This window comes from Ictalurus furcatus, chromosome 5 (assembly GCF_023375685.1).
Source record: "Ictalurus furcatus strain D&B chromosome 5, Billie_1.0, whole genome shotgun sequence".
NCBI classification, from domain to species: Eukaryota; Metazoa; Chordata; class Actinopteri; order Siluriformes; family Ictaluridae; genus Ictalurus; species Ictalurus furcatus.
This window is the reverse complement of record NC_071259.1, coordinates 17,549,951-17,622,039: the sequence shown is the minus strand read 5'-3', so window position 1 is coordinate 17,622,039 and position 72,089 is coordinate 17,549,951. Positions and strand designations below refer to the sequence as shown.

General features: G+C 37.1%; 4 protein-coding genes and 1 long non-coding RNA gene across 7 annotated transcripts in view; 3 read left to right on the top strand and 2 right to left on the bottom strand.

Annotated features, from left to right (window-relative positions):
- The first annotated feature begins 11,944 nt into the window (after positions 1 to 11,944).
- Positions 11,945 to 18,441, top strand: lrrc2 (leucine rich repeat containing 2). The gene is made up of 10 exons (XM_053624963.1): positions 11,945 to 12,144; positions 12,500 to 12,667; positions 13,198 to 13,325; positions 15,474 to 15,529; positions 15,651 to 15,807; positions 15,941 to 16,077; positions 16,177 to 16,322; positions 16,447 to 16,599; positions 16,699 to 16,826; positions 17,960 to 18,441. The coding sequence occupies exons 1-10, from the start codon at positions 12,062 to 12,064 to the stop codon at positions 18,007 to 18,009; spliced, it is 1,206 nt and encodes a 401-aa protein (XP_053480938.1). The 5' UTR covers positions 11,945 to 12,061; the 3' UTR covers positions 18,010 to 18,441.
- A 575-nt stretch (positions 18,442 to 19,016) lies between these two features.
- On the bottom strand, positions 19,017 to 33,766 carry mfsd14bb (major facilitator superfamily domain containing 14Bb). The gene is made up of 12 exons (XM_053624962.1): positions 33,477 to 33,766; positions 28,647 to 28,739; positions 28,053 to 28,115; positions 27,611 to 27,738; positions 27,205 to 27,319; positions 24,997 to 25,215; positions 23,594 to 23,707; positions 23,376 to 23,447; positions 22,418 to 22,530; positions 22,221 to 22,318; positions 21,776 to 21,924; positions 19,017 to 20,410 (listed from the first exon to the last, which is right to left on the bottom strand). Exons 1-12 carry the CDS (start codon positions 33,549 to 33,551, stop codon positions 20,201 to 20,203), a joined length of 1,449 nt encoding a protein of 482 aa, XP_053480937.1. The 5' UTR covers positions 33,552 to 33,766; the 3' UTR covers positions 19,017 to 20,200.
- A 9,665-nt stretch (positions 33,767 to 43,431) lies between these two features.
- LOC128608266 (uncharacterized) lies at positions 43,432 to 45,490 on the top strand. The gene is made up of 2 exons (XM_053625902.1): positions 43,432 to 44,118; positions 44,363 to 45,490. The coding sequence occupies exons 1-2, from the start codon at positions 43,432 to 43,434 to the stop codon at positions 44,375 to 44,377; spliced, it is 702 nt and encodes a 233-aa protein (XP_053481877.1). The 3' UTR covers positions 44,378 to 45,490.
- A 12,915-nt stretch (positions 45,491 to 58,405) lies between these two features.
- LOC128607791 (uncharacterized) lies at positions 58,406 to 61,603 on the bottom strand. Of its 2 annotated transcripts, none has more exons than XR_008385965.1 (6): positions 60,346 to 61,603; positions 60,195 to 60,261; positions 60,039 to 60,092; positions 59,751 to 59,914; positions 59,227 to 59,637; positions 58,406 to 58,744 (listed from the first exon to the last, which is right to left on the bottom strand). It is a non-coding gene; the product is annotated as an uncharacterized LOC128607791 (long non-coding RNA). The 2 variants fall into 2 exon arrangements; XR_008385964.1 differs by having other exon boundaries at positions 60,195 to 60,245; positions 60,346 to 61,600.
- A 5,147-nt stretch (positions 61,604 to 66,750) lies between these two features.
- The window catches only part of spinb (spindlin b), a 13,805-nt gene continuing 8,466 nt past the window's right edge, over positions 66,751 to 72,089 (top strand). Inside the window, exons 1-3 of one of the 2 annotated variants that reach the window (XM_053624960.1) lie at positions 66,751 to 67,212; positions 71,177 to 71,228; positions 71,372 to 71,631. In XM_053624960.1, coding sequence (XP_053480935.1) covers positions 71,200 to 71,228; positions 71,372 to 71,631 — 289 coding nt within the window. In that variant the 5' untranslated portion in view covers positions 66,751 to 67,212; positions 71,177 to 71,199. Of the gene's footprint in view, positions 67,213 to 67,238; positions 67,294 to 71,176; positions 71,229 to 71,371; positions 71,632 to 72,089 lie in introns of those variants that run through there. The other variant, XM_053624961.1, reaches the window with a different exon arrangement.

The window sequence follows — 72,089 nt, the reverse complement described above, 5'->3', positions numbered from 1 at the left end:
TAGGTTTGGACGCCTCAGTGGAATCGTGCAACAATTCCCAGTGTGCAGTGTGTTACATCCATTGACACTTAGTTTAGCGAAAGCTCATAACAGTATTACGGTACTCAACAGGTGCCACAAAGTTATGTACACTGTACAGTATCAGGGTGATGACATTGCAAGTTCTGCTAAGTGTCACAGGAGATGTTCAGCATCAGCTTTTAATGTACACATACATCATGTCAAAAGAAGCTGGCAGGACAAATGAGAATACACAAGTGGCAAAGCAACGCTGGTGGCCATGGATCTTATTACTAAGAATGAACAACTGATGCCTATATCAGGTTGTTGTCTGTAGCCAAAGATTTACTACCTAGCCACTTCCTGAACTTATGGTGTTACTTGCATGAGGCAAATTTGTAAGTTTATGGGTTTTACATACTTTATTAAAAAATTTAAGTCTTTAAAATGAATATTATTTAAGCCGGGCGCATGGTGGCTTAGATGTTAGCACGTTCGCCTCACACCTCCAGGGGCGGGGGTTCGATTCCCACTGTGGCCCTGTGTGTGTGGAGTTTGCATGTTCTCCCCGTGCTGCCGGGGTTTCCTCCAGGTACTCCAGTTTCCTCCCCCAGTCCAAAGACAAGCATGGTAGGCTGATTGGCATGTCCAAAGTGTCCGTAGTGTATGAATGGGTGTGTGAATGTGTACGTGATTGTGCCCTGTGATGGATTGGCACCCTGTCCAGGGTGTACCCTGCCTTGTGCCCCATGCTCCCAGGGATAGGCTCCAGGTTTCCCCGTGACCCTGAAGGAAGGATAAGTGGTATAGAAGATGGATGTATTATTTAAGCCATTTAAAAAAAAAATTATTTCCACAAACTGGTTTTCAATAGAATTACCAGAGAAATGATGATCAAGAAAGTGCAGAACACTATAAACTCAGTCAAGCAATAGGCAAAGAAACAGGTACAATAACTGAGGCTTTTTTGTGGAGGACCACTGGACAAATGCCTGGTTTTGGATTTGACATTGGTCTAAGTCACATTATCACTAGGATCAGCTCAGTGGAAACGGCCAGCAGTATTCTGGAAAATATGGAGTGCCATACAAATCTGTTAGCACGTGCTTGATGTTTCATTTCTTTAGAGCATGATATGTCATAAGTCCAGGGCATTAACCAGAGGTCAACTGAGATTAACATGGTCTATTTTTATGATTCTTGAGCTGTGCTCTCAAATGATCCTAACATTAATTAGAACATAAGACAACTGAGGTGTAGACTTCTGTATTTTTAAAAAAAAAAAATTATGAATCATAACAAATAATGTGTCTTAAAATGATGTTGCTTACACTGAAAATAATTTGTCATTTTAAGAATTTATTTGTAAGTGCCTTTCAGGGTACCCAATGAACGTGCAGAATCAGAGCTAGGACGACCAGGTTAATAAACAGCTTCTTTCTAGAAGCTGTTAGACTATTAAACTCTCCCACACACCAGAACTGATAAACTGAATGTTTTTTTCATGTCTTTTGCTATGCTGCCAATTTCTCAGGTTTTAATGTGTATATATGTGTGTATGATTGGGTATTTGTGTTTATTTATTTATGAATGGGTTAGCTGATATTACTTGTGAGTGGTTCGAACCGGACCTTTGGTACTTAATTTCATTTCAGCTCGCGTACATGTGTTGGAACGATAATAAAAATCATTGAATCCTTGAAATATTTGATATATCACAGATCATAAACACCATGTACTACTATCTATCTATCCCCCCAAAAATTATATATATATATATATATATATATATATATATATATATATATATATATATATATATATATATACTTAGACATCTAATAATATTTTATTAGATTTGGCTTCAAGAAAGATCAGAAAAGTTCATTTGACACTATATTAGAATCTTCTATAAAGCTGAACACAATCAGCATGCTTCTTGGGTCCTTTAAGCAGCATTTTAGTATAAGAACTGTGATTTTCCATGAAGAATTTTTTAAATTAACAATAGAGAATAATCATTTAAGAATGACAAAAAACATGTGTAACCAACATACAAGTTAATTAATGAAATGAGGGTTTTTTGAGACGCCAGCAGAGATATGCTGCCATGTGCACAGTGTGTGGTATTCATGGGCTATATGGAGCTGTGCCTCTATAACTAAAAAAAATTCTATTGTTTGTACAGAAATATGGTAGAAATATGGTTTCATTTTGTAGCTCAATAAGGCAGTGTTTAGGTCGGGCTACTGGAGCAAACCACTGCCAGAAAAACAAAAATTTAATCTCCGATGTGTATAATATTCATGAACTTTATGCTATGAGCAGGGTTGGCAGGTTCTGAATATAATATCCAGATATTTCAAATCAGAAATGTGCACTACTGTTTTACACCAAAAGACTAGTCATGTCATTTTGTGCAGGTTTTGAGTTGTTTATTTATTTATTTATTTAGTTAGTTAGTTAGTTAGTTAGTTAATTCAACTTCTCTGTTACCTTTCTCTCCATCTGTGTTTTGTTTAGGATGCATTATCTTATTATTATTAGCATTATCTTATTATTATTAGATTTTTTTGTTTGTATTTGTTTGGGAAATATTAGCTATTAAATCTGAACAATATATCTGTATTCAGTTACAACCTTAGTATATAGGAGTGAGATTAAATGTTTTCATAAGAATCATAAGATGATGTATGATTTAAAAAATGGACTTAAATATCAAGACTAAAGAAAAGATTGTGGATTTTAGACCAAGAGAAAGCTTCACTTCCATTAACATTAATGGCACAGGAGCAGAAATATTCAGCTGCTTCAGAGTCCATGCCCCCCTCCTCTTATGGTGGGACAGCAATGCCTGCATGTTATTCTGTGCTGAAAATCTGATTTGTATGGTGAAGCAACCTCTACCCAGCATTAACCACATCTAGTGGATTGCGGTATCAGCAGAGGTTCTTGAATATTAAGATCATTAGTTTGCTGTACTTTAAATTAAATATAGTCAAATAGACAAATGGAATTGTCTGAGGATATATAGATAAAGTAACACAATGCCAGTATCTGTATTCAGATTTAAACCTGAGGTGGACATGACCTAAAACTGAAGGTTCTTTTTTTAAGTAGAATTTTTAAAAATATAATTATTAGAAATATAACTATTAGAAATAGAGGTGTGCAAGACTGATTTTTAAAATCCTGCTTGTGCAGTTATTATTTTTGTTTCTATGGGCTGCAGCACTTTCTAATAAATAGTTGTTTCTACTTCCCAAAATATAGACCTAAATAAACTAGGAGCCTAATTTAAACAATCGATGGGCTGATCAGGCAGTTTCTAACAAATTAATTAATGCTGTAAATGCATTGCTGTATATTCATACCAATAAATGCAATGTTCATGTTTATGCTAACAAATGTGGTCTTTCTTTGTCCCATGAGCTTCAAATCTGCCCACTTACTCACACTAACAAGCTTCATATCTGACCACATGACTTTTTTGTTGCATCCTGCAGGATCCCAGTCCCAATTCACACCTGTAATCCAACCAAATAACATGTGAGCCTTTCTGCCAAAACTTTTCAAAAGAAAATGCACCAATAATGCACTTCGTATCCATATCTGTATTTGTATCAGTTTAGAACATATTCTGAATAATGTATTTATATTTGGTTATATCCCTAAAAATGTAAGTAATTCAAGCCATGTAACTTAAAAACAAATTAATTTACTTGTTCATTCATTCATTCATTGTCATTTCAACACTGAAAATGGCATCCAATTACACTACCCAGAGTACAATGCAGCCTACAAACGCATTAACAACAGAGACACGTTCAAGTTCACCATCTTACTGATCACATACAACTGTACCCTTTTACAGCCTCACAGGATAAAATGACTTCCAACTCCCATTCTGTTTGCCTGGGACCTGCCAACCAAGTGGCATCATAGTAAGGGGCCCAAACCACTTCAACTTCTTTCAGTCACTACCCATGCTTTCTTTTTCTATTACTCTTGATTAAGACCCTGCATTTTTCCATGCAAAATCTTCTTAAACATTAAACACTGTTGGCGCAAATGTAACCTTTGAATAAATGAGAAACCAGAGCTGCAACCACAGTATTTCATTTGGTATTAATTAAACTATTTTCAGACAGGTCTTCTCAAAAGTAGGCACTAGCATGTAAGGGCAGGGCTGGTTAAAATGCCCTCATATCAGTAGATCTGCTTCCTTTTGTATTTTTAGGGTTGTTTGTTCTTTATGTTTGTCTGGTTGATTAAGTAATATATCGAAGTATCAATAAGATAATAGGGCTGACTTCAGTTTTTTGTTTGTTTGTTTGTGTTTTAAAATTTGTTTTTAAAACACAAATTTGCATTTGTTTAATTCCTATGAAACAGCTTTTCTAAAAGTAGTCAATGATCTGTTGATGAATTACTTGTGTTGTGATGACTGACACCAACAAGGTAAGCTAATCTGTGTAAAGGGATCTGATTAATAATTTGTTTTGGCTGGATCGAAGTGTGAAAGGTGTGTGGCTAGGCTAGACAGCTAGGCTACACCATGTGTTTCATGTGTTTGATACCCTGCATTCAGGATCTTGTCATGTCAGTGCTAGAGTGGCCAATGATTGATGTTTTCATTGGCTGCCATGCTGCTTTGCCAAGTAGCATGATATTGATCTGGTAAAACAAAAATGGAACTGATCCCTATGACTTCAAGCCTCCTGGACACCTGGGGCAAACATTGAGTTTTCTTTTTCACTTTTTTAAAAACAAAAATTAGCAAAACCTAACAGGACAGATCATGGAAAATGACAACTACTTTACTAAGTGGGGGGAGGGGGAGGGGGGGGGAAGGTACCATATAAAGCATTTTTTTTGTTTCTAATAGAAAAAAAAAATCACAGGAGGTGACACATTACACAGTAAGGCACTAAACTGAACTAAATAAATGAGCAGTTCCATCTACAAGAGAGATTCATTATCATCAGAGGTGTGTGTATATATATATATATATATATATATATATATATATATATATATATATATATATATAATCAGAATATATATATATATATATATATATATATATATATATATATATATATATATATATATATATATATTAACTTTGTTCATATACTTAAGTATTACTCTGGCATATTCATACTTATTTATACATGAATGGTATTGATGTTGACCATTGACATTTGCTTGATTAAATTTCCAAGAAAAAAAAAAAAACATTCTTTATATTATATTTAGACCTTCAAAGTACTCCTTACAAATCACAAGTATAGCACCCAATTAACTTAATCAATGTAGAAAAAAAAAAACTATCAAGAATCATGCCAATTCATGCCAAATTATGGTAAATATTACAAAAATATGGAGACTGAATTATGTTTTTAGGCAAAATGCAGTTTCTATAGACCAAAAATTATATACTAACAGTTTCTGATGAGTAATAAACAATAAGTTACTTTTCACATGAAAACACATAACTAACATAATTTTATCAGATAAAAACTTATACTTTTTAATTTTTAAAGGTTGAGTACATTTAAAAGTAGCAACTTTTTTACTTTCACTTGAGTACATTTTTAGCTGAATACTTTCACTTTTAACTGAGTAATATTTTAACATATTATCTATACTTTAAGGTAAGCATAATTTCTCAGTACTTTGCCCGCCCCAATGACTGTATATCACAACATGGTGGAAAAAATGAAGCCAAAATGTCTCCGAGGCCATCTAGTGGCTGGCTTTAGTACAATTTTCAACTCCACTCATTCCCATGTAAGTGAATCAAACATGAGCCAAACTTACATTTTAAGTTGCATTTTGGGAATATTGTTCTATTTTTTTTTTTTTTTTTTAAGTTCAGTTGACCTTGATATCTCATTATTTTCCTTTATGATGAACATGTTTTATATGAGTTATTTGATGATAACTAAAAGTGATTGTGATTGACAGTTTTGGACAATGGTTTCAGAAGAAGAAGATCAGTGTTTTGGAATGGTCCAGTTGGAGCCCAGATCTAAATCCCATTGAAAACCTGTGCAATGACTTATAGAAGGCTGTGTGCAGGAGATCCCCCCACAATTTAATAGATCTGGAGTATTTCTTCAAAGATGAATGGAGGAATATTGCCAAATCAAGATGTGCTAAGTTAGTGCTAAGACTAAGTTAGTGCTGTATTACAAGCATAAACTGTTTTTTAAAAGTATTAGTTGTAAGGGTTGAGCACACTTGTGCAACCAGGCTATTGTAAGTTTTTTGTCTTCCCTAAAATATTTATATTTGTTTTTCACTTGAATTTTATTGGGTGCTATATCACATTAAAGGTGGGCAAAGATCCAATATGATTTATGTTGTTTTCATCACAAAATACTGTAATTTCAACAGGTGTTTGTAGGCTTTTTATATCCACTGTAAATATGACCTTACCTATCACTTGAAGGAACTTGGCAAGGTTAGTCAGTCACTCCTTCTAAACCATACTCCACCAACAGAATGTGCAGAGGCTAAAAGAGTGCACTTCTCTATTTAGATGTGTAACTTACTGCAGGTGTCAGAGTTAAATGAAAATCATGGATAGCAGTAAGCTTTTTCCTAAAAACAATATGTTGTGTGTTGAGTTTCAGTTTTAACTGCTGTTTACCAGCATATTTTCAGTTGGTACATTAAATTAGCTACAGTCCCCTCCGAAACTATTAAAATTACAAGGCCAATTCATTTGTTTGTGCTATACACCACAGACATTTGGGTTTGAGATCAAAATATGGATGTTACTTGAGAGTTTAGGATTTCAGCTTTTATTTCCTGGTATTTACATCTAGATTCGTTAAACAACATAAAACATAGACCTTTTTGTATTAGACCACCCAATTTTTAGATGAGCAAAAGTATAGGAACAGATAAGTCTTGAAGTAAATTAACGTAAATAACACTTAGTATTTTGTTGCTATCCCTTGCAATGCGTGCAATAACTGCATCAACCTGCGACTCACTGACATCACCAAATTGTTGGTTTCTTATTTTGTGAGGCTTTTCCAAGCTTTTCCAAGCCTGTGTCAGTTGTTATTTGTTTCTGGGGTTTTCTTCTTTCAATCTCCTCTTCAGGAGGTGAAATGCATGTTCAATTGGCTTAAGGTCTGATGACTGACTTGGCCAGTCTAAAACCTTCCACTTTCCTCCTGATAAAGTCCTTTGTTGAGTTGGCAGTGTGTTTTGGATCATTGTCTTGCTGCATGATAAAGTTTCTCCTGGTTAATTTGGATGCATTTCTCTGTAAATTGGCAGACAAAATGTTAGTGTATGCTTCATGAATAAAGATTAGTGAACCTGCTCCAGAAGCAGCCCCGCAAGCCCATGACACTACCATGTTTCACAGATGAGCTTGTATGTTTTGGATCCTGATTCTTTCTTTCTCCACACTTTGGCCTTTCATCACTCTTAGACGTTAATCTTCGTTCCAGAACTTTTGTGGCTCATCTCTGTATTTCTTTGCAAATTCCAATCTGGCTTTCTGATTCTTACTGTTGATGAGTGGATTGCATCTTGTCGTATGGCCTCTACATTTCTGCTCTTAAAGTTTTCTTTTTCGAATGGTGGATTGTCATACCTTCACCCCTGCCCTGTGGAGGATGTTGGTGATGTCAGTGACTGTTGTTTTCAGTTTTTCTTTCAATGTTTCTGTCATCAGTTGTTGTTGTTTTTCTTGGCTGATCCATTTGGTGTCTGTTGCTCAGTACACCAGTGGTTTCTTTCTTTTTCACAACATTCCAAATTGTTGTATTGGCTATGCCCAATGTTTGTGCGGTGCCTCTGATGGATTTTCCCTCTTTTCTCAGCTTCAAAATGGCCTGCATTTCTCTCATAGACAGCTCTCTGTTCTTCAAAATGTTCAGAACTATTTATTGTTTAAGCAATCAATCTAACAGGACACACTTGGATCACAAGTAACACCTGGCAGTCACATGTTCCAATATTTTTGCTCACCTAAAAATTGGGTGGCCTGATACAAAATGTGCTATGTTCTATGTAGTTTAACACATCTACATATAAATACCAGGATATAAAAGCTGAAATTCTAAACTCTCTTCTCATAATCATCATTTTATCTCAAACCCAAACGTCTTCAGTCTACAGCAAAAACAAATGAATTGGCTTTGCTGTTCCAATAGTTTTGGAGGGGACTGTACTTATACTTACATTACTTTGCATATAATGATAGATTAGCCAGTGTCAGCTAGCTAGCAAATAGTAGCTCAGTCAGTCATGACTCAAAGCTCAAATATCTTTTCCTGACAATGGTAAAATTGATATGCAAATTATATAACAATTTAGCATGGACATATTACTTAATTAAGGGCTTAATTAAGGGCGCATGGTGGCTTAGTGGTTAGCACGTTCTCCTCACACCTCCGGTCCGGGGTTCGAGTCCCGCCGGGGACATGTTTGCATGTTCTCCCCGTGCTGCGGGGGTTTCCTCCGGGTACTCCGGTTTCCTCCCCCAGTCCAAAGACATGCATGGTAGGCTGATTGGCGTGTCTAAAGTGTCAGTAGTGTATGAATGGGTGTGTGAGTGTGTATGTGATTGTGCCCTGCAATGAATTGGCACCCTGTCCAGGGTGTACCCCGCCTTGTGCCCGATGCTTCCTGAGATAGGCTCCAGGTTTCCCCGTGACCCTGAAAAGGAGTAAGCGCTAGAAGATGGATGGATGGATGGATATTAATTACTGAAATAGTAAGGCTGTGCTTACCTTTTTTAAATAGTGTTTGATTTTGCGCCATCTTAAGTGGCACTTCAGGTAATGGCTCTCAAAATGCACACCACTAGCTTGAATCAGGGGAGTGTCCACGACCAATACGGGTGTCCAACCGGCCATATCTGCTGCACATGCTCTGGCACCAAGGTCTTCACTGTACATATTCTAGCTCCAATTTTGAGCTACTGTGCAAACTATACGAGGGACAGTTCCTCACTGATGTGTACACCAAGGTACCTGAAGCTGTTCACTGTCTCCACCAGTGTCCCATTGATTTTGAGAGCTATGCACTGTATGTCCTCTGTTGCTTCCTTCTGAAGTCCACTACTAGTTCCTTAGTCTTGTTGACGTTTAGGAAGAGGTTATTTGCCTCGCACCATTGGGACAACCTGTCTACTTCATCCACATAGGCCTCATCATTCTTGGTGATCAGGTCTACCATCACAGTGTCATCACGATGGTGTTGGATTCATGTGCGGCTACACAGTCATGTGTGTGTACAGGGAGTACAGCAGAGGGCTTAAGGCTCATCTTTGGGGAGCTCCAGTGTTGAGAGTGAGGATGTTGGTGGTAAAGATGCCTAATTTCACCACCTGTGGCCGACCAGTTAAAAAGTCCAGAACCCAACTGCACAGGCCGACCTCCCTGAGCTTACCAAACAGCCTGAGAGGGATTATAGTGCTGTGAAAAAGTATTTGCCCCATTCTGATTTCTCCTGGTTTCTTCTGTTGTTGTGTATATTTCATACTAAATTGTTTCAGAAATTAAAACAAAATATAAGATAAGACATAAGCAACCTGACTAAACACAAAATACAGTTTTTAAATGATAATGTTATTTATTGAAGCAAATACGTTATCCAATACCAACTGGGCCTATGTGAAAATGCATTTGCCCCCGTAGTTACTCATTCCCCAAATCAACGAACTGCACTCATAATGGGGTTCAGCTGTTCAATCAAATCAACACTTAAACAGAATTTTTTCAACAGCATGAAGTTGGTTAAAAGGTCTGACCCAGTAACACACTATGCCAAAATTTAAAGAAATTCCAGAAATGATCAGGAAGAAGGTGATTTAAATACATCAGCCTGGGAAGGGTTACAAAGATATTTCAAAGGCTCTGGGGCTCCAAAGGACCACAGTGAGAGCCATTATCTCCAAACGGAAAAACTCATACAGTAGGGAACCTTCCCAGAAGTGGCCGACCTTCCAAATTTCCTCCAAGAGCACAGTAACTACTAATCCAGCAAGTCACAAAAGAGCCAAGGAGAGCATCAAAGGACCTACAGGCCTCTCTTGCATCAATAAAGGTCACCGTTCATGACTCCACTATCAGAAAGACACTGGGCAAAAATGGCATCCATGGAAGAACGTCTAGGCGAAAACCACTGCTAACCCAGAAGAACATTAAGGCCTTGATGATCCTCAAACCTTTTGGGAGAATGTTCTGTAGACTGATGATTTGAGAATGGAACTGTTTGGAAGAAAAGGGTCTCGTTACATCTCTCATAAACCAAACACAGAATTCCACAAAAGAACATCATACCTATGGTCAAGCATGGTGGTGGAAGTGTGATGGTGTCGGGATGCTTTGCTGCTTCAGGGCCTAGACAGCTTGCAATAATTGAGGAAACATGAATTCTGCTCTCTACCAGAAAATCCTATAGGAGAATGTCCGATCTTCAGTTCGTAAATTGAAACTCAAGCGCAACTGGATTATGCAGCAAGACAATGATCCAAAGCATAGGAGTAAGTCCTAGTCCTAGATGTAAGTGAAAGACTGATCTCCAGTTATCAAAAATGTTTGGTTGCAGTTATTGCTGCTAAAGTTGGCACAAACAGATTTAAAGTTTAAGAGGGCAATTAGTTTTTCACATTGGTGATAGGTGTTGGATAATTTTTTGCTTAAGTAAAAAAAATATATAAAAATAAAACTGTATTGTGTGTTTACTCAGGTTGTTTTATGTTGTATTTTGCTTGAAGATCTAAAACTATTTCGAGATATACATAAAAACAGAATAAATCAGGTCGGAGCAAATACTTTTTCACAGCACTGTATGGTGTTAAAGGCTGAACTGTAAAAGAACAGCAGTCTCACATAGCTGTAGTTCCCATTTCCCATGTCAAGATGAGATAGGGTGGTGTGTAGGACATGGGAGATGGCGTCATCTGAGGATCTGTTTGATCGGTAAGTGAACTGGAGTGGGCCTAGTGTGCTGGGTAGAGAGGAGCAGAAGAAGTCTTTTATGAGTCTCTTGAAGCACTTTATCACCATTGAGTTCAGGGCCACTGGGCGGTAATTGCACAGCTTAGCTGGAGTGGATGACTTGGGCACAGGAATTATAGTTGATCTCTTGAAGTATGTAGAGACAATGGACTGTGTAAGGGACAGATTGAAAATGGTCAGTGCCGGTTTTCAGAACCCTACCAGGGATTCTGTCTGGCCCTCAAGAGAAGTTCAGTAAAGAATTCAATCAAATTAAAAATAAATTGATGCCATTTTAAGCAAGTTTACTCAGAAGCAATTCCCTTCTGTACTACACCCACAACTAAGCTACAACAAGTCTTGCACCTTTCAAATGTCTGAGCTCAGAAGATGTTTTAAAATGTTACACAGCCATAATATAGTTTAAACAGTATGGATTAATCAGTTTTCTTGATTCTGTGAGCCAAATGTCTTAGAACACTTAATCAGTTTTCCGACAATTCTGAATGCATATTGCATTTTTTTTTTTAAACTTTTTGTGGAATATCCTTTGCACAAATCCCGCTATAAAGCATATATTACAGAATGTGGTAATAGTTACCTGAAGAGGGTGTTCAAGGGACTACATGACACCTACATAAGCCATTTCTGACACTTGATATAAACCTGCAACCTATTTATAATGCCTGTGTTCTTATAACAGCACATCGTAATATAAATATGTGTAATAATGTACAGTATATAAAAAATAATGCATTTTTGAACATTAAAGCATGTTAACCTATTCTATTACACCCAATAAACAAAATAATGAACTTTTAAAAATATCTAAAAAGCATAATATGACTCTAAAATAAATATCACATTTTATATTTTCACATCTGAACAAAATTTTGATGGATTCTTGAGCAATTGTTGAATATCCTGTTTGTATTATTCACTCCACTGTTGTATTTAAAAGAGTCACTTGGGGAATTGGTATGTGTGAGGCTGCTAACATGTGACATGTCAGTGAGTGTAACATTGGGAAATAATATTGGTCAAGGTAAAAATAGAACTTTACCCAGACATACTAAATATAGATGACTCATAGATGTGGATTGTGTTTCCCGCTGGTAAACAAGCAGCTAAAGCTAGAAAGGAGCAGAAAAAATACATATCACAGGTAAGAAAATGTAGTGTATATTGATTTGAAATAGATGAATGGTGTCTTTATATTGCAACACTTTTTTATTATTTGTATCTCTTTGTATGACTGACAACAATGACAGGTTATGTAACGTCTCTTAATCTATACTGCAATATGCTAATTTATACAATTTATATAACGTGTTTATTGCGTAGTATGTATTGTGTAATTGTATATTTTGTAAATGATCAATTTCTCAGTTTGCCTTTGAATTTTGCTTAGGATTTTCAAGTAGACAGTACTTGGCTGTATTATTACCATTTAAAATACTTCTAAAGGAAATGTAAACATTAAAAAAATATTTGTTGTATGGTATCTTTTTTGTTTTTAGAAGCTCTTTTTACTCAGGAATAGTAAACATGAAGGTGGACAGGACTGGAATTGACATTCCCGTGTATGACCTCTCAGTGATACGCAATCTTTGGGAGGGCCGGGTGAAAAAATACAAGCAGTATCAGAAAAAAGAACAGGAAAGGATCAACAAAAGTGCCCTGGCCAAGTAAGAAAAAAAATTGGACAGACCTGTTGTACTGAATACTATCCATCCATCCATTTTCCATACCTCTTAACCTACACAGGGTCATGGGGGAGCTTGGAGGCTATCCCAGGGAACTCGGGGCACAAGGCTGGGTGCCAACCCATCACAGGGCACAATCCCACACATATTCACCACACAACACATGCAATTTAGAAATGCCACAACACATGTCTCTGGACTGGGGGAGAAAACTAGAGTACCTGAAGGAAACCCCTGAAGCACGGGGAGAACATGCTTACCACTAAGCCACAATGCCCTCGTACTGAATACTACTCATTAGTAAAACTAAAATACTGTTTGTGCTTATTCACACCAGTAAAAGTGTTCTTGCCTTGGAATATATGGGTTGTTTTGTATGTTTTGTTTTGCATTTTATGAGTCTGAAAACATCATCGTCTGTTATTTACATTTTTGATAAATCTGATTTTTGCATTTTAGGCAAAACTACTTTTTACAAATAACACCATAAATTTTTTTCATAACTTTTTTAGGATAAATCAGCAGTGGCAGTATCGCATAATATGCAGAAAAATGAAGACCAACGAAGTCACTGCTCTCCAGTGCTATCTGGAAAGATCAGCCTTCACAGAAATGGGCATTTTACCCACAGTTCATACAAGTATGTTTACTGATAAGGTAAAATCTATTAAGTGTAGACTGCTTGAGCAACAGGGTATACTAGCCTAGAGAAACAATCAGGACATGATATTTCACATTTGCAGTGCTCAGATGTATTAATCCATGTCATCTCTGAGCTTCATGGTTATATATTGGGTATTAAAAAAAATTCAGTCAGAGTCATTATAGCTAACACACAGTGCTGTGCTGATTTCTTCTGTTTTTGTGTATATCTCATACTAAATAGTTAATTAGATCTTCAAATGAACATAACATAAAACAACATAAAACAAAGGCACCCTGAGTAAACACACAATACAGTTTTTATTTATTTGTTTATTTTATTGAAGCAAAAAATTTATTCAACACCTATCAACAATGTGTAAAACTAATTGCCCACTTAAACTTAAAATCTGTTTGTGCCACCTTTAGCAGCAATAACTGCAACTAAACGCTTCCGATAACTGGTAACTTTCATTTACTTCTAGGACTAGTACTTACTCCTATGCTTTGGATCATTGTCTTGCTGCATAATTCAATTGCTCTTGAGTATCAACTTACAGACTGAAGACTGGACATTCTCCTTTAGAATTTTCTGGTAGAGAGCAGAATTCATGTTTCTTTCAATTATTGCAAGTTGCCCAGTCCCTGAAGCGGCAAAGCATCTCCACACCATCACATTTCCACCACCATGCTTGACCGTAGGTATGATTTTCTTTTTGTGGCATTCCGTGTTTGGTTTACGTCAGATGTAACGGGACCCCTGTCTTCCAAATAGTTCCACTTTTGACTCATCAGTCAACAGAACATTCTCCCAAAAGGTTTGAGGATCATCAAAGTGCGTTTTGGTAAAATTCAGAGTTATTCCATTTGGAGATAATGGCTCTCACTGTGGTCCTTTCGAGCCTTTGAAATAGCTTTGTAACCCTTCCCAGATTTATGTATTTCAATTACCTTCTTCCTCATCATTTCTGGAATTTCTTTCAATTTGGGCATAGTGTGTTACTTAAGTTGACATGCAATTTAAGATCACCGCTTATGTCCACATTCAATTTCTGCAAGTCTCCACCCTTTCTGCAGACTTGGAACAAATACACTTTATGGGGTGGGGTCCAAACTTTCATTAGTTTTATCTTACCAACTTCATGCTGTTGAAAAGGTTTATTTAAGTGTTTAAATTTAAGTGCTGATTTGATTGAACAAGGTTTGCAGTAATCAGGTCTGGTTGTGTCTAGTCCAGCTGAACCCCATTATGAATGCAGTTTCAAATATTTCGGGAATTAGTAACTATGGGAGCAAATACATTTTCACACAGGCCCAGTTGGTATTGGGTAATGTTATTGCTTCAATAAATAACATTATCATTTAAAAACTGTATTGTGTGTTTACTCAGGTTGCCCTTGTTTTATCTTAGAGTTTATGTTAATTTTTAAAAACAATTTAGTATGAGATATACACAAAAACAGAAGAAACCAGGATGGGGCAAATACTTTTTCACAGCACCGTAGCAGTGGAGACCTCACTTTGCATTACATCTTGAAATATGATAACTTACTCAAGCCAACTTATTAGATAACATTATTGTCAGTTATATTTGATTTTTGCCAAGAGGGCTTTCCTTGAAGGAGTACAATTTAGTCACTGACTCACTAACACCCAGAATGTGTATATGCAGGAGTCTCCTGGGACATTTATAAAGAAGGTGGTACACTTAAAAGGCCATATTTATCATGTATTCTTTCAAGAAAAATCGTTTTAGAACAAAAACTGATCTATCAAAAATATTTATTCACATTATAATACTTATAATAGCAGAAATTTAACTGTATTATTTACACATTGTTGGCAATCATGAAAAAAAAATAGAGCTCTTTAAAACCTCACTGTATGTGATGTGCATGATTTTTTGAATGTCCTACCAGCAGCTTTTGCTCCAAAAAAAAATCGCCTAGTCTCGCCTTGCCTAGTCTTGTTTACTAAACTGTAGCATATTTATTTATTGATAGAGACTTCAAAGCAATTCTGTAAGTCACTCTGGATAAGGGCATCTACCAAATGCCATAAATGTAAATGTAAATATTGCAATTATTACAAATATTGCAACCAAGTTTTACAGTAACATTCATTAGAGCTTTTCTCTTTCATTCAGGCATTGACAGTGAAGAAAAGAAATTCATTTTTGAGCTGAGTGGAGATAAATGGAAGGTAAATATTTGTGTCATTTTTACAGTTTCAAATAAATAAGCTGTAAAAAAAAAAAAAAAAATTACCAGAAAAGTTTGGAAAAAAAAAAAAAAACACCCCTGTGATTTTATCTCTATTACAGAAACTACCAGAAGATCTTCAGTATATGACTTATCTGCGAGAATGGCACATTCATAAAACACAAATTCAAAAGCTGCCTGAATACATCGAACAGTTTGTGGACTTGTGTATCTTAAACATACCTAAAAACAGACTCACACAGCTTCCAGCTGAGATAGGTCAGGTCCTTACGATAATCTTTCATTTTTTAAATATTTTTAGATTATGCATAATTGCTATACTAGGCATTATTGAAAGCAGTTTTGTTACATTTGTTTGATAATTTATGACTAAACTGATCCTCGCTGACAGGAAAACTGGCAAACCTAAAAGAACTGAATATGAATTACAATAAGTTATCAAGCATTCCACCTGAGCTTGGAGAGTGTGAAAATCTGGAGAAACTGGAAATGGCTGCAAATTTAGACCTCAGTGAACTGCCTTTTGAGGTAATAGAAATGAAAGATCTTAAATCTTGCATAAAAGTGCTTTTAATATACCAGATGTTTGTTGTTGATACTTTTAACATAACTGTGTTTTTGTGCTAGCTGAGCAACTTAAAAAAACTTAAACATCTAGACCTAGCAGAAAATAAATTTGCCACTATACCAGTCAGTGTACTTCGAATGTCAAGCCTTCAGTGGTTGGACATCAGTAAGAACAGTCTTCGTGATTTGCCAGAGGATATTGATAGGTATGTTTAGCATGTCCTAAATGTAGTTTGCAAATCCATATTTAAAACTAGTTTAGTGTTCACAAGGCACTTCATGTTCACTATTGATTAACTGTATTTGTTGATGTTTAAATTTGTATTTTAGGTTGGAAGAGTTACAGACGTTGTTCCTCCATAAAAACAAATTGAAATATCTACCAATGTCAACAGCAAATATTGTCACCCTCAGAATGCTTGTTGTCAGTGGAGATGAACTGACCTGTCTTCCTGCCAACCTCACAGAAAATCCTAATCTAAAGTAAGTATGAATTTAATCAGCAAAATCTTTGCTCTTCCTACCAATGACTTGAAGGTAATAAATATAAAAAATATATTTATATATATATATATATTTCAGATTCATAAAATTATTTGATAATCCAACAAGCTTGGATATCAGTGAGGATAAGAAAGATAACACACTCGAGCAGACTGAGCATGACAAGGAGTTTATGCAGGCCTATATTGACACTCTCAAAGACAGAGGTAAGTTATATTTGATATTTATATTTGATTTGTACAAACCATGAAAGATATTATGTAAGGAATAAAACATGACACAGCATACTGTTATAGGATCCCCGAAGTTGATTATTGTCCAATAACAACGTGCTATATTTTATTCCACTTATTCCACATATAACATAAATTTACCAGCTTTAACAAGATTTTATTTAGTAAAGAACATCATACTTTATATTCATTTACATTACATTTAATGTTGTGGAATGTCCATGAAACAAGTTGGTTCTATTATCACCTTTGTTATAGCAGTTATAAATAGATGTTCCCTCTACGGCCTTTCTTGTTTTTTTCCCTCTCTCTTGAAGTTAAAAACAAAACAAAAAAAAAATGCAGCTTGTCATGTTACTGAACAACCGCAAAGCACGAAGTTATCTGTCCTTAAAGACTTTTCCATGTCAGATTTCTTAAAAGAACAGCTTTACCTCGACTTTTACAAAGCGTTGACGCAGGAGACTTCTTCCAAAATGCTAAATAAATATCTTAAAGAAACTTCACCCTATTAACAACTATACACTGTTAAATACTTTTGTGTTAATCAACATTTTCTAATTGAGAATTCAACAGTGCTTGGGTATACGTTAGATTTAAACTAGGTAGACAAACTGAACTTCTAATAACACTTTACAAGCAAATGTTTCCAACATTATTATTATTATTATTATTATTATTATTATTATTATTATTAACCACATAGAAGAAATGCAAAGCATTGCTGATATACATCTTACTTACTTAACTCCTACAAGGCCATGTAGCAGAAAACTACCTTGGGGGTGTTAACAATAACACGTAGAGTTTCTACAAGTTGTCATTTAACAACACACAGAATGACGACGATAAGCATTTATCATATGCAAATGATGAAATATAAATCTCCCTTAGCTAAAATAATAAGCCAATTCAGCAGAAAACAACAGTGCGCAGAAACCCCATTAGTGATCAGAAAAAATTACCAAAGATATCTGAAATTCATTTTCAGTCTCAAGTTTCAGTATTGTGCTAATTAACAGGATTTGTTTGTTGTTAATGGCAGCTTGAATAATACTGCAGTTTTACAAACTCATTAGATGTTAAAAATTACTATTGCCTTCTAGAAACAGCACCAGTGTACACCACCAAAGTGTCCCTGACTTGCCTTCTTTAATCAACCTGAAGATTCCAGAGCCAACTGGGAAATCAGCAATAGGAATAAAACCATAATCAATGAAGTCGTTAAAATACTTCTGTATGTTTTGGTGTTATATGCAAGACATGTAATAGAAAACAATCCTCCTATTTCCCAGAAGCATGTCAACAAAAAACTCCATTACATCTATGCAAGATGTAAGTTTTCCAAACTTGTGTGTGTGTGCGCGTGCACGTGTGTGACTGATACTGAATGGGTTTTATATCTCACAAGATTTAGTTTAGGAAATAGTGCACTGACAAGACCAAACCCTTATTGCTGGACAATGGTCTATTGAGTTTGTTTACTATAAGTTAGTTATTGGGAAATGTGAATATTCATTTATGGATTTGACATGTATTGAGAGCAGTGATTTGTATGATAATTTTGTCTGTGTATAATTAAAAGGTGAAAGGGCACTCTGCTATTGTCTGTTTTTTAGCCCACTGCATTAGTAAACAAGTACTAAAAGGCTGACCTCATCTATAACAAAGCTTTATAATTCAATACAAGGCCTCACTCTAGCTATTAAACAAGAACAAATCATCAGCTACAACATGTTTTACTTATGCAATTATTTGTTATGCAACCACACTGAACAAATGTCAAGGTACAGCATTCAGCAAAGACTTCATATGCGAGAGCATCTGTAAACAATAACTATTACCCATGCTGCATACAAAGTAAATCAGTACATGTTGCAACAGTTTAAAAAACAGTGCCCTTTGTTTCTAAAATCTGAATTAAGAATATACACACATTCAGTTTGCAGAAACCACTGCAATAGTTCTTGTTTGCATTAATAGAACTGTGTTTGACATTATGTTCGTGCATTCTTAGGCCTTACAATTCTACCAACTGAAACTACAGAGAGCTTTTCTCATGTGCTTTTGCAGGTAAAATATGCCACCAGTGGAAAAGACTTTTCATGGCATTGTAAATATATACATGGACCTGCAGTGTTAAGAGGCATATACTGTATTAAATATTGTAAATGGTAGTTTAATATTGCAAAGATTAAATGAAAAGCATGGAAACAAAAAAAATGAAATGGTGTGACTTTACAATGCTTATTAGGGGCATGTGTATTACACAGCATCACAGAATAAAATGAAATGGTATTTTTATAAATATAGTCAATAGATCTGACAGCACTGATTCTAATAGAAGTTATTTAAACAAGAATTACACAAACAACAAATACATGATCAGGAATGGCTGGGTTGTATATATGTAAAAGCAATAATGAGAAATTACTTGCTAAGGGGGAATGAAATGATATTCGGCATCTCATCATTTGAATATAGAGCATCAATTGGTTTTTAAAAATTAGATGGGGTTCAGCCAGGCCCAATTTTACAGACTGAGGTAGCAGTTATTTTTTGAGGTGTGACCACAAGCAGAAGGTACACAAGTAGAGTTAAATAGTCTTACATGGGGAAATAAATACCCCTTTTGCATATACATGTAACAGTTCAAGAATTTACAAACTGACAAAAATATTTAGGCCAGTTTGTAACAATTGTACGCCATATGTTATATACTTTTCATTTATAGTTCCTTGTCTATATCTCAATACAATATACTATTACATAAGCTGAATATATGAAAACACGTTGTGCAATCAGTTGATTGGTCAAGCTATAAAGCTGCACTGTTTTCACATAGTGGTTGTTAAATAACACCAAACTATGGATATGGATACTTCTCTAGCTCCATATCTAATAATACAACAGCTTAAATTACCATAGTTTGTCTAAAGATTGTCTTTCAGGTTTTATTTAATATACTATTACAGTGCTACACATTTAAAAATGAAAGGACATCAGTGACCTATGGTACATTATATACATTCAGCAGAGACTGAATAACAAAAAATAAAAATACTTTGCAAATGCGTGGTGAAGGCACATTTTCAACTAAGAGCATAACATTAATACATCTCAGCTGGCAAACATAAGCAAAGCTTACCTTATGTTAAATCTTATTTAAAAAGTTCAAAACGCTCATTTTGAGACAGAGTAGGGAACAAATACATTATATAAAAAAGAATAAGATTCTATAGACTATAACCATTTCATGTCATTCCAGATCACATGTTTGCTTGCACCTCTGTAATACATTTCTTGCGTGTTCAAAAAAAGCTGAGGCTTTAGGTAGTATCAGTTGGCTACATGCTGCTGTCCTGCAAGAGAGGCTCGATGTCCTCGTCACTCCCAGGAGCAGAAGTGTTGCAGTGTGTTCCACTAACAGGTGAAACCCGTGTGCTGCAGGTTTTTACCACCACACTGCGGCGTTCTGGGATGAAGCAGGCCACAAACAGTGCCAGAAGAACAGTACAGGCTCCAAACAGGAAGGGAGGGCCTGGAATGACTGATCTCTGAAAGAAAAGAAAGTGGACGTTAGGCTAAGCAGCTGCATAAAATCAGCTGTATATAATTATATAATTATAATCAGCTGTATATATATATATATATATATATATATATATATATATATATATATATATATATATATATATAATAATAAATTTAAATAAATAAATAAATAATAAAAAATAAAAGTCCATCACAGCATTTCACATTAACAATTACTTTATATGGCTTGTTCCTTGTATGCAGTGCATTTTCTGTCCTTATATTAACCGTAAGAAGGTTTATACTGCTTTAAAATGTTTTTAAATATTGGAATATACAGGTGCATCTCAAAAAATTTAAATATCGTGGAAAAGTAATTTTTTTTCTGCAATTTAATTCAAAAAGTGCAACTTTCATATATTCTACATCCATTCTGAATAAAATGCTAAATTTACTTTCATCTTCCCCATGATTGTGGTTGTGAGTACTGAACCAGACTGAGAGATTAAAGGCTCAGGAAACCTTTGCAGGTGTTTTGAGTTAATTTGCTGTTTAGAGCTCTTCTCAGGTCAACATTTCTGTATTATAAATTCTTTATTCTAATATTTTGAGATACTGGATTTTTTATTTCCTTGAGCTGTAAGCCATAATCATCACGATTTAAACAAAAAAGGCTGGAAATATTTCACTTTATGTGTAATGAATCTAGAATATATGAAAGTTACACTTTTTGAATTAAATTACAGAGGAAAAAAAAAAACTTTTCCATGATATTCTAATTTTTTCAGATGCACCTGTACAGTTCATGAACAATGACAGCTATTATTTTTGTTTTATAAACTAACATCAAAATATAGTGTAAGGAAGTGCATAACGAATCTAATCAGTTGATATGCTACATATAGGGATGCGTAATATTTGATGCAATAATGGAAAATTCAAAGACATGCAAAACAGTAACATTATTTAATGTTGGTAACAATCCTTTGTTAGAGATCTCTGTCAGGGGTTGCAACAGGACAAAAGTGATGTGCAAAGTATAGGTATAGCACAAGTACATAAGTGCACTATGGATGGTGATTTTATACAATGACACTTTTTAATCTATCTAATATATATATATATATATATATATATATATATATATATATATATATATATATATATATATATATATATACACATACATATACATACATACATACATACATATATATATATATATATTAGTTATACATTTAAAGGTTATATATATAGTTATACAAGTTCTCTCTACTACAGCAATCATTTGCTCCATGAAATATATACACAGCAAAGACCACATCACACACTGAGTATATTACAGTTACTGATAAATAAAACTGAGGCTGATTTAATAAAATCCATACCTCATCACTGGCAGCTGAAGCTGTGGCATGGTCCATTGGCCCTATCTCCTTCAGTTCCACATTGAAGAGAAAAAAGATAAATCCAAAGAGAGCTGGACCAAGCCCGTTGCACAGGCCCCTAATCCCGGTTATCATTCCCTGCACTGCACCTGCATTAAAGACACCATTAAAATTGCCAAGCCTTGAAATTCACAGCTTAATATAACATTATAGAGCAAAAAATAAACACACTGTAGGACAAATTTATTTCTCTAGTATTTTATTGTACGTTTATGAACACTAAATAGTTACTGTTTCATTTTGTGTTTTTTTTATCATTCAAGTGTATTACTACTTCCTACAAATGTATTACCTTCATATAAAGGTATAAATAAGAAGCAGCATATTGCAAGAATGACCCAACCACATGACTGATGCCAGTAGTCATGGCCTGATGTTCTCTTACCCTGCTGGCCATGATCTGTGATGTGGGACACCAGTGCACTTATTGTAGGAAAGGTGATACTGGACATGGCAGCCACGGTGCCAGCTGTCCACATCATCCTATAATCATTTGTCACAGAAATGTGGCAGTTTTATTTACCACCTTAAAATAACTGCTATTTATTCAACAGATAATATCACTTTTATGATCAAACATACCATGTTTCTGACCCAACGCCATACCAGGCCAGCTGGAACAGCTGAAATCCAAGTCCCAATAACATAGTTTTCTTATTACCGATTTTTTTCATCAACACACTTAGGAGCAAAGTCTGAAAGGAAGGCAACGGGTGAACTGTTAGAATACATCATTAACACAAAGTAATTACATAAATACTACAGACTAAAATGTATCAGACTAAAGCCTGAGAGCACCACCTTATCCTATAGACTATTTTTCACTACTACTCATCCCATTTGCTTTCATTATATTGATAATCAATTTTGAATTTCAATTTAAAATGCATGTTACAACCGTCAACTGTTTTCCATGGTTGGCAGAGAAGCACAGAGACAGTAGAGGAAACAGTTTGGTAAAATATCCTCCAGAAACAATTATTTAAAAAAACTTCAGTGAGCTTACAGTGTCAGAAATAAATACATAAGAAGCATTTATCTGCATTGAAAATTTTTACACATTTGGAAAATGAGTCAGCTCAATTTGTAATTAAGGCTCAGGAAGCACACAAACACCATCAAGAATCCATCCCTTCAGGTAAGTAACAGCTTTCAACTGAAACATTGTGCAGGATTTATCTTTTAGCTACAATAAACATTTCATGTTCTCAGCAAACAAATGATGCATTTACTTTATAAGAAACTAACTCAAGCTACTACTATACTAGGTGCTAATAATAGTTACTAGGTGTCATTTTTAATTACGTGTTAATGTGTGGACTACATACAACTTTCACAGTGCATACAACAACCTGCATATGATTAAAACTGGAGATAGAAACATTGAAATAAAAATGATGTAAAATGATGTAAAATGCTGTAAACGGATGCAAATATTCCCAGTACTCTGAATAGGAATGATAGCTTCTTAGCTCCAGTAAAAATTGGATATTTATGAATGTGCTTTAGCTACAAAGAATGCTACAAAATGTGACAGTACCTGTGCAATAATAGACAGGATTCCAACCATTGCTATAAATGCTGCAATCGCTGTTGATGAGAAGTTAATAACCTGAAAAAAAAGAAAACACAGCTTCAAAACACCTCAAATTTCAACACACCATACACCTCAGGAAATAAAAACACAACATTTTTTAAAATTATAATTCATAATTAAAAAACTAAACAAATCTCAGTTGTGAATGAAATGACACATACCTGTCTTAGGTATAAGAAAAAGCTGGAATACTGTCCTGCCTCCGGAAGATATGACAGAAAAACTGTGACACATATGAGAAGCACTGTGGTGTCCTTACCCACTTTTCTTAAAGACTGTGAAAACAAAGGTTAGGAACAATTAGTCCCTAGACTGTCCTATGTAGAATAATAACTCAAATTTTATATACATCAGACACCAATACAGTGTTTGGACGTAGAGTGTATTGTTTCTTTAGCACTCGTTCCTATGTACAGTCCCCTCCAAAAGTATTGGAACAGCAAGGCCAATTTTTTTTTTGCTATAAACTAAAGACTTTTGGGTTTGAGACCAAAAGATGAGACAATAGCTCAAAATGTCAGCTTTCATTTCCTTATCTTTACATCTAGATGTGTTAACTTTGAACATTGCACCTTTTGTTTGAACCCAGTCATTTTTCAAGCGATCACAAATACTGGAATATATAACTGATGAGTGTTTCTTGTTGCCCAGGTGTACCAATATATGTATCAATAGCTCTGAATGTCTGCTCTGAATGTCTGCTCTGAATGTCTGCTCTGAATGTCTGCTCTGAATGTCTGCTCTGAATGTCTGCTCTGAATGTCTGCTCTGAATGTCTGCTCTGAATGTCTGCTCTTGGTTTGAGCCCTGGGTTTCACCTGTGATGACTGCATTTGTTATTGAAAAGGATAAAACAACATGAAGCCCAGAGAGCTGTGTATGGGAGAAAAGCAAGCCATTTAGAAGATGAGAAAAGAGGGAAAATCGATCAGGCTTTGGTACAATAATTTGGAATGTCCAGAATAATCACATCGAACAGGTCGGCCAAGGAAAACAACAGTAGTTGATAAACATTATGAGAGCTGTGAAGAAAGACTCAAAAACAACAGTCAGTGAAATTACCATCAACCTCCACAGGCCAGAGGTGAAGGTATCACAATCCACCATCCAAAGAAGACTTATAAAGAAGAAATACAGAGGTCATACTACAAGATGTAAGCCACTCATCAGCAGTAAGAATCAGAAAGATTGGAATTCACAAAGAAATACAGAGATGAACCACAAAATTTCTGGAATCAAGATAAATCTCTACCAAAGTGATGGAAAGGCCGAAGTGTGGAGAGAGAAAGGGTCTGCTCATGATCTAAATCATACAAGCACATGCCTGGAAAAGCATCACAAAAGAAGAATACAACAGTTTGGCAATATCATTGGGTCACTGGCTTGATGCATTGCAAGCAAGGGATTTGCAACCAAATATTAAGTGTTATTTACTTTAAGACTATCTGTTCCAATACTATTTCTCACCTAGGAATTGGGTGGTCTGCCACCAAAGGTGCACATCTAAATGTAAAGATCAGAAATAAAACATTTTTAAAAAGATATATAAACATTTATAACTCACAGCAAAAGGGTCAGCTTGCTCCCAAGAGATTGGAAACCCCCATGATGAAAGCCTCATTTTGTCTGGCAGAGACTCTGGTACAATGAGGAGTATGAAAATAATATCAGCTACAGCAACGATGGTGGCCACCAGTACCACTAGACTGTCTCCATAACTGGAAGATAGATAGGCTCCTATAGCAGGACTCGTAACTAAACTTGCAGCAAAAGTTGCTGATACCTAAGAGGAATGAATGCAGCAACAGTCAGTGATTAGTGTATACACTGGTGCATATTTCTTTTCAATCACAGCAGTATCACAGACAGAAAATAAAGATAATTGTACAATAGGTACTGTCACGTCAGTAGGCAAAGGCAGATGCAAGTGAAGATAAGGTTTAATGCAAATCAAAACAAAACAGTAGCTATGGAACTCGCAGCAAAAAACATAAATACTAGGAAACAAACATAAAACTGAACATAACGCAGCAACAGATGACAACAACGGCAAAATGAGACTAATGAAAGACAATGTGTGCAGTGCAAAACATGACTTACATAAAAGTGCTCATTATCCCAAATGTGAGTCAAGTGCAGGCAGTTATGTGACGTGGTCAGATGAGGTGCAGTGGCTGATGGGAATCATAGTCTCTAGTCTTTTTCCATTTTTTTTTTTTTTACATGACACTGACCAAACATTTGATTGGCTGAAAAGTGTTCTAGACGTGCTGATATACTAATACATTGTTTATCCTACTGGATGAAGAGTGGATTATTATTATTATTATATAATTATTATTAATATAGTAGTAGTAGATCCACAATTCCAAAAAAGTTGGGACACTGTAAAATGTAAATAAAAACAATGCAATGGATTTGCAAATCTCAAACACATGTTATTTACAATAGAACATAGAAAACATATCAAATGTTTAAACTGAGGAAATGTACCATTTTAAGAAAAAAAAAATCAGGTAATTTTGAATTTCATGGCTGCAACATGTCTCAAAAAAGGCTGGAAAAGTAAGTGTTACTAAAAAGAAACAGCAGGAGGAACATTTTTCAACTATTTAGGTTAATTGGCAATAGGTCAGTAACATGATTGGGTATAAAAAGAGTATCTTAGAGAGGCCGAATCTTTCAGAAATAAAGATGGGATGGACTCCGGATGGAAACATGTTGCTCTAAAACCTGCATATAGCTTTCAGCATTGATGGTGCCTTTCCAGATGTGCAAGCTGCCCATTCCATATGCACTAATGCACCCCCATACCATCAGAGATCCAGGCTTTTGAACTGATAAAACTGATAAAAATGGTCCCTCTCCTCTTTAATCTCAAAAAAGTTGTCTGAACACAGTTCGCCATGCCTTCCACAAATGCTGGTTAAAGCTCTATCATGCAAAGAAGAAGCCATATGCGAGCATGATCCAGAAATGCCACCATCTTCTCTGGGCCAAAGCTCATTTAAAATGGACTGAGGCAAAGTGGAAATTAACCTCCAGCTGTTTCTTTTTAGTAACACTTACTTTTCAAGCCTTTTGTTGCCCCTGTCCCCCATCTTTTTTGAGACGTGTTGCGGCCATCAAAATCACCTTATTATTATTATTATTATTATTATTATTTTTTAAATGGTACATTTTCTCAGTTTAAACATTTGTTACATTTTTTTTTCTATTGTACATAACATGTGTTTATGAGATTTGCAAATCCATTGCATTCTGCTTTTATTTACATTTCACACAGCATCCCAACTTTTTTGGAATTGGCGTTGTAGTAGTAGGGCCTAAGCCATAACTGTCACAACTTGGAGGTTATAACTCCATTCATGTTTTCAGTGAACATCTGGACTAGGGATGGGCTAATTAAATAATAATTAAATAAAATCTATTTCAGTATATTTAATTATCCTTGCCACTAGACAAGGGAAATTTCTCTCATATACTGTGAAAGAAAATGTGTCAATGCTAATTGCAAGTGACTTGATTTGTAAATCAAAATGACCTCTGATCAGAATAAAGCATTTACTGTAGAGGCATGAATAAATGCAGTGCACACGTGCAAGCAATTTCTCGTGTCCAATACATTTCCATGTGATGTGCTTTGTTCAGCTCAAGTGACTGATTTCACATATGCAAAAGTGCTGTTTCTAAATGTATCTATGCAATCTTTGTTTTCCAGGTGTATTTGGATTTTGTGAGCTTTTTACGTAATGCAAGTGTACTCTCTTACCAATCCATATGCTGTGCTTCTTTCATTCTCCTCTGTAATATCTGCTACATATGCAAATATAACAGAGAATGTGACTGAGAAGACTCCAGATACAGAGATAAGGGCAAAATACCACCTAGAAAGAAATACAGAAACAAGTAAAGATGATTTTAGTTAGTTATAGGTAACGCATGCTAGTTTGTTTTTCCCCTTGAGGTTTAGAGGTCATTAGCATATGTAAAAATATTCAGTGATCTAAACTATACTTGTTATTTAAAACACATCCTCTCTAAGATATTATAGCAGTCGTGTCTCTCATCTACAACAGTCCTGCAGTGAGCAGTAATCTGTACAGAGGGATACATTCACATGAAAAGCATGTGATAGAACACAAAGGGCTCAGTGTAGGCTGAGCCATAACTCCTACCATGGGCTTATCCTCATTAGCGGGATGGGGGCACAGGTGAAGAACACTGTCAACAGCAAGAAGGACTTCCTGCCCCATACATCCGACAAGGCACCAATCAGTGGGGCACTCATAAAAGACAGCAATCCCTATCACAGACCACAAATAAATTGGTATATATTTTTTTACTTATTGGATGTTTTATCTGCTGGAAAATCACTACATGGTCAGAAATGAGCATTCATGTCAAGTCAATCATTGTTGAAAATACCAGCACAGTATGTAATTAACATAATGAAAAGTTCAAGGATTGGGCAAAACCTCTAAATAGGGCATAAATAAGGCATGGAGGGGTCCATGTTACAATACATATTTGAACTTAGCATAACTAGCTTAGTCATTTATCTGCAAATATGCACCGACCAGATCAGGTGGTAGGAAACAGCAGTAAAACAATTTTCACCTTCACTCCTTGAATAAGCCCATTCATGAGGAATGTGTGCTGTGGAAATGTTTCATGTAGCACCTGAGAAAAGGTAGAGAGCCAAAATGTCATTTTATGAATATACTAAATATCTGACTGATCAAACATAGTTAAAAAAAAAGGATACATAAAAATAACATAAATGCAGACATAATTATAAATGATGTAAACATTGACACTGTATATTATAAAATTAATACAATAACACAGAATATTCTAAAGATAATACAAGTTAATACAGTATTTAGTAATACTTTATTTTGGTGCAGTAGCCAGGTAAAACCTAAATGAAACATGTAGAATTACTGGAGTAAGCTTTGGTTTATTATAAACCAAATTTCCCTTTAAAAATGACTTTTTAAAAAATTACATTTATGAAATTATGGAGAATTTGATTAACTGTTTCAAATGATTTGTGGAGCATTTTCTCAGTTAGTTAACAGAGTGTCGTTTAGTCTTATCTTGTGTGAGCCCCTTACATGAGAGTATGCACTGCATACATAAAACAGTGAATGGGTTAACAATTACACATTTTCAAAAAAGTGCATCATCTTTATGTGGTGCATTACGTACAGTCAACATTGGTGTTGTAAGAAGACCCCATGCAAAGAATTCCAAAAAGATGACCACAACTGCATGGGTCACCTTTGCCCGACCAACACTGCGCTGTGAAGAAAAGAGCAATAGTTTAAATCATTACTTCATCTGTTCTCATTCTGCTGGATTATAATGATACCAAAAATGGGGATGTACAAATAAATTGTATTAGTTTATTTGATTTTATATAATTTCTGATTTGATAATGTATCTTACTTTATGAACATGTGTTTGTTGTTGACTGACAAGTCTTGCATGCAAACGCAGAACACAGCTTACCTTAAAGCACAACATACAGTCCACTCTGAAACTATTGGAATGGCAAAGCCAATTAATTTGTTTTTGCTGTACATTGAAGACATTTTGATTTAATCAAAGGATGAATATAAGAAGATAGATCGGAATTTCAGCTTTTATTTCCTGGTATTTATATGTAGATGTGTTAAACGACATAGAACATAGCACATTTTGTATCAGACCACCCAATTTGTAGGAGAGCAAAAATACTGTAACACATCACTGACAGGTGTTTCTTCTTACCCAGGTGTGTCCTGTTAGATTGACTGTTTAAATAATAAATAGCTCTGAATATCTACTTTTGGTTTTACCTGTGGCCTTCAGTTTCACCTGTGAAGACTGCATTTGTAGTTAAATAAATAAATAAATAAATAAATAAATAAGATCAAAGAGCTGACTATTTGGGGGAAACAAGCCATTTTGAAGCTGAAAAAAGAGGTGTACCGAGCAACAAGACCGAATGGATCGGCCAAGGGAAACAACAACAGCTGGTGACAGAAATATTGTGAGAGCTGTGAAGAAAAACCGAAAAACAACAGTCTGTGACATCACCAACAACCTCCCCAAGGCAGGAATGAAGGCATTGAAATCCACAGTTTGAAGAAGGCATTAAGAGCAGAAATATAGAGGCCATACCACAAGATGCAAACCACTCATCAGCTGTAAGAATCACCAGAAAGACCAGATTGGAATTCACAAAGAAATACAGAGACAAGCCACAAAAGTTCTGGAACCAACCTCTACCAAAGTGATGGAAAGGCCAAAGTGTGGAGAAAGAAAGGATCTGCTCATGATCTAAAACATACAAGCTCATCCATGAGGTGCAGGTAGTATTGTATCTTGGGCTGCTTCTGGAACAGGTTCACTAATCTTTATTGATGATGTAACTCATGATGGTAGCAGTAGAATGAATTCAGAAGTTAACAGCAACAATTTGTCTGCCAATTTACAGAGAAATGCATCCAAATTATCCAGGAGGAACTTTTTCATGAAGCAAGACAATGATCCAAAACACACTGCCAACTCAACAAAGGACTTTATGGACTTTATGGACTTAACCCAGGTGAGCATGCATTTCAACTCCTGAAGAGGAGACTGAAGAGGAGAAGCCTGCCAAAACAAACAACAACTGAAAGAGGTTGTGGTAAAAGCCTGTAAAAGCAACACAAAAGAAGAAACCAACAATTTCATGATGTCATTGAGTCGCAGGCTCACTTATTGCACGCAAGGGATATGCAACAAAATATTAAGTTTTATTTACTCTAATTTACTTCAAGACTTATCTCTTCCTATACTTTTGCTCAGCTAAACATTTGGTGGCCTGATACAAAAATTTCTATGTTTTATATTGTTTAACAAATCTAGATGTAAATACCAGGACATAAAAGCTGAAATCCTAAACTCTCGTCTCATATCTATCTTTTGATCTCAAACCCAAATGTCTTTGGTGTATTGTACAAACAATTGAATTGGCCTTGTCATTTGAATTGTTTTAGAGTGGACTGTAATTACTGCTGATGTTTTCCATGACTTTGTCAACAGGTTAAAAATGTATTCCGTAACAGTTACAAATTACTTCATAAAAAATGTAATCAGTAACATAATCCAAGTATCACAATATGAAAGAAATGTAATCTGATTACTTTTGGATTACTTCAAAGCTACACGTAAATAAAGTCCAGAAAAAAGCAATTTGATCTAAAATACTTATTTAGAGCTTATTTTAATAAAACAAACAAACAAATAAATAAATAAAAGATCACTGTCCCTGATGCAGGTAACATTACATCAGAAAAGCTAGGGTGAACTTATTCTGGTTTTCCAAAAAGAGGACAACTTTTTTTCTTTGTCTTAATAGCATTCAAAACAGTGTTAGTATGAATGCAGACTTTAATACACTGAAAAAAGCACACTATTAGCATCACATAAATATATATAAATAAAACTGTTTTCACTCTGCCCACGTTTTACATTTTTTCCTACATTCTTTTGAATGTCCATGGAATAAAATAAAATGTTAGATGCCACAAGTGAACCTTCTGCCATCATTTACACATTTGAATGACCATGTAATACGAAGCAATGTGATAACATGAAATTAAAAATGACCTTATATGGCCATGGGCATTGTTTCAACTCAGGACAGCTGTTATTTGCTGATATTGTCAAGCAACTGATGCCGTACACAACAGCACTTCACCTTCGCACATTCGCTGAGAGTAGGCTAATGGTTGAGAGGCAGGAATTTGGCCAGTAGTTCCTACAAGCCTTTTATAATCAACCAATTGGTGTACGAAAAGGCGGGAATTACAGAGGGGGTTAAAGCAAAGCAAATATGCACACACATGTTGCAATATTAGACCATAAACACATCATAGTGAAACTAAAGCTAAATTTTCTTAAATTTAGATGCTTTTTTTTATGTCTAAGAAAAAGAGGACGTATGGTCACCCTAACAAAAGCATTTCAAAGAACAATTTGTGTTCATTTCTACCGAATTAACTTTGTAAAACTCTGTGTAAAACTTATACACATTTTTATGTTACCATAACTGTTTAAACTGGATTTGTTCATTACTGAATCATCTGTATTTTGTTTGGAATTGAAAAAAATCTCTAGTAAAAATGTTACTTGTCATTGTCATTGTGTGTCTTGCTGCTGTTGCCAAAACCACAGCTGTGTTTCACACAGGAAATGAACACTTGTCACTTTAAGGTGATCACAGGACCAGAGACAATCATCATGGAAACGTAAATCTTAAAAAAACTTAAAGACAAAAATAAAAAATAAAAACCTTCACAAAACGTCATGTGGGATAAAGAACCTTTTTGCTGAACAACGTTTGGAGTTGCAGCTAATCCACAGTGAGCGGGTCTGATAACACAGAGCACAAACCATGCAATGAGCAAAGAACAAAACATTCCCAACCTGCACCCCTCGCTGATAATGTGTTTTCCTGCGATCATGCTAGCCAAACAATTTGTGATTACAATTGAGTATTAGTCAGAAATGAATAGTTTACTAGTCAAATTTTATTGGTCACACAAACAACCGTTTACTGTTTGACGTGTAGTGACATGCTTTTTACGACTGTTCAGTGACCTAGAAACAGAATTTACATAAACCAGAATTTATCTGCCTATATATAAAATGCAAAATTATTATATCCATCCATTTTCTGTACCGCTTATGCTACACAGGGTTGTGGGAAGTCTATCCCAGGGGATTCGGGGCACAAGGCAGGGGACACTCTGGACAGGGTGCCAACCCATCGCAGGGCACAATCACACACACACACACACACACACACACATCCATTCAGACACTACGAACAATTTGGAAATGCCAATGAGCTTACGACGCATGTCTTTGGACTGGGAGAGGAAACTGGAGTGCCCCGAAGCAGGGTGAGAACACGCAAACTCTGTGCACACAGGGCAGAGGTAGGAATCAAACCCCCAACCCTGGAGGTGTGAGGAAAACGTGCTTTAACCGTGTAATCCACTACTGCTCTAAACACCTTACATTTCTACCTCCTCTGTCCGTCTTTGTAAATGTATCATTCACATGGTGTTGTTGACCAGAACTAAATGAAAATCTATTTTTCTGTTATTTTTTTTTTATTTTGGCTCATCGTTCTGCCTTTCCTTACAGCCACTCTCTCGATGAAGCGATAACTACTGACAATGTAAGATATTTTATGGAAAAAGTTGTTCTAAATAAGAAATATCTTTCTAAAAAGAACAATCAGGGGTTTGAGCTATTTATTTATTTATTTATTTATTATTGTTATACAGGCCTACACGAGGATGTGCAAAAATGTTGCACAGTTTTCCCTTTAACTTACCCCACTGGCTGTTTTTAAATGGTTGATTACCACCATGACATTTTTTTTATTGGTTTATCATACTGTGAAGATTTAATAACAAAGCTGCTAAACATACTGACTGAAATCTGTGTTTTCATGCAAAACCACGTGGTTAATCACATGACAGCCTGGATTAATTTCTAAAAATCAAAAACAGCAGTCTCAGGACATCCAGCAGCACACAGTGAATACATCCTCAGTAGTGAAATTGTGATGAAGACCAGAGAAATCTACTAATTACTACTACTAACCGGTTAAACAGAGATAAGTTAGCGGATTAGATACCGAAAGTGGAAGAAAAACAAAGACACGCCGGAATGTACATCGTCTGTAACATTCAATAAAACTGAACCACTGAAGAGAAATCTAGCACAGTGTAAACAGCTAGAGGACCATGTAACCCTAACCCTAACCCGCAGGCAGCCCAGTCTGATTGATCAGTACTAGCTCGGTTATAGGATTGTAGGCTATCTGCCCTGTAAATACTTCGCCTAGGCGTGTTCCACTTCAAGAAACCAGGTCTGTAAATTAGCTAAGTATTTACATGCAAGAATCAGTGACTAGACATCGATATCGCTATTATTTACAATGGATATATAGCAGTGACATAGCATCACTGTTACTGATAAACAAGCACTTACTGTAGTTGCATCCTTAATGTTTCTGACCAGCATAATGCCGTCAGTTCCTTGTTGTTCTAGAACAGCCTCGTTCATCTCATAGTGTGCTACATATACCTGCGCAAAAAATCCATTCTGTACATTTTATTCAATGGTTCTCTAATATTTTATTTCAAACCGGTGAGCACAGACCCAACTTCAAACACACCGTCAACTTTGGTGGCCAAAGTTGCTCCTCTAAGCATCGATATTTCCGCTTACGCCCGACCGATACGTCCGGCTTTCAAAATAAAAGTCATGCGCTGTCACTCCCTCGCCCTCATATACCCCCTCACTGGAGTAAAGTTGGTTTGACGTTGGACGTCCGATATTCGCAGAAATGCGGAAATTAAGGGACCGTCTCTAAAGTTACATACGACATTGTTATACACGTTTCTAACTTCAATAGCATTTGAAGGGAATGATGTACAGTCACACAACCAACTGGGAAGTGTTCATTTAGGTATCAGGTATGATGCACACCTTTTAGATTTTTGATATTTATTAAAATGAGCTATTAAATCACATTTAAATTAGACATGAATTTCACTGCAGAATGGGCTCATACACAAAATATGCCATTATTTAAAGCTCAACAGCATTTGAAGGGAATGATGTACAGTCACACAACCAACTGAAAAAGTGTTCATCTAGGTGTCAGGTATGACGCACACCTTTTAGATTTCTGATATTTAACCCTACAAAGGAACAACACTACAGATGAAGATGAGGAAACAGAGGAAAGGGGGGATGAGGATTATTCTTGTGACAGGGAAGTTGAGGCTGGAGAAAGGAACAACACTGCAGATGAAGATGAGAATGATGATGAGTCAGACACAGAAAACTGGAAGAAAACAAGACCAGGTCCAAAGATTTTTGTAGTGGCCATAACAACAAACACCTGGGAAAAAATAAAACCACAGTTACAACATCCCTGGACAGATGTCTTGTATGAAGCGTTCAACAAAGTAAATCCTTGCTGTGTCCTTTCATTCAAGTATAAACATGTAAAATGCAGGAAAAGTTGTTAAAAAAATTTTTTTTTTTAAAAAGCACCTTATTTCAGGGCACTTGCCGTTTGTATCTTTGATGATTGCTCAGCAAAATACAAATTTACAATTCAAACAAAGCCCAAACCATTCCAGAAGCATATTGACATCTGTGTTATGCAAATGGGTGATGTGACCCACAAGGATAAATAATTGAAATCCAGAAATGCCAAATTCAACAAAAGAGGAAACATTGCAGCAGCAATAGCAAAAGGAATAAGCCAGCACTATTATCAATCATTGAGAAATACACCACCAGATGAGATTTTGGCTAGCAACATCTCCAGATGCCTTACTATGGATGTCTTAAGAGTAATATCTAGTGAAGTCAGGAAAAGCACCAGACTCCATGATGATGTTATGGATGATGCTCTGCCTGAAGATCATGAAGGAGTGCAGTGGAACTGCATCACAAATTGCAGGCTATATTCAACACTTACAAGTGGACCCATTTGGTGTCCACTTGTACACAGATTGTGGTCTACGAATAGTGGCAGAACATTTGAAAAACTCACCCCCAGTCACATTACATCTAAATGCTACAGGCAGTGTCATGTCACGCATCCCCAACCAAACCAAAAGAATCCTTTATTATGCCTTTGTTCTCCCTGGAAAAGGGAAGGATAAGCCACTCCTTCCTATGTCTGAGCTGATATCAAACGAGCACTCCATACCATCAGTTTTGGCTGATGGAAACACTGAGACAACTGTTCCAGATAACGACACGGAAGGTCCACCAGGTTGAGACTGATTTTAGCTGGGCACTCATTGGTAGTGTCCTCCTGGCCTACAATAAAGAAAGTCTCTCATCCTATATAAACAGAGCACATCTAATTGTCAGCCAAAAAGTGAGAAGTGTAGATGCAGTTCATTTCACAGTGCTCCATCTCTGTTCATCCCACATAATAAAGGCTGTAACTCAAGGATTTTCAAAGACAACTGGCGAGTATGCTGTAAAGGAATATGCCACCTACTGTTTTGGCCTTCTTCTTAACAGCACCACCCTACAAGAAGCACTTAACCTCTTTCAGGATATGTCTATGTTGTTCATGTCAGCAAACAATTCCAATGCAGTTATGGCAGCAAAAAACACACTGGACCAAAAAATCCTGAAGTCCGAGCCTACTACTATGGATGAACCACTTCCACCATATGTCGAAGACATGGAGAGGAGCAGCAACATCAAGACTATATGTGGCAAATCTCCCTTCACATGTTTATTCAGTGGTGTTGTAGAGAAGACCAGGTGTACACAGACAGAGAGTGGCAAAAAGAATGAATTCTACTGTCCAGGGATCATTAATGTCCTCATGAACAACTACATGGGCATTTTCCCCCTTTGGAGTGGCATATTGCTTGGGGACCTGAGCAGATTCTCCAAAGAGAATACTAAAGAAATAAAAACAAGGGAAACAAATTGTCATGTGGAGCAGTGGTTCTCAATAGTGAAGAATCACATATTACGCAGAAAAAGGTGCCTGCGGCCTGCAGATTTCATTACAAAGATGTTTAACTCTCTGCAAGGAAGGTATACACAGCATCAGATGATGCATAATCTTGATAGTCTGTATCAAGGAACATCTCCAAAGCTACAGACCATTGACCAACAAGAAGAGCAATGGGCCAAAAGATCCCTATCTCAAAGACCAGCAAAGCATCGTTCAAAGTATTTTGATCCACCAGGAGCAGTGCCCCAACCAAAAAGACACAAGACAAAGCAAACATCTGAGGATCATTCAGAGGACACATCAGCCAAGGTATTATGCAGTTCTCAATCATGTCATAAAGCTTTTGTTCACATTAATTCATACCGCCTTTTATATTATATTCAAATATCCCATTGCAGATCCAAGCTCTGTGGTCGAAGAAAACATGTGAGATAGTCAGGGCCGTCACACAGTCAAAGGACAAAAAAAGGTCTTATATCCTGCATCATTCAGAGCTGTAAACACTCCAGCCACATAAATGGCTGGTGGGGGAGGTAAGAAAAAATTATTCATACCTTTGGGAAATGCTTTGCTCTTATGACAATTGAAAAATAATCTGTGAACATAGAGGAATATATTAACTTATGTAAAAATTACAATGTTAAGCCATTGTTGAGTATATTGAATAAATGTTAATGAAACACTGGATGAGGTAACTATAATTTATTTTTTATCTTTTGTTCTTAGACAATCCAATGCTATTTTCAAGTGGTGGTGAATAACAGAGACCAGGGACACAAGATTTTTATATTAGATCACTACACAGCAAGTGTTTTACTTCATGGAGAATGAGATGAAGTACGGAGAAACAGTCTCTCAAAGGTAAAGATCTTTCTTTATCTATCTTTATCTTTAATTATCTTTAATAATTGAATTCAATTACATTTTGTTTGTATAGCGCTTTTAACAATGGACATTGTCTCAAAGCAGCTTTACAGAAACAAACACAACAGATTTTAAGTGTGTGAATTTATCCATAATAGTTTAAGACAGTTACATAACAATGAAATGTCATAAGTGTTTTATTTTATTTAAATTTTTTAATTTCAGGTGGACTTTGATGACTACGACGGAATGATAAGTTTCCTGAATGTCAACAGGAATCATTGGATATTTTTGGTGAACACATTTTAGAATCCTTTTTTAATATACATGAGCCACTGATATATTACTCTATTCTAGAGAGGATGTTGGCTTGAAAAATCACATTGAATAAATGTTCAGATGAGCCAAGACTATTCAAACACCAACCATCAAAATTCAAATATAAACTAACCAGTACAAGGCCATATGTGTCACGAATCGTGACGTAACGGAGATAGGACGGATGCAAGTACAGTAGAAACAGTTTTATTTAAGATAGACACAGGCAGGTAAATCCAAATCATGAACAGAAACGTAATCCAGAAACATGCAAAGGTCAGGTGATCGGCAAACAGGCATAAAGGGGCGAGGCAGGAATCAAGGTCGCGGTCACGGAAATACAGGGTCGAGAAACAAAACAAGAAACATGAACAATAGCGTGGGACTGGGAGCGGAGAAACCAGCGTGACTTAAACATGACAAGGACTATGACAAGGACTATGACAAGGACTATGACAAGGACTATGACAAGGACTATGACAAGGACTATGACAAGGACTATGACAAGGACTCTAAACTAATCTACTCTAATATATCTTATCTAATATTCCGCACCGTGTGCTGGGAGGCGCGCGGTATATATACAAACATAATTAGCGCCGTAATAGCTGACGGCTGAGGGCAATTCAGACACACGTGAAACAACAACCAATGACAGAACGGGGAGGAGACATAACAGAAACATAAAAAAATGCACGTGTCAAAATGTCATGATTGTCAAGAAGGGAAAAGCAGGTGCTCGCGCACCTTGCTTGTCCATGTGCGCTCACATGCTCTCCCGCGCGCTGCTTAAAGGGTAAACCGTGACAATATGCTTTTCACTGTGTCTACACCACACACAAGAGTCTGGAATAGTTGAATGTATGAAAGAATGAATGAATCAATTAATTCATTAATCCATCCATCCATCCATCCATAATTTTAACTTTCAGGCAAGACCTTTTCAAACCAACCTCAAAGTTTTGCTACAAAACTTTGTTTTGTAGTTTCATTCCAGTTTAATCTTTTTTTTATTATTATTATCTTGCACAGTATCTCCATGCAGCATCCAGCCAGGTGTTTGTGGTAGACCCAGCAGGACATGATGAAGAAACAAAATCCATGCAACATCCACTAGATTTCAGTAATATTTTTAGCTTGTTATATACTGTACTTACAAAGATGGATTACAAATTAGAAAAAAAGCATGACTGTGTGAAGAGGCCCACTTCTTTCTGATGTGTTTTCTTGTCACAGGGTATTGAACGGTGAATGATATGCTGTGTCCTTGTGTCCTTTTCTATCACCAGATCTTTAGTAAATTAAACAAAAAATTTGATTTTGGAACACACTGTCAGCGCTCTCCAGTATCATCTTGAAAATGCAAAAATTTAGAAATATATTTTGAAAAAATTATGTTCTATCCCTCCTGTTGGTGTTCCAGAGACTTGGCATAGCTCTTGCAGATCTCTGGATCCTTAACAATTATTTTCATAAGAATAAAATGACAGGCTTCAAGTCTTTTACATTGTGAAGTATACTAGTATTCTCATAAGGTTTTTTTTTTTTTTAAATGCTGTCAAATCCTTACAATAATTTTACTTATTAACTTTTACTGTAAGTAGCAAGCAATTCACAATAATTGTTAAGTGTAAAGTGACTGAGATATGTAAAGACAATAATTACCATATACTACATATATAGGATATTAGTAGTAATAGTAATAATGTTTTAATGCTTAATGCTATCCTGTCAATCATTTTGATTCACTTAACACACTTTTTTTGAAACATTTTGTGTTTTAAGCACTAAAGGAAAATGGATAATGTTGCCTTTCTAATAATATCATTATATTTATATGGCCTGTAAAGAGAACGGATAGCACAATGCAGAACATTCATTTAAATTGACTAACAAAGTGGGTCTCTTAAAAAAAAAAAAAAAAAGGATTCAAAACAACATTTATTGTTTGGATTTTGTACTGATATTTGGTAAAAAATATGGTTAAAAAGATGAACCTTAAAGTAGTTTAAATCACAAGAATGTGTTTTTATTGGTTCTGGGGCCTTTTTTGCTTTATTGGGGTAGGGATAGTAGAGAATTGACAAGGCAATATAGGATATAAGAGTGGGGGTGTGATCGGGAAAATACCCTATGAGCTGGGAAACGAACCCTTCGTGGTAGGAGAGAAGCAATTGATTTGTCACCTTTCTCTACATTTAGACTCAACAAAGATTTAACAAATAAATAGGTTATTTACATGAAGAATGTTCATGATTTTCTTTATTTACACTGCCTAGAGATTACTTCAAGATGAGAAGAAACTGTCTCAGTAAATGTGAATGGGTGGACATAAAATGGAATGGAGGACAGGTTAACCATTCTACACAACAGGACTGGTACAGCTGTGGAGTGTTTGTCATGCAGGTTGGATTTCCTCATTAAATTATACGACATAAAGCAAAACAAAGAGTTTATGTTATAATAAACTCTGACACAGTTCTTATGAATTTGTGGAGCAGAATGTTGATTTACTTCAGTCTTATAAGAACCCTGGAGTGTACCTAGACAACAAACCAGAATGGAGCGGGTAAATTGAGGCTACACAGAGGAAGGGTCAGAGCAAACTGTACTTTATGTGGAGGCTCAGGCTCTTCAATGTTTGTTCAATGTAGATTATGCAAATAGTGTATTGAATGTGATTAATGGATTTAGATGTATGTGTTTTGTTTGTTTGTATGTATGGCTGCTATGGTGAAACAATCTCCCATGGACAATAATAATAATAAAAAAAACATTAACTTATCTTATCTTATGTAGATGGCAAAAGAAGTTGTTGGTGCATTTCCAAATATCCCTTGCCATTTGATTATAAACTCATCCAAGGAGCACATGGAACATCTGAGACTGACAATGGCAGAGGAACTTCTGAAAGCCTCAGGTAATTTATTACTTGTACAAAAATGCCTGTCATTTAGACTATGGTATAAAGAAGATTTTTATCACAGAAAAACCACACATGTTGTAACATCATACTAAGTATTAGTATTAAGTAGTAAACATATGGTAATGCTATTTACAGTATGTACCATCTGCCAACAAAGTTAACATATAACTGCATGTTTTCAGTATTCAAGAGGGGACATTACTGCTCATTATATGTGGCCTCAAAAGCCCCGGGTGGTGGTGCGAAAACATTTTTGGTGGGTAATGTAGCAATGATTATAACATTTTTATGGGCATACCATTTTGTTTACAAGTGTGTGTTGTGTGTGTAAGAGAGTGAGTGAATTAAAGAGAGAGACTGAGAGAGAGGGTGAGAGAGTGAGAGAAAACTAAGTGATTACTGAGCAATTTGATAACATTACTATGATCATTTTTCAGATTGAATGTCAGTGCTGCAAGAGGTGATTTCATGTGGCATGCCTTTCTATGTCAGAGAAGCAGTTCAAAAGGGCTCAAAAGGTTGACTGGAAGTGCTGCCTATGTAAATAATTTTGAATTCCTTTGGCTCCCATCCACAATCTAAACATGTACAAAAATAAATTAAAAGAAAACAAATAAAAATGTTTGAAATATTAAAACATTCGTGGATCATCATTTCTTTTAATTATTTCATTAATAGGACATCTATTTTTTGAAGAAAACCATTCAATCCAGTATGGGTCATTTTAACCCCCTTTATGCATTCGTGAAGGTTTTTTTGGTTCATGCATTATAGGGTTAAATATCAAAAATCTAAAAGGTGTGCATCATACCTGACACCTAGATGAACAATTTACAGTTGGTTTTGTGACTATACATCATTCCCTTCAAATGCTATTGAGCTTTAAATAATGGCATATTTTGTGTATGGGCCCATTCTACAGTGAAATTTATGTCTAATTTACATATGATTTAACAGCTAATTTTAATAAATATCAAAAATCTAAAAGGTGTGCATCATGCCTGACACCTAGATGAACACTTTCCAGTTGGTTATATGACTGTAAGTCATTCCCTTCAAATGCTATTGAAGATAGAAACGTGTTTAACAATGTCGTATGTAACTTTAGAGACGGTCCCTTAATTTCCGCATATCCGCGAATATCAAATGTCCAACGTCAAACCAACTTTATTCCAGTTACCCCCTCCTTTTTATTTATTTATTTATTTTTACTTTCATCCCAAAACTTTATCAGAGGTTCATCAGCATTAACAATGGCTGCAGTTACAACATAGATATCAGCAACAGTGTTAACAAAATTTTATTCAGAGTCAGTGCTAAATTAAGTTCTTTAGTGCAGACGTGTGTGTGGCCAAATGATGGATAGATCGATCGATAGATAGATAGAGGTACTTTATTGATCCCTAAGGAAAAATTTGAGTGCTACAACAGCAAATGACACTGATGTACAAGACAAGGTTATAACAGCATAATATAATAAATACAAAACTATAACACGGTGCAGAATAACAACAGCACACATTCACGTTAACCACCTATGATCCTTTGTGGTGATCCTATCTATGTATGTATATTTCTGCATATGAATAAATTCCGTCCAGTTATTCACTCGTTCTGAGAAACTGGGTTTGCATCTCGGTGAAAGGAGATGTAGTGGAGCCTGATGGCAGCTGGTGTCATGGAATAAGTAAAAAGATAAAAACTTCTGAGAGACACAGGGTCTTGATGTAAAAAAAAAGAAGTAGACTTTATTGTCCAAACAGCAAAGCCGAGTTAATCTGCAGATCAACTGTCAGACTCGGTCTCAGTATACTCTTTAATACAATTTCAAAACTCTAACCTCTCCATGTAGAGTTTCTCTTTATCAATCAGTTCATGTCACTGGCCCCACGCCATCATTACTTCCAAGTCCTGGGTTTCTCCTTCCCATTTCCCATGACTCTTTTTTTAATGGTGGTGTGAGAGCTGTCAGTTTGTTTGTTTTTAAAAAGTCACATTCCATTATAAACATGTATCTATATACTGATTAAGATTATACTTTTTATCATAAGTCTTAACAATGCATGCTAAGAAATAACAAATACCAAGATAGCGAAAAAGATACAGAGGACAGGCTTAAACTATGTCAACAGATACAAGCTAGGAAGAAAAAGATACAAACTTGGAGTGAGGAAAGTGTGATTTTCTTCAAGCTAGAGTTATATCAGTTTGTCCATATTTCTCTCATATCTTATACATTGATTATATATGATTGGATTATACTTTGATTGATTAAAATATTCCATACTGGAAGAAATGACTCCCATCCCAAATGCACTTCCTTGAACTCTGTAGTGTTCAACAAGTGTAGCTGATGGGCTACAGGTGCCCCTGAAATAAGTGCCAAGGATAGGATGGGCAGAACTGTTCATAATGATCTCCAGTTTTGCTACCATTCTCTTCTCTTTAATAGTTTTCAATTAGCCTTATGTCACTCCTGTGAGGGAGTTGTTTTTTTTTAGCTGATGGGCTACAGGTGCTCCTGAAATAAGTGCCAAGGATAGGATGGGCGGAACTGTTCATAATGATCTCCAGTTTTGCTACCATTCTCTTCTCTTTAATAGTTTTCAATTAGCCTTATGTCACTCCTGTGAGGGAGTTGTTTTTTTCTGATCAGCTTATTGAGGTGTTTGGTGTATCCTGCAGTGATGCTGCTCCTCCAGCAGACTACACCATAGAAAAGAATGTTGGCCACAACTGACTGAGAGAACAGCTCCAGTAGTCTGCTGCACACATTGAAGCACCTGAGCTTTCTTAGAGAAGAAGAACCTGCTCCGGCCTTTCTTGTATAGTGCATTGGTGTTGTCTGTCCAGTGCAATCTGCAGAAAACCTTGCAAGAATTTGAATGATTTGGTGTAGTTTAATTGGGTTTTTTCTGTAAGAGATAAATAGATACATGGGAAATTGTTTTCAAAACCTACCTACAGTGCTGTGAAAAAGTATTTGATATCTTCTGTTTTTGTGTAAATCGCATACTAAATAGTTTTAGATCGTCAAACGAAATACAACATAAAACAAAGGCAGCCTGAGTAAACACACTACAATACAGGATTTTTTTATTGAAACAAAAAAAGTTACCCAACGCCTATTATCCATGTGAAAAACTAATTGCCCCTTAAACTTAAAATCTGGGGACTTCCGGCTGAGCATGTAAGTGAGAAGGCACGAGTGGAGTGAGCTCCCGAGCATTTTATCTTTTAATTGTACTTTTCAGGCAACCTGAATCTTTTCTAAGACATTTGCTGCGCTCCTTTTCAATTACTCGGTCCACGACTATAACCAGAAAGGAATTATGGCTTCTGAAAGACTACGGAAACCTAAATCTTCACCAAGCACGACGAGTCATGACGACAAGCTACCGCTGGATTTTGAAAATCTCCGCAACACTTTAATAGCGGAGCTAACATCTACCATCGCAGTTCAGGTGAAAGCAGCTATTGACTCCGCTCTGGCCCCAGTTGTTGCGTCGTTTGAGAGTTTTAAATCGGTCACTGAATCACAAGGACGGCGTATTGACGAGCTTGACCAGCACCTGAACGATTACAGTGACCGCATTGTAGCACTGGAACAGACGGTGCTGAAGCTAATTTCGGCTAACAAACAACTCTCCGAGAAAGTTGAGGATTTAGAGTCCCGCTCGCGGCGCTGCACTCTCCGGGTCATCGGTATTCCGGAACGAGAAGAAGGGAGCGATCTGGTAACATTTATGTCTAAATTTTTCCAGGATGTGCTCGGATCAGAAATCTTTCCGACTGCTCCATTGCTGGATAGAGCGCACCGCATTGGCCCCGTGCCCTCGGAGGAGCAGCGAGAGAATCAGAGGTCCAGAGTGGTGATTGTGCGGTTTCACTACTTTCACGACAGAGAAAAAGTTGTTCGACGCGGGAATTGGAATCAGCTTTTCCATCAGGGCCGTAAGGTCTTCATCTTTCCTGACTTCAGCTCCAGCGTCGCTAAGAGGAGAGCAGCCTTCGCTGCGGTGAGAAACAGTTGTGTTGTTGTGGGTTTTTCCTCCCTCCCCCCCTTCCTTATTGATATCAACCTCTCTGTACTCCATTCTGTACTAATCTAAATTGATGGAAAATTTTAACCCCACAGTGAGAAAATATTCTTTTTTTTTCTCACGTACATAAATCTTTTTCTCGCATTGATTACTTTTTTTATTAATAACTCTCTAATTTCTTGGGTTGTAAACTCTGAATATCTACCAATTGTTATTTCAGACCATGCTCCTCTAAGTCTTCACATTCTTCTACCTTCACATCGCGCCTTTCGTCCACCATGGAGGCTTAACTCTCTACTTCTATCCGAATCAGCGTTTTGCAAGTATATTTCTACTTCAATAGATGATTTTCTTCTTACTAATCAAACTGATTCAATCTCTTACTCTTTACTTTGGGAAACTTTAAAGGCCTTCTTAAGGGGACAGTTAATCTCTTATTCTGCTCATGCCAATAAGCAATGCAAGGATAAGAAAAAAGAGATATCGGATAATATTCGAGCCATTGATGACCAATATGCTCTCAACCCGACCCCTGAGCTGCATAAACAAAGGCTTAATTTGCAGGCGGAGTTCGAGTTGTTATCGACAGGTGAGGCGGAGAGGCTGTTGTTACATACACGTGGCAATTATTATGAATATGGAGATAAGGTCGGTCGGTTGTTGGCTCACCAACTGCGTAGCTGAGTGGCCTCACGCTCTATCACTCAGATTATGCAGTCCAGTGGTGCATTAACCTCGGATCCTGTAGAAATTAATTCAACTTTTAAAAGTTTTTATTCCCTCTTTATACACAGCTGGATCTCCTGACAATTCAGGTAACATGGACCATTTTCTTGAAAATATTGATTTTCCCGGAGTTGACCCTCTATTGGCATCTGAGCTTGACAGCCCCATCACCTTAGATGAGATCACTAACTCAATCAACTCATTGCAATCTAGGAAATCACCTGGCCCGGACGGGTTTGCTGACGAATTTTATAAGAAATTTCATGTTGTATTGGCCCCATTACTTCTGGCTGTATTCGAGGAATCCTTAGAACTAGGGACGCTGCCACAAACATTGAGACAAGCATCTATAACTCTATTGCTCAAAGATGGGAAGGACCCAACATTATGTAATTCGTACAGACCTATTAGCCTCTTCAATGTTGATGTCAAGATTTTAGCCAAACTTTTGGCCTCTCGTTTAGAGGGGGTTCTCCCTAGCATTATTTCAGAGGAGCAAACCGGGTTTATAAAAGGACGGCATTCCTTTTCTAATATTCGTACTCTACTTAGCATTTTGTATTCAAAACAAAACAGCGCCTCATCTGAAGTGGTCATCTTTTTGGACGCAGAAAAGGCATTTGATAGGATCGAATGGGAATATCTTTTTACGGTACTAAGGAGGTTCGGCTTTGGGGATGGACTGATATCATGGATCCGTTTATTATATGTTGGACCGCAGGCTTCCATATATACCAACGATGCTAAATCTGACTATTTTACTCTGTCACGGGGTACGCGCCAGGGATGTCCTCTGTCTCCCTTACTTTTTGCCATAGCAATTGAGCCTCTCTCAATGGCGCTTAGAACTCTTCCTGTATTTCAGGGTATAATTCGCAAAGGAATTGAACATAAACTAGCCCTATATGCTGACGACTTACTACTTTATGTAACAGATCCGATTGCATCTAGTCCTGAGATAATGCGCATATTAAATGACTTTGGGAAATTTTCCAGGTATAAACTGAACCTACAGAAGAGTGAATGCTTACCCATAAACCAATCTGGCCAAAAAATAAAACAGACTGAAATACCTTTTCATTTGGAGGACTCAAAATTCAAATATCTCGTAGTTAATGTCACCCGTTCTTATTCTGCGTTAATGGCGGCGAATTTTACACCCTTAATTTCATACATGAAGTCGGCCTTCCAAAGATGGGCAGCTCTACCATTATCCCCTCTTGGTAGAATAAACACAGTAAAAATGAACATTCTTCCAAAATTCCTCTACCTTTTCCAGTCCATCCCTTTGTTTTTACCCAAATCTTTCTTCAAGAATATAGACCAATTAATCACCTCTTTTGTATGGGCAGGGAAAATTCCCAGGGTTTCCAAATTTTCACTTCAGAGGAGTCGACTAAGTGGTGGCCTGTCCTTGCCCAATTTCATGTATTATTATTGGGTGGCTAATATTCAGAAACTGGTGCTCTGGGTGCAGGCCCCCTCTCTTCCATGGTGCCACTTAGAAGCGAAGTCTTGTACTTCAACCTCCCTCCCTGCTATGGTGTTCTCCTCCCTTCCTATAGCCCTTTCACAATACACGGATAAGCTGAATCCTAATAAGGGTGGCATTATTTCACGGATATATGCAACGATCTGGTCACAGGACGATTCTTACAATATCAAAACCATTAGTGCTTGGGAAGAGGAATTGGGCCTGGAGCTTGAGGATGATTACTGGGGCAGAGCGTTAGATAATATACGTACCACCACATCATGTGCTAGACTTAGTTTCGTACAATTTAAAGTGGTCCATAGAGCTCACCTCTCTAGGAGTAAACTGTCTAAAATATATCCCAATGTTCCTGACATGTGTGAAAAATGCAAACTTTCGCCGTGTAACCTCAGTCATATGTTTGCACTCTGTCCCAAACTGCAGAACTTTTGGAACTCTTTCTTCAAAACTATGTCCGACGTTCTTAAAATCAAATTAGATGTCTGTCCTTTAATTGCCATCTTTGGTGTTCCGTCTCAGCGTCAACCTCTGAACCATAAAGAAGCTAGTGTTGTGGCCTTTGCATCATTACTTGCTCGGCGCAGAATACTGTTGTCTTGGACCTCTCCACAACCCCCCTCTATATCAGTCTGGCTTAAAGATTTAATCTTCTTTTTTAAAACTTGAAAAAATCAAGTACAACATCAGAGGCAGGGGAGACTCATTTTTGGGAAAATGGGCACAATTTATTACCTACTTCAATAATGTACGCACCGTGGTGGTGTCTTGAGGAGAGGTGGACTGTAATTCCTGATCATCTTACCTCTTTTTTTTTTTTTGTTGTTGTTGTTTTGGGTTTTTATGTTTGTTAGGTTTTTTTTTTTTTCTCTGGTTGTTTGTTTATTGTTGTTTTGTTTCCCCCTTTCTTTTGGTTTTGGCTGTGGTTGTTTGTTGGGGTTGTTGGGTGGGGTGTTATGTAAAATGTAAATTTTCAATAAAAATTCTATGATCAAAAAATAATAATAGGGTTAGAAAATAAAATACCTTTACAACAGTTCCACTAAAAGTGATTACAATAACATGCTAGTAACAGAGGGTAAATTAACTTATTTTTAACATATAAAATCAGACCTACCAGATCTGGAGTAAACCTCCAGTAATTACTTAGCTGGCACATCGATATAACTTTGGTCAGAGTGGAGCTAGCTGGTTAGTAGCTTTCAAATAGAAATGAAGGATATGCATCTGCGGCTTAGTGGTTAGTACACTGGCCTCACAGATCCTGGGTTGGAGGTTCGATCTCTGCCTCCGCCCTGTGTGTGCGGAGTTTGCAAGTTCTCCCCGTGCTTCGGAGGTTTCCTCTGGGTTCTCCGGTTTCCTCTCCCAGTCCAAAGACATGCGTTAATGGCAGATAGGCATCTCTAAATTATCTGTAGTATGTGAGTGTGTGTGCGATCCCGTCCAGACCTGTCGAGAGTGTCCCCCGCCTTGTGCCCCAAGTTCCCTAGGATAGCCTCCAGGCTCACTGCGACCCTGTGTAGGATAAGCAATACAGAAAATGGATGCATGGATGGATGCATGAACGGGGATATGCATGATACTGATTGGTTAATCCTGTTTATCACTGTAGCAGCTGGTAACTAAGACAATATAATTAAACAAACTAAGGGATGTGTTAATTTGATGTCAGGTGTGGTTACATACAACGAATCATAATAACAAATTTACTGACCATTATGAACATCATTATAGCACACTGTGCAAAACATTGTTATTTGACACATATAATGTATGATCATCTGTGCTGTGTATGTGTTATGTTAACCATTCATGAATAAGTTCCTCTGTAATACATATTACGTTTACGTAAAAAAAAAAAAAAAAACTTAAAATCTGGTTGTGCAACATTTAGCGGCTATAACTGCAACCAAACGCTTCCGATAACTGGAGATTCAATTCAATTCAATTCAATTCAATTTTATTTGTATAGCGCTTTTTACAAAAGACATTGTCTCAAAGCAGCTTTACAGAAATATCAACATGGTATACAGATATTAAAGGTGCGAATTTATCCCAACTGAGCAAGCCACTGAGTGGCGACGGTGGCAAGGAAAAACTCCCTAAGATGTTTTAAGAGGAAGAAACCTTGAGAGGAACCCGACTCAGAAGGGAACCCATCCTCATCTGGGTAACAACAGATAGTGTGAAAAAGTTCATTATGGATTTATATGAAGTCTGTATGGCCTTAGGAGCAGCCGTAGTCCCAGCAGTCTGGAATTAGAGAAGATTTGAGCTCCATCCAGAGGCAGAAAGGATCTGGATCTCTAGTATCTCCATAAATTCATGTGGGGCTCGGCGAAAGGAGAGAGGGAGAAAAAAGATAATTATGACTGCGAAGTAGTAGAACAGAATCTAGTCAGGGTAGGCTTGAGTAAACAAATACGTTTTAAGCCTAGACTTAAACACTGAGACTGTGTCTGAGTCCCGAACACTAATAGGAAGACTGTTCCATAACTGTGGGGCTCTGTAAGCGAAGGCTCTTCCCCCTGCTGTAGCCTTCACTATTCGAGGTACCGTCAAATAGCCTGCATCTTTTGATCTAAGTAGGCGTGGCGGATTATATAAAACCAAAAGGTCGCTTAGATATTGTGGCGCGAGACCATTTAGTGCTTTATAGGTTAATAAAAGTATTTTATAGTTAATGCGAGATTTTACTGGGAGCCAATGCAGTATTGATAATATCGGTGTGATATGGTCGTACCTTCTAGTTCTAGATCAGTCTTTCACTTTCCTTGACTAGGATTTACTCCTTTGCTTTGGATCATTGTCTTGCTGCATAATCCAGTTGTGCTTGAGTTTCAATTTATAGACTGTAGACTGGACATTCTCCATTTGGATTTTCTGGTAGAGAGCAGAATTCATGTTTCCCTAAGTTATTGCAAGTTGCCCAGGCCCTGAAGCAGCAATGCATCCTCACACCACACACTTCCACCACCATGCTTGACCGTAGGTATGATGTTCTTTTTGTAGAATTCTGTGTCTGATGTATGCCTGTTGTAGAAAGGCCTCAAAGGCCTCAACGTATGACATATCACACCCAACCAATCCAGAAACTCACTCTGCATGACTTCATAGAAAAACCACAAGCAGCTGCATTCTCGCTCACCCCAAGGCAAAAGAGGAAAGAAAGGAAAGACCAGCGCAGAAACGCAAGGAAAGCAGGGACGCAGGAAGCATGGAAGACACTGGAAAGCAGGATAAGACAAGAGAAGAATTCGCAGCAGTGAAGAGATCCTTGGACCTTCACCTGCACAGCATTCAAATGTGGATGATGAGGCGAGAAAAGCTTCAGAAAGAAACAAATTGGGTAATTGATCAAATTAGGAAAGAATGGTTTGAAGTTAAAATGTTAGTGGGAACAACTTCTTTATGTGATACTATTGAAGGAAAAAAAATTTATTATACAAAAGCATGACCGAAAAAGAGAAAACAAAGTAGATGGAAACTTTGATAACAGTTAGTAAACCCAACTTAGACAGGTAATGAAGGGCCTCAACTCAACTGGTGATGTACATAACTGTACGACTGAGTTTCGAAAGCTGACCGCAGAGTGAGATTTCACATAGGTCAACCAGCCAGCACAAACATACTCTTAACAATTTGAATTGCAGATGTATAACAGTTTAACCAGAAAAATCCCCTTTGGCATCATATAGCCAAACAGCCCAACAGGATGTGTGAAAGCTTAAGCTGTAGTACGAATTCACTTCGTACATTGTACCAGCACTAACTTATGCTTTATTTCTTAGGATGTAATAGGAGGTTCTATCTATGTTAAACAACATGTGTGTTTTAAACCAAGCTTTGCCGAACCTCGGGTGAAGATCATTCGCAGTGAAAGGACAGCCAAGCTTGTTACTTATAAGTAGTTATATCATACACTTTCTGTCAAACTGTCAATCAAAGTTGTTTGATGATTTATGACCCCTCTGTATACCATGGCTGTCTGTTCTGTATGTGCACCTAATGTAAGGGGGGGGGATAGTATATATATATATATATATATATATATATATATATATATATATATATATATATATACATACTATACAGTGTGCTATGGATATGTCATACAAAGTATACGAGTTGCAATATTTAAATAATACAAAGCAGTCACAAACTCGAGGAATGGAGCATATACTGCACAATCTGTGAAGTGAATTGATAAATCTTTATACGTAGCTGTGACTGAGCTGAGAACTGGATGCAGGTGTGTGTGATCTGGGAATTGCAGTCCATGGCTGCCATGTTTGTGGACCACAGTGCAGGATGGGAAATGTGGTTTGTGACATGAGTAGATTTAACACTACCTTATTATGGTCAAATACAGTTTAAATGAAATGGATACATTTATAGAAGGAATCTTATGCCTTTTCACAAATGGGCGCTCAGCCAAGGAAACAAATTGGTGGTAAATTGAAATAAAGCTCATGGATGATAAATTTTATTTTAGACTAAGTTAAATACATATTCACATTACTCCTAATTAGATATATTAAAATAAAGTGAACAAAATTTAAATGTCATGTATGGAGGGGGGTCTGAGTGATATTTTTAGTGTGATACGGTGATAAGTAATAAGGGACAAAGGGGTGCATGCATGTCTACCCTTTAGACTAAACACTATTGTTGTACACATAAAACCAAATTTACTAGGTTGTTTTGAATAAAAATTAGTGGGATAAAAGTGACTAGAGAACTGTAAATACATGTCTAGATCTCAACCCCATTTACTCTATTTTAATTCTGTATTATTGGGATTATCACTCGTTAGCACAGGTGGGATATTAATAAGTTAGGTTAGTGTACACCACAAATAGTCCTAGACTAAAGGAATTTTGTTTTCCTTTCTCAATATCCTTCTGGTGAATAAAAATCAGGAAGGGATAAGAATGAATCTTTGCCAATTGGGTTTGTATTTTTAAAGTCAACAGACTAGAACTCTTTTACAGATTAACTAAACATGAGAGTGGAAGACCCCTTTATGAGAGGTGTTATTCGTTTGATTACAGAAGTTGAGATTACTTTAATAATTTTTAAATGATTTGATAGACCAACATTATTTAATCTCTGCAGCAATATTTCATGATCCACTGTGTCGACTAAAATCGACAAACAGGGAAGTGCAGAAGGTACCGTGACATTGTTTTAGGACTTTCAAAACAGCGGTTGTGCTGATATGTTTATATGACCTTAGACTTTTTTGCAGACTGATAACATACAAATGGCTTTCTAAAAGGGGCATAGGACAGGAGGCTTTGGGATTGGACTGTAATGATCTAATATAGTGGGATTTCCCTGGTTTAATAAGAAAAAGCTGATTTCCAAATTTCTGGTATAACCCCGTTGTCTAATGAAAGATTAAAATGATAAATTAAAAGAGATGAAATAATATCAGCTGCTAAAATTCAAAAATACAGATTCCACACAATCAGGGCCTTGTGATTTGTTTATATCGAACAATTTGAGTGCTCTGTAAACATCAGAAGTCTTAATACGTTAAAAACTGAACTCCTCATTTTTAATTGTTTTTGAATGGCTTCCTGCATTATTAAAATCAGTGTACAGTAAATCATTTGATAAATATTCACCATTTTAATAGGCCTAGATCTGATGCATAAATTGAACATTTAATGATGGGTTTTGCAGTTGTGTGTTCCCAGTTGTCTGTCTCCAGTTTCCAAAGTGGACAGTGATGATGGCACCCCTCATCCTGAACTTGCTAACATACCTGGCACATTGTGGGCTACATAAGGTTGAAGCACGGCAAGTAACATGTACACTGTATTAAGCTAAAGTGAAGTATAGTCATCCTATGTCCTGTAAACAATATCCTCCATCCTCAGAAAAGGATGAAGGAACATGCCCACTTAGTCTAGCATTATTACAGCAAGCTGTAATAACAACTGCGATAAGTTCTGCAATACAACCAACCCACCCAGTAACCAATGTTTAAGGCTGGAAGAGGATGGTATTTTACACAAAAGTTACGCAGTCAACTAACTAGTCATCCCAGTAGCTCCATTATTTATAGTATGTTGTATATAGAATATATATATATATATATATATATATATATAAGATGTCCCAACTGTAACCCATTCCATTCCACGTGATATTATTATTGATCAGCGCTTTTTCCAAGTGACTGCATGTGAGAGCTCGAGGCCGTCACTCCCCTTAACATTCCTAGATCAGTAGTACACCTGGAAGCGTCTCCTTCGGGGGCTGTGGGCTCCCCTGCGGTGTACTCCTCTGTGGTCATAGACTCCCTTGCACGCTCCCAAGGCCGACAGGACATGATTGGGGTCATCCTCCGCCCCATAAAAACACAACAAATGTTCCTGGACGTTATCAAGTATGGTCTGCAGTGGATCACTGATTGCTCTCTACAGGACAAAATCCTGAGATCTGGGTGTTCTTTGGACGAGCCTGACATTGAATGGACTTATGCTTTGCACCTGTACTATGGCTGGAAAACGTCAACAAAGACTTTGTTATATGTGGCTGGGGGTGGGGGGTGTGTGTGGGGGGGGGGGGGCGCTGCTGGGGGGGGTCCCAGCTCAGGAGTGTGGGGTGCTTACAGGGCTGTAGTTCATATATTGAAAACATTGGATTCGGTGGCACAAGGATTGCCAGCACTGTGTGTGCCGCGGCTGGAGATGCTCTCTTAGTGCAGATCACTGGGAAAATTGCTCTCTCACACATCGATCTTACATTCATCACACCAGGTCATTTCTATTTTGAAAGAACAGGATATGGGGTTAATCTATGTGCCACCCAAAATGAAATTCTTAAACCTATTAGTGTGTCTAACACACCAACTGTAGTGTTGTAGTGCCTAATTAATTCTGTGGAGCCAGTCACTGAGAACACTCACGATTGCCCAGCCGTCGAGGAAAAATTCATATTTCCTCGAGCTTAAAAGTTTCGGGTTTGAAATTTCACAAACATTATGAACACCCTGATCTGCCCAATTGGCTGAAGTAAAAGCTATCACTACAGAGTGCAACCTGGTTAAGGGTAGAATTGCTAATATATAAATATATAGATAAATACTGACATTTAGGCCCATGGATTGTGTCGTCTGTCTGGAGTTGTTTGAATGCAATGCGGTTTTAGAAAAAGCGTTGGAACGCCACTTATCGAGCAAATAGTTTAACTGAATTCTGATCGTACCTACTGCACTTCTCACTGTATGTATTACAGATGCCCATGATTTTAACCAGTGTGTGAGGGGTAAGGTAGAGGAATGATCTCTGTACTTACAGGCAACGGTGGAGGATAAACTGAGTGTGATATTTGTGCTAAAAAAAAAAAATTTTTTTTTCTTGACCAGGGATAGGTCCTAGATCTGGCATACCATCTCAAGTTAACGTAATTTGTGCTGATACTAAACATATTTTGGTAGATGCTCTACCTCTTGCACTAATGACCTATTGTTATTAGGTCACTGCATGCGGACTAACAGCAATATGTGTCTAACACCGCATGAATACTTACGGGTCGACCCATGTCTGTGTCTGTTCCTTATGATGGACTGCCACTGGAGTAATTGCAGATGAATCTAAAACATATATGAGACCACTAACTATTATGTATGAAGCTATCTATTCACAGGAAAAGAGCTGGGTGCATTGTTATGGGTGAAGCGTTACCGCCTCAACGGGGGGAGGTGGGAGACCCGGAGCAGCGAGAGAATGCTGACTACAAGGCAGCAGCGGACTACAAGAACATGTGACCCCCAATCCCCGGAGGATGCTCGATCCTCCAATGACGAGATGGTGGGGAACACGTGAAGGTCCGGTACGAAGCTGCTGTGTACGAAGCTGCTGTCAACGGGGGGTCTGCTATTGTAGAACTCTCAAGTCAATGGCAGACAGGATGAGAAGATGTGAAGATCCATACCCTGGGTGTACGTGCTAGCCTAACCTCTCCCCAAAGGGTGGCTCTCTACAGTACGCAAAGTGCTTGAGCTGAAGACAACCAGCATACAGAGAGATACTGCCAACAGAGACTGTCAAGTTGTATTGTTATAAAATGTTTGTGATATGACGCACTCAGGCACGAGAAAAGTATAATGGTGCTGTCAAGCACATAGTGCTGGCAGGGTGGGAATTTTTCCTCATAGGAGGTTTTTTCGCCCACCCCTGACTGCGAAGGATTGGGGTTTGTATTTTGGGGGGAAGCAAGACTCTGCAGGTCCCGACAAATACAAAACTGTGGGCTTACAGGCCTAGTTGAGAAAGATAGGGACGTGTAGATCCACGTACTGTACTGTAGTGGCCACTCATACTTAAACTAGTGATGGAAGTAGTAGTAGTAATGAATGATTAGGGGAACTCAGTTAATCACACTTATAATCGATGTAGGCAAGCAAATGTATAATCAAGGTAGTTAGATTCGAGATAACATATATATATATATATATATATATATATATATAGTTGAAAGTAGAAGTTAAGGGTTATGGCTAGGTACATCTACATGGGTCCGGCGCAAAGTGGACGTAGGGGGGTCCTAAGGCCCATTCTCCAGCTGCCAATCTACTATGATGCCCCGGGGCGCACAACGCTAGCACGTCTCCCACCAGGTCTACAAAACCTCCTGAGCTCCTATTCTGATTAGTGTAGCGTAGAAGTGGTTACTGTAAGGGACCCATTTGATTACGAGGACGAGCGCAGGAATTATGGCTTCGTTAGAGTAATCCTCCGACAGCTAGTGGGGGACGGCCATGGGGTGCGGCAGAACCAGTTTCTCCACAGATACCCGCTTAATTAAGGTAGTGTATGAGTGTATGAGGCTTTATAGCCTCAGAGGGGGGAAATGTAAAATAAAAATGACAAATGAAATAAACATGAGGGAGATCTAGTATGAGTAATATGTAATTTTATTACATAAATTTATTTATTTTATTATAAGAGCTGAGGAGTGCAAACACACACACACACTCTCGTACAGTCAAGGGCGGGCATGTAGACATAACACACACACACACTCTCTCTGTCTCTCTTTCTCACACACACATAACATTATAACTTTATAAGAATAATAAAAATGAGTATTAAGATATTATAAGGGTAATATCTTATAATAATAAAATATATACTCTTTATAAAAAACTCTTTATAAAAATAAAGAGTAGTAGGATATGTAGGATAGTAGAAAGGTAATATAATGATATTATGAAGTAGGAAGTACAGTAAACCATTTTGCAAGCAGTATAACTATATATAAAATAGAGATATAGAGCAAATATGAAAATTAATTATAAACCAGAAATACAGAAAAATGTAACTTACTCATAATTCAGATGGTGAAGATTCTTGTCTCGCAAGGAAGGCCTTAATTTTAAGAGAAACCCATGAGGAGTCATTTATAAGGGTAGCTGAGTCAAGCTGACCCCCCGCGAGATAATAGTGAGACCAAGGTCTCTCTAAATTGTTTTGTCTCTCTCCACTTTTGAACCTAATGGTAAATTGGAAAGGCCTCTTTCAGAACCTAATGGTAATGTAGATGAGCTCTTTTTTAACCCTATTGGTATTGATATCATAGTCTTTCTGAAATATATTGGTTATCTACTGTGTAAATACAGTATAAATACTGGAGCTTGAGCTCCGGGTGTCAGATCACTTCTGAGAATTCTCATCGGTGTGGATCTCGTGTGGTGGAACGGAACCAATAAATCTGGACCCTTGCTTCTTCTCACTCACGGCTGGTGTCTTTTTTTCTATCTCCAACTGGGTTCAGAGATGTGAGTATTTGCTTCTATGTTGAATTTTAAGTGTTTTTGGGTAATAGGCTAAATTTGAGCCAGCAGGCAACATCCTCTAACTTCGAGGTTCATGCATGGTGTCAGACGGCTGAGGCCCATCTGCAGGCCGCGAATACCTTCCTGGGACCTTTCTGTGGTCTTGGAAGGTGTGTCAGGGGCCCCATTTGAGCCCTTAGAGTCAGCCTCTGAGAAGCTTCTGACTCTAAAGGTAGCTCTTCCACTGGCCCTGACATCTCTCAAACGAGTGGGAGATCTACAAGCTCTCTCGGTTGCCCCCTCCTGCCTTGACTTTGCCCCTGGACTAGCCAAGGCCTTCCTGTACCCTAGGCCGGATTATATTCCTAAAGTGCCTACATCGGCTGCCCACCCTGTGGTGTTGCAGGCCTTCTGCCCTCCTCCGTTCCTCACACTGGAACAAGAGAGGATGTACCTGCTGTGTCCAGTAAGGGCTCTCTGTACTTACGTCCACCGCTCTGGCCAGTGGCGTAATTCGGAGCAGCTGCTGGTCTGCTTTGGTGGCGACAGTAAAGGTGATGCTGTGTCAAAGCAGCGCATCTCTAACTGGATAGTGGAAGCAATCTCTATGGCTTACGAGGCGCGCGGTCTCGCCACGCCTCTGGGCATAAGAGCTCATTCCACTAGGGCAGTCGCCTCCTCAAAGGCTTTGTCCAAAGGGGTATCCTTGCAGGATGTGTGTGCGGCTGCAGGGTGGTCTACGCCACACACATTCATTCGTTATTACAGCCTGGATATTCATTCCACCCCGGGCTCGAGTGTCTTGCAGTGACCCTCGGGCTTGGGTATTTTTGAACAGGCCGTACACTCGGTATGACGGAGTGGGTATTCCCGTTCCCATACTATTATGGTAAATGCAACATCGAAGTTCCCTGAGAAGGGAACGAGACGTTGCATAGCATTGTCATACCAGGGCAGGCCTGTGAACTGTGTCTTCGCTTCAGATAATAGAGGCTGGCGGCGTGGTTCACAGGTGCCATATATATATCATGCGACGCGCTTAATTGCCACGTCACCTGATCATGGCAGGCCTATAAGTAGAGGCATGATTTTACACAAGCTTCAGATACTGGTCACGCACGCAAGGCGCTCCCATACTGTTATGCTAAATGCAACGTCTCGTTCCCTTCTCAGGGAACAGGGTTACATGCGTAACCCGACGTTTTATATAATTATGCATATTACATACCTTCTAAACAGAGCCCTATAGGAGGTAAAAAGGTTTCAAAGTGTTGTTAAAAGAACTGCTCGTATTACATACCTTCTAAACAGAACCTTTCGGAAGTAAGAATGTTTAAAAGGGTTTTTTAAAAGAATCACACGTTTTGTTAAACTAGAAGATACGTTTTTTCGTGAGATGTCTTGTAGGTACAGGTAAGCAGAATTGATGGTAAAAAAGTTTATCTCTCTCTATACACTCCGCCTTCCACACGTGTTTCCCCTTTGCAGACAGTTCTGTAGATCGTGTACTTTTAAGAAGGCTGGTAAAAACCTTATGATCTGTAATCGTAAATATTCTGGCAGCTGACTGTCTGCGTGAGATAGGAACCATATGTTTCCTGGGTGAGGGGGTGTGGGGTTTGCTAATGCCTTTGTTTATGTTAATGAGTTTAGTGTATACATTGTTAATGACTTTACGAACCCCCACGTATACGACTGGTATAAAGTTGGCTTGACGTTGGACATCCGATATTCGTAGATATGCGGAAATTAAGGGACCGTCTCCAAAGTTACATACGACATTGTTATACACAATTCTAACTTCAATATCATTTGAAGGGAATGATTTACAGTCATATAACCAACTGTAATGTGTTCATCTCTGTGTCAGCTATAAAGCACACCTTTTTAGATTTTTGATATTTACCAAAATAAACTATTAAATCATATGTAAATTTGACATGAATTTCACTACCGAATGGGCTCATACACAAAATATACCATAATATAAAGCTCAATAGCATTTGAAGGGAATGGCTTACAGTCACAAAACCAACTGTAAAGTGTTCATGTAGGTGTCAGCTATAACGCACATCTTTTAGATTTTTTTTTTTACATTTAAGCCTACAATGCATGAATCAAAAAACCTACACGAATGCATAAAGGGGGATCAAAATGACCCACATTGGAACTTATCATTTTCTTCACACAATCACACAAAAAGTCCTATTAATGAAATAATTAAAAGTACTGACAATACATGAATGTTTTAATATTTCAAAGATGTTTATTTGTTTTCTGCATTTTATGTCTGTCAGCTGGCCACCAGATAACTGCCTTGTTGACTCAACCTACATTTTAGAAAACTGTATAGGGAACTGTGTGTAGTGAGAGTGAGTGAGTAAGAGAGAGAGAGAGAGAGAGAGGGAGAAAGAAAAACTAATTGATAATTTGATACGTTTATTATTATCTTTTTTCAGATTGAATGTCACCACTGCAGGTGGTTCTATGTGGCACGCCTTTCCATGTCAGAGAAGCAGTTCAACAGGGCTCAAAAAGTTGACTGGAAATGCTGTAAATAATGTTGAATTTCTCTGGCTCCCATCCACAATCTGTTGATAAATGTACATAAATAAATTAAACTGTACACATTTCCCTATGTACAGTTTTCAAAAAATTGTGCTCAGTTACCAAAAATGTCAGTTTGTGTAGGTTTTTTGGTTCGTGCATTGTAGGGTTAAATAGCAAAAATATAAAAGATATCTAAAAAATTTACATATTATTTAATAGTTTATTTTAATAAATATCAAAAATCTAAAAGGTGTGCATTATAGCTGACACCTAGATGAACCCTATACAGTTGGTTGTGTTACTGTAAGTCATTCCCTTCAGATGCTATTAAAGCTAGAATCTTGTATACCAATGTTGTATGTAACAGATTTTTAAAAAATTTAAAAGACACATTTTTGAAACAAATATGTTTATAAAAATATTTTAAAAACTAGTAAAAACACTACAAACAGTAAACAGTATCGAATTAACAACTACCCTATTACAAGCAAACACGCAGTATTGAAACATTTTTACAACTCACCCGAGTTTGTTTTTAATGTGTACAAACTGCTTTTACAGTTCCCTCGTCAGGTTTTGATCATAACCAGTGTGTCGATTCTCCCCAGCATGGAGTCTCTGTGTAGCTTTAATATGTTTATACGAGATGCTGTGTCATTGTAACGTATCCGTCAAAGACTGGTTATAAACACAAGGTGTCCATACGCTCCTCAATGACAGCAAAACACTTCTCAAGGGCCTCAATACGACCATCAATGGTGTTAAAACGGCCCTCAGTGGTCTTGAAACCGCTTTGTATCATGTCGAATAAGACTCTGTTGTCTATAACAACAGGTGCCTCGCGACTGCAAGCTTCTTGGTTTGAAGGTAGAACCTCAGACTCACTGTATCCAGTGGTCACCATACATTCACTGACACACGTTTCTCCATGAGCCTGGGAAAATGCACAAGCATCCCACGATTCTAACAATTTGTCATCCCAGCTCAAAAGGAAAAATTGGGAAAAACAAAACAATGTTTTAACACAGATTTTTACGCACAACATACCGTTTGCCAATCCGTCCGAATGTCTTGACTTCCGCACAGATGTTGGCTGCACTAAGTCGGTGTCTCTCAAATAACCATCAATCGCTATATCACAGTCACTAATGATCACCATACGATTTTTGAGCTCTGAAACGTCGATCTTGTTTACAAGACTTGACAAACCTCTGTGCGATAAACAAACAAACAAACAAACAAACAAACATAAGAAACGTTTAAACAACATAAGAATATATTTAAACAACTCCATCAGATAATTAGATTAAATAACTATGCATTACAAACACTTACTGAGCAAGGGGTTATTTGACCTGGTTTGAGGAGCCATGCTGCCTGAGTTCGATCCTTGGTGATAAAAATAAAAACATAATCATTCTACACATACACAACACATCGTACACAGGCACAAACACTTATAACTATAATACACACTTACGTACTGCTCACCTGGTTCAGTAACTGTATTTCATCAACAAGGTCCAACATTGTCCGTGTTACCTGGAGCGTTAGAGACCTGTTTAATCATTGCATCAGACCCATGATTCATTTATAAATAAATAAACATTTTCTTAATGCATAATAATAAAAACTCACTTACTGTTAAGATAGACTGCCATCTCCTCTTTGAAGTATTCCTCAAAATGAAACAAAACTTTAGAGGTAAACTAAAATGAGAAAACAACGATTCGTTTATATTCCACTGCACAAACGCTGGTACACAAGTGCAAACTTTGAGCTTCAGCGTCACTGACTCCGTCTTTTATACGTCGCAAGAAGACATATGTATTGGTGGGGGTTTCGTAACACCAAGAACCACGCACACACACTAAACTCATTAACATAAACACATCGTAAGCAAAACCCCAACCTCCTTACACCCAGGGTGTGATATGGAATCTATTTTACACAGACAGACAACAGCGAGAATGGTCACGTGTACAGATCATATGACTTCGTAAATTTACACTTCCTTCAGAAACTGTCAGCATGTGGTAAACAAATAGTTCATAAATTTATACGCTCTACAGATATGGCAGCCGGGGGAAACACTTGTGGAGGGCGGTGTGTATAGGCACAGGGGCTTCTGTATTTACCATCAGTATCTGTGCCTACAAGAAAAACTTGTCTTCTAGTTTAAACAAAATGCTCGATTCTTTTAAACAATACTTAAACATTTACTTCCTAAAGGGTTCTGTTTAGAAGGTATTTAATAAAATATATCTTTTTTTTTCCCATTTCATATCAACTATGGTTTAACTGTTTTGGTGTTTAATTAAATAATTTTGTTGTCACGCCATACCCCACAAAAACGTAATCAACAAATGTTTCAATTATTTCACAAACAAACATTCTGCTCATTTATGTTCACATTCAACCATTATGCATTTTCTATCAGCGTAGTTACACAACACGAAATCTACCACACAGTAACACACACATATAACCAATATTAACCATCTGATACACTTTTTTCTTACATCAGACGTATTTCTCCTAAACAATCCTTACGCGAAAAAATAAAATAATACCATAAAAGTATTTTCAGAAAAAAACAAAATATTCACTTATACCACAAAAATGTATACATAGTGTGTTTATTAAAACTGTAAAAAGCACAATTCACATCAAACTCTTTAACAAAAACCTGTCCTAGGCTTTATCTGATTAAAAAAAAACAAACAAACCTTGAAACACATACCCATTATCTCACACAAACACACACATACAACTTCCAGTAGCACACACACTCACACACACACACACACACACACACACACACACACAGACAGGCTAACCCCTGCACACCCTGGCCATAAATTAGGTGCACATACAGAACTGTCAGCCATGGTACACAGAGGGTCATAAATCATCAATCAATTTCATTGACAGTTTGACAGAAAGTGTATGATATAAATACTTATGTTACTAAGACCTTTTAACCAACTTCATGCTGTTTTATTTAAAAGTTTTATTTAAGTGTTGATTTGATTGAACAGGGTTTGCAGTAATCAGGCCTGGTTGGGTCTAGACCAGCTGAACCCCATTATGAATGCAGTTTTATAGATTTGGGGAATTAGTAACTACGGGTGCAATTGCATATTCACACAGGCCCAGTTAGTATTAGATAACTTTTTTGCTTCAATAAATAACATTATCATTTAAAAAGTGTATTTTGTGTTTACTCACATTGCCTTTGTTTTATCTTAGATTTTGTTTTAATTTCTGAAACAAGCATAAACAACTAGTATGAAATATTTACAAAAACAGAAGAAATCAGGCAAATACTTTTTCACAGCACAGTATAAGTGATAGATATAGATTAATTGAGCCTTTCCTTCAGTCATTGCACAGGAAAATGATATTTATTATTTTTTTTACCAATGTTGTGTCTGATGCAAAGTTTCATATAATTTCTAGAACAAACATTAAGGCACATACTTGAAATATGTTTTTAAATATTAACTTGACATTGAATAATAATTGATTGAAAATGTCAGTTTCAACATAGATTGATTTAGTAGAACAAATGTTGGTTATGGAAAATGAATTGAAAAAGAATGTGAGAAAAAATGTAACTTTATTTGCTTCATGACACAAGCAGGAATACGTCCTGGATGGGATGTCAGTCCACAACAGGGCACCATACATACTAGGGATGTCACAAGAACCGATACTTCGGTACCAAGTCGGTACCACCTTGCTTAAAACGTGACAGTACTTGTTTTTCTGCAGTTGCGTAAGTACTGTAGGTACCGAATTTGCAATTCCTCCGGAACTGAAGGGTGCAGCAAATACACGTAAGTGTATTAGTTGGTCCACAAGTGATGAAAGAGAAGAAGAAGAACGCCTACAAGCACATGGGAAACACTACAGAAGATTAGCTTAGCTTAACAAGTTTAGCTCTACCCCGACTCGTTGAAAGGAAAAGAGAGGAAAGCTAGCATCGGTTGCCCGTGTGCAACCGATGCTAGCGTTCATTTCAAACAAAGTGAGGAAACACCTGGAATTTGGCGAAGCACCTGAAAGATGGTCCTATATTATGTTTGTTTGAGGCAGCTGGCATTGTAGCCGTGAAACCAGCTAACGTTATGCTCCATGTAATGTTTGCGATAGCCAGTTATTTGTTAATGACGCTAACGCATTGCAATGTTATAAACTACCTCCTAATGGGCCACCGTGCATCGCCATTCAGCCCGTGTCCTGTCAGCAAAATGTAGCCTAATGTCACTAATAATTATTGAAATGTTCATGCTTTTAATAAATCTTCTTGGCCTGCCACCATATCAGTGAATTTAAACTAATGCTTGCATTCAGAGTATAAGGGGTGTGTGTGTGTGTATGCGGGCGCGTGTATTTAGGAGTGCACCTCAGCACTTATTAGTCATTGTCAGACAGTGTTTGATAACTAAAATACCCCCCTCTCTCTCTCTTTGCCAGTATCAACCAGAGGAGGATGTCCTCCAGGAATTTTACATTTTATTAAAAAAAAAATTTTATGATTATTTTTTTTAATCCACACCATGGTATCGACTTTGGTATCGAATATTGTGTACTTTTTGTGGTATCGTTACCGACTACTAGATTTTTGGTATCGTGACATCCCTAATACATACACACATATTCATACACTTATTCACATTTAGGGGCAATTTAGAGCAGCTAATCCATTTACTTGCATGTTTTTGAGCAGTGGGAAGAAACATTAGAACCAAGAAGAAACCCATGAGGGCATGTGGAGAACATGCAAAAACCCTCACAGATAGTAACCTGACCTGAATCCTTCAACTGTGAGGTGGTGTTGCTATCCACTGCACCACCAAACCATCTTTAAAAACCAGCCTAGGGCTTTGGTCTTTTATATTACATAGTACACAGTGAAACAAAACAATGTTCCTCCAGGACCATGGTACTACATAAAGCAACACACTAACAACATGAGAGGACACAGAACTACATAAAGTGCATATGCAAACAACACAAGACAGTACAATAACTACTAAAACGGGACAATAGGCACAGTAAGTGACAATGTAACACCGACCAGTACATAGTTCTAGCATGGACGTGTCAGATACAGCAGGTAGTTCAAAAAGTATAACAATATAATTTTAAAAATGCTGTAAATGTAAACATAGCATGCATAGTACACATAGTATACATAGTACATAGTATAATGTTGGGAAATTATGTTAGATTAAAATATAAAATAGAGACATTAAGAAAATGGGAGAAAAAAGACCTCCTGTACGTAGAGCTAGAAGAAGGGGCTGCAGCAAGGTGAGCCTGCAGAAATAGATAAGAAGAGTCTTGCGTGTGTACAAAAAACACGCCCACAGACACTCGCACAAACACAGAGAAGATTTTAGAAAACTTTATGTATTTTAATTAAGTAAACACATAAAAGAATTATTTTTTAACAATCATGGGTTTTACATAAGAAATCAGGGGATGCATGGTCCTTCTGTTCACGGCCCAAGGAATTTGAGAAGCCTGAGTGCCTTTAGACTCAGTAGAGGGGACTTTGCGTACCATATAACATTCTGTAGTACGTCTGGATAGCCGCATCTGAATATCTTTTCTTTATGAATGGCACTGAAATAGAAGTTTCAGTAGATGCGTTAGATCCTCTTCTTTTGGGGGGAATAGCGATGCATGTCTGTGTGGATGCCTCCGTTCTCTTTTTCCTGAAAGGCAGCACGGTTAAACATGTCTGGGTGCCAGAATCCACTTTACGCCATTTGAGAAGGGGACCAGTAAATTGGGTATGTGTAGCAACTGTTGCCGTCTTCCTCTTAAAGGATGCTCCAGGGTTTTGTTTAGAAGGACCAGGGTTGATGGGATTAGATCGTATGTCTAGAAATTAGGGATATTAAAAAAATACTTAAACATACATTGGGCTGGGCAGAAAGCAACAAGGGGGATAGATAAAGAACTGTTTGTACTTACCCATGGCTCAGCGAAAGAGGCAGAGATGCAGGGGGAAAAGGCGGGGGGAATCTTTAGGTTGAAGGAGATAAGGAAGAAACCTCCCAAAAGTAATAAATAATAAAGAAAACAGATGTTGGCTAATGACGTACGAGAACAGATGGAGGCAAAAGTTATACTAGAAAAAACTTGAGGGCCAACACAGGGAAAAGGTGCAAGCCGAGATAAGAGGGCACTCCGTAAAGGTACATGGGTGCTTTAATTGTATATAAGACAACTGTAAATGATTGTACTTTGATACTTGCCACCTACAGGTCAAGCACGTATCCCTGGTCCAGTAATACTGGTTTGTTTGGTAACTTGCTGAATAAACCTGCCTTACAGTCTCCGAGAGTTTTGTTAAAGTTATTTCTTTAAAGTATAAGTCAGATTGGTTAATAACGTATATAAATAATAAAAGTTATTGAGCTAGCAGGGCAATAAGCAATTAATCTTAAGCAATAATCTGCAATACAGCAGATTAGTTTATACCATCTATTGCAGTTATTGCAGTAGCAGCCAGGTAAAGAGTATAATAGTGACAAGAAATTAAGTAGCAGCAAAAATACAGGTAGTCAGTGCAGAAATGTGCAGAAATTGCAGGGGGAGTGGGATGGTGTTCAGTCCAGTGTGTGTGTGTGTGTGTGTGTGTGTGTGTGTGTCAGTCTAGACTCTAAGTATTGAGGAGTCTGATGGCTTCTGATTTGCATTTCCAAATTGTCACATGTGTGCTCTGTGATGGGTTGGCAATCCTCCCAGGGTGTCCCCTGCCTTGTGCCCCTAGTTCCCTGGGATAGGCTACATTTTTCCCTGTGACCCTGTGTAGTATAAGCGGTATGGAAAATGGATGGATGGATGTATTTTAGCCGTTTAGTTACTGACTGTTCCAAACATAAATGGTAGTTATATTTGTGGTTCCAAAACACATTGAAATAGCATGCGTCTTGATCAGGGGTGACCAAATCCAGCCCCAGGGCCAAATGCAGACGTTACATACAAACATCACTGAAATTTTTCCATCACCTGGCAGTGGCAGCAAAATATGTTAACACAGCAAAAATGCAAGAGCTTTTTTTCTCTCATTACACCTGCAAATTAGTTTATTGAATGATATTTAGCCATGGCTACAGATATTTAGCCAAGGCTTAAGACAAATTTAACAGTGAGAAGAGGTGGAAACTGTTGTGGAAACAGTCTTTCCAGCCTAAGTTTAAAAAAACTTCAGAGATTAAAGGATTTGTAGATGCCAAAAAGTAATCAAACTTTATTGATACAATAAAGTGAGATAGTCTCCAGAAAGTCTGAATTACACACACACACAACCATTCTCCTTTGCCTTAATTAATTATTCATGTCTATAAAATATCTTACATTTATGGTGCATGCGCTGTCACTTGGATCTTTTTGAAAGGTTTTTACCAGGACAAGGTTACTTTTTTGGCGTGTGTTGAATTTTCTGAAAGGTTGTTTTAGGACAAGGTTTTTTACACTGTCCCAAAATTCACCCTTATACCTTAATTATTTTCTGGCTTTAGTCCCAGCCTGGTACTCTTCATTCTGGAAGTCTTATCTTTTATTTTGACAACGGTTTGCAAGCTTCAAAGGGCCTTCATTGGAAACACAATTTCAGAGAATGTCTAATTGCTATTTTATTGTCATAGAGTGAAGCTGTAGTAGACAAAATACAGGTTTGTGCAGAGTAAACACAAGGTTCTTCTAACTCAGTACACAGGAAATACAGAAAACACCTGCTGTACAGTAAAACACAGGATTCTTCTGGCTCACTACACTTAGACTGACTTGATTAGAAAGTGTTTCATGGTTTTAGATTATGCTTCTAAATATTGATTATACATATTGATGATACTTTATTAAATATCCAAATATTAGTTACACATATTGATTACACTTTATCAATATATTCTATAAAACCACTAAAATATGGAAAACCTTTTGGGAATTCTTGAGAGTCCTTAACTAAAGTGGATTTGCAACCAAGTATTAAAAATGACAATGTAATTTGTGATTATGTTAGTGTGTCCATTACTTTTGGCCACTGATACACCGTTTACCGGACTTGCATAGCCTACATGTAAGTATCATCAAATTAAGGCTGAAAATCTGCACTTTGCGCTCATATTCATTATTTAATTTCAACTCCAATATGCTGCAGTAGACATATTTATGACGGTGTGTGTAGGCTATATATCCGGCTCTAGGGTATTTTGATGAGGTCTAGTCTAGCCCCTTTCGTAAAAAGTTTAGGCACCCCATGGTCTAGACCGACCGCAGATCAGGTCAGTCAAACGCGCATGCGCATTACCACACGCCGTTTTTTTTTGTTTGTGTACGCGCAAATTCAACATTGTCTGCATAGCATTTGTTTTCACAGTTATAATAGCAATATAAATACTGTATTTCGTAAAAAATGGGAAAGGAGCGAAACTCATAAAGTGGAGGTCAACGCTTTACAGAGCCATTTACCAGCTACGCACTACTTGTAAGTAAAGTTTCATGTACAACTGATTTGTGCACGCGGACAACACAGTGGACATAGTGAATTGTTGTGCATGCAGAGGATGTAAGTAAATATATCTTTTGCAGATGCACACGGTCTGGGTTAGTGATAGAGGGACTAGCAACACGCTGGATTACACTTATTCTTTTGAAAGAAAAGTGCGAAGCGTAGTAGTTGTTCCAACAAAGATACTTTGGTAATTTTAATCTAATTATGTTCTAAAACATGTAAAACAGGAACATGACAGGAGTATTCTAAAAGCGACTCATGTAAACACCTTAATCACATTATTATCTTAATCAGAGTAAGGTCAATAATTAGATTACTGCTGTCCATGTAAACGTAGTCAATGAGTGTTTACACCCAGGTGTAAAAGGCGTGGTGTCAAAGCATAACTTTTTTTTTTTTAAATGTAGGGGTTAATTTTTTTTGATGCACCGTGTCAAAAACTGTCCGACCAATGAGATTTGCGCTTTTGTTCACATGCCCAGAGCTGCTGAAGTTACATAAAAGTGCATAAGTGTCTTGCCGATGAAGATGCCAGGACCCGCCATTTTAGTGAGAGTGAATATGTGACATACCTGAAATAAAATACTCACTGCTAATAAATCCTTCTGCCTACACACATAAACAAGGTATAATTTGAAAGCACCAGATTCAAAATGACACACTAAATACTATATGTATATTTATTCTGTTGTGGCTTTTTTTTTTTGACGACTCTGAAATGCAAGCATGTATTCTAAGTGATCCATTTAATTCTTTCACTGTTGTTTTCTACACTAAATAACATTGTTTATTTCTTTGTCTTTTCTCTGCAAATGATAATCCGCTGACTGATAGTCCATTGTATTTATTTTAAACCTGACATATATATGTGTATATATAAGTATTCTTGACCTCTTATTCAAATAACTAAGTGCCCCATTATTGAGTTGTTGTATTATCATATTGAGCACAAAAAAGACTATACATAGTCAACACTTCATCAGTATGTAGTAACATTAACATTTTAAAGTTGCCTTATACCCACCCCTTCCCCCCAAAAACAAAATTATATTTAAAAAATAAAATAATCTGGGTCTTCCCATAAGTATGTGAATGCTATTTCTGTGACTTTGATATAATTCAAGTCATTATTTATTTTAAAAAGAGTATACTGTTTAAATGTAGAACTTTAAGGATTTAGCTTTAAAGACGTATTTGTTGCAGTGGCCAAATCACCAAATACCTTACATTTCGCGAAAGTGTATACGTGCTCTAGCGAGTTCACATAGTGTGTGAATGGCTTAAAGACGTAAATACTGGCTATCTTCTTCTTCTCAGTGATAAGCAGCTGTCAGAAAGAGAAAGTTGTGCAGCACAACCTTGTGTATGAGGTATTTCTGCTTTTCAATAAGCGCCACCTACTGTCAGGGAGTGAATTTGCACTTTCATTCAGTGCATCACCTGCATTTAACACGTGGGTGTGAACACAAAAAAACGTGGCGAAAAATGGATCGTTTAATGCGCTGTGAAAAACGTCACCAAATAATAAATAATTGGCTTGGTAACAGGGGGTTGTAATTTACCGCGAGCTCAAACACGCGTGCGAGCTCCAATAACGTGGTCGGATTTTTGGTATAATCCGACAACATTATTAACAGTGTTTCTTAGAAGATTTTAATTGCTTTAGAAGCCATGGAATTTGAACCTCGTCATTATGGTAAGGGGCGTTACATTTATAACATGTAAGGTTTTTGGCCAATCACAATCCCGTGGGTCAGCTGGCCAATCAGAGCACTCTGGGCTTTTCGGAAGGAGGGGCTTTGGAGAAATCAGATCGTTTCAGGCAGCCTGGGAATAGAGGTACTGCAATAATGTACAGTATGTGACAAATAATGCATTTTTTGTACATTAAAGCATGTTAACTTATTTGATTACAACCAATAAACAAAATAATTCATATTTACAATCATAAAATCATGATAAAACCGCATTAAAAAGCAGAATATGACTCCTTTAACCCACTGTACAGCCCACCAGTTCAGCCATCATTGCTGCTGTGTTACATGATGGTGGGCAGGTTGGGTTCATTTGCATGTTTTAGTAGTAATGCTGAAAATCAGATGTTCAAAAATTGCCACAGTAGGACTGAAGAAACCATGAGCCAATTAATAACTACAAGAAACTTATATGGATGGTAACGCATTCTGGAAAAATTACTTATTTCTAGGGATGCACTGAAATGAAAATTCTTGGCCGAAACCGAACATAATGAAAAACTTGCCGAAGGCCGAAACCGAACACGTTTTTTTTTCGTGTTTTTCCATTTATTTTGCCATTTTTTTCACCATTGCATAAATTAAATAGTCAAAATGTGCTTTTTACTATTTTGTCTTGCTTTTCCAAGAAAAAAATTAATTACAAAAACTACAATTTCAAAATATTTATTTAACACTGAACATTTTTTTTTTCATTCCAGCAGGCATAGGCTACCAACAAGGCACAATATAACTTTAAATAAATAAATGAGTAAAATAAAAATATTTTGATGTGGTCATCTTTGAGCCCCCCTTGAATAGCCTATGTTAGGCCTATAACTGACTGCTGAAAGAATGTAACACTCTGTAGCCTAAAACAAAAAAGTGCATTAAAAAGTGCATTAATTCAACAAGAGTGCAAAAAATGGTTCTGTTTGGTTATATACGGCTGATTATATTGGGGATCTATACCGCTCGCGTCCTTGTACACCTCGCGGAGTATTATAGTAGATATAGTATAGTTAGATACGTTGTTAATGTTATTTTCCTTGATAGATTTAGTTAGTTTAAACTATAGATTAGTTCATTTAGTCCCTGCTGGTTTTTCCGCTCCCAGTCCATAGTACTAGTTCATGTTTCTTGTTTTGTGTTTTGACCCTGTTTTCTGTGACCGTGACTTTGATTCCCTTTGCCTGTCTTGACTATGTTTTTTGGATTACGATTTGGATTTGTCTGCCTGCCCTTAAATAAATACGTCTTTACCCGCTTCCGTACTCTACTGCCTTACGTCTCGCGACGTGACAGAATACTCCGGAACAGAAACAAAAAAGTAAACATCCGAAGAGCACGTAGCTCGTGCACGTGTGTGCCCCCTCATCGAGGTTGTGACATTCGCGCGTCTCACTCTGGTTGCTAGGCTATTTGGTCACATCATGAAACACGTCATTGTTCTCTTATTCGGCCGAACACCGAAAATGCTTTTTTTTGCTATTTTCGACCGAATAATTTCGGTTGCCGAACACCCGGTGCATCCCGACTTATTTCCTTCTCACCCCTGAATATAGATGGCCGCCCTAATTGGAAAGAGATTGGCTTGACTTCTATGCACTAATGAAAGTGAGTGCATTGCATCTGGGAATTACATAAAATTGTGACATAATGTCAGTATGTAATTCTTAAAAAGCAATATTCTGCTGATGTTTTTCTCTAAAGAGATCACCTGACATAAGATTGAAGTGTTTGCTTTTCAGCATGGAACATTTTCCGCATTTTAATAATGAATGCCGTTGTGTATTGCATTTAATGTTGTTAATTAATGTTAATTGCTTTTCTTTAATGAAACCACACATTGCAAATAATGCAGTGACTAGATTGCTTTAAAGGTGGACCACATTCACTTCAATTGCATTTAATTTACATAGTGCTTTTAACAGTTTACATTGTCAAAAGGCAGCTTTATAGAAATCCAGAAACAAGATTTTTTTAAAATAAAAAAGCCAGAGGTGAAACTCCTTGAGAGGACATAAGGATCTTCAGTACGAACATCAGTCATTTTTTATTTCTGTGCTTCTGATACATGATTGGCTGATTAGAAAACTGAATAAATGAGCAGGTGTACAGGTGTTTCTATTAAACTGGGTGGTGAGTCTATGTGCATATACACAAACATTCTATCATGAGTAATTCTTAATATGCAATTACAGCAGATGGTGTGTCTCTGAGCAGGATGACAATGAAGGAAAAAAGTTCACACAAGTGAGTAGCTGTTAAGGTTGTATGAATAACTTACTTGGAAAGCCCTTGTGAACAGAAACTAAGAAGAGAAATAAGATGACGCATTATATTTGGGTTGACAATGGCTATAACAATTGATGACCTTTATCTCTCTATTTAACTAGGCATAAACTCAAGCATCGTGTGGGGATAAGCAGGTCAATAATTCCACCTGTACAAAACATTGTTGGCTGCAGGATAAAGCACAAGTGGAAGGAGGATTGTTATAGTCCGATATCACATTGGACTGGGACAGTGCTAGACCAAATTCCAGTAAACCCTTCCCTCTACCTTATCAAGTATGATGGTTTCGATTGTGTATATGGCCTGGAGATTCTCAGAGATGAGAGGGTTCAAGGTCTTGAGATCTGGCCTGACAGAATTGGTATGTATTTTTAAAGAAATATGGCATTTTAAATGTTTTTCAGTAGTAGGCCAAGGTACAAATCAAGTACTTATAGATATTCATAACTGCTTACAATTAGGGCTACAACAACTAAATAATAAAAATAATCGACAACCAATTTCATAATCAATTATTTGGGTCTGTGACATCACTGTGGATAACCCCGTCAGTGACGTCACTTCACAATTGTGAAAAACGCATTTCTATGAATAAAACACCTGAAAAACAGCGAAGGTCACAGCGTGAGCTGCTGCGGGAAAAGTGCAAGATCCAGGTCGTCCAAAACATGAGTGTTTTATATTAAACGCTTCAAACAAACTTGTAAGTGTATTAACATGGCTCGTCATGTCAGCTGCTGCGACAGGTGCGTGTGCTGTTTAATGTGTTCCAGACATGTTTTCTTCAGCACAGAAATGACATTTTTACCTTTATATCCT

Excerpts from the sequence above, each read along its gene's own strand:
- lrrc2 (XM_053624963.1), top strand. The coding sequence starts at position 12,062 with ATGACTCATAGATGTGGATTGTGTTTCCCGCTGGTAAACAAGCAGCTA. Across the intron at positions 13,326-15,473 it reads TTTACCCACAGTTCATACAA|GCATTGACAGTGAAGAAAAG; the intron begins GTATGTTTACTG and ends TCTTTCATTCAG. Across the intron at positions 16,323-16,446 it reads TTGCCAGAGGATATTGATAG|GTTGGAAGAGTTACAGACGT; the intron begins GTATGTTTAGCA and ends TTTGTATTTTAG.
- mfsd14bb (XM_053624962.1), bottom strand. The coding sequence starts at position 33,551 with ATGAACGAGGCTGTTCTAGAACAACAAGGAACTGACGGCATTATGCTG. Across the intron at positions 21,925-22,220 it reads CACAGATCATGGCCAGCAGG|GTGCAGTGCAGGGAATGATA; the intron begins GTAAGAGAACAT and ends TCTTTAATGCAG. Across the intron at positions 20,411-21,775 it reads CTTCAGCTGCCAGTGATGAG|AGATCAGTCATTCCAGGCCC; the intron begins GTATGGATTTTA and ends CTTTTCTTTCAG.
- LOC128608266 (XM_053625902.1), top strand. The coding sequence starts at position 43,432 with ATGGCTTCTGAAAGACTACGGAAACCTAAATCTTCACCAAGCACGACG.